At 38.4% G+C, this 54,217-nt stretch overlaps 1 protein-coding gene across 9 annotated transcripts; it reads left to right on the top strand.

The window, feature by feature from the left end:
* Nucleotides 1-4,679: 4,679 nt before the first annotated feature.
* On the top strand, nt 4,680-52,761 carry LOC116254148 (DNA polymerase zeta catalytic subunit). Of its 9 annotated transcripts, none has more exons than XM_031629295.2 (24): nt 4,687-4,907; nt 5,061-5,143; nt 5,609-5,666; nt 6,250-6,299; nt 6,447-6,559; nt 6,750-6,792; nt 11,398-11,466; nt 13,249-13,377; nt 13,473-13,635; nt 13,758-13,849; nt 13,929-14,153; nt 14,248-14,316; nt 15,233-16,793; nt 18,383-18,727; nt 18,814-18,992; nt 20,674-20,819; nt 29,485-30,079; nt 30,315-30,461; nt 32,035-32,310; nt 33,413-33,520; nt 34,259-34,464; nt 34,547-34,850; nt 50,431-51,072; nt 52,216-52,761. In XM_031629295.2, exons 1-24 carry the CDS (start codon nt 4,796-4,798, stop codon nt 52,387-52,389), a joined length of 5,889 nt encoding a protein of 1,962 aa, XP_031485155.1. In that variant the 5' UTR covers nt 4,687-4,795; the 3' UTR covers nt 52,390-52,761. The 9 variants fall into 9 exon arrangements, with proteins under 9 accessions (XP_049933738.1, XP_031485155.1, XP_031485156.1 ...); XM_031629296.2 differs by having other exon boundaries at nt 13,929-14,171; nt 29,527-30,079; XM_031629294.2 differs by having other exon boundaries at nt 13,929-14,171.
* The last annotated feature ends 1,456 nt before the right edge of the window (nt 52,762-54,217 follow it).

The following is a 54,217-nucleotide window of genomic DNA, read 5'->3' as shown; positions in this document are numbered from 1 at the left end:
ACATTGAAATTTTGACTTTTGAAAAAATTTAGGGGGCGTTTGGATGATATCATCTTCCTCTAACTCAGTTTTGTCACAACGAGGTTTTATGAAAACCAATTTGCTTAATCAATGAGTTTAACTTCTCTTTTTTTTTTTTTTTATGTGATACATCTAAACATAGTTTGTATAGTTTTTTAATAACTTGAAAGGGACCATGTTTTTCATTCCTTTTTACATTTTTTAATAACTTGAAAGGGACCATGTTTTTCATTCCTTTTTACAAAACCAACTTATGTCAAAACTAGGTTTTCTTTTCTTTGCTCAGTTTTGATGGCACCTCAACACTCCAAAACCCGGTTTCAAATGTCACCCAAACACCCGTCAGTTTTATACAAAATATTTTTTAACGAGTTTCGAAAAACGTTGTTTTTATGTATATTTGTGCAAATAAAAACTTGTTTTGGGGTGAATAACTTTGGGGAGGGGATATTTCTTAGCTGATCGGGTTGGCAGGCCGGTGACAACGTAGTGGGCAATTTCATTCCCATTTTGGACAAGAAATAGTGACAATGTAACACTTTTTACTTGACGTGTCTACCAATAAAGCAGCCTTAGCCTTCAAAGCTTCTGCATACATGAATAAAATGAAAAACTCTTTTTCAAGCCAAAAAGAAAACATAGGTTTCTTGTCTCTAAAACGCTTTTTTTTTTTTCTTTGCTGTGAGTTAAACATGCCCTTTGTCATTGTGTTGTGTACTTTTCTCAAACTTGTATGCTTCCAGTTGCACTTTGAACATGACAAGGAGAAAACTTGGTCAATATGAGTGTTTATACTGGTATGTCATGTCCCATCCCTTGGGTTTTAGGACATAAGAAGTTTGTATTTCTAAATCATTCCACTTGTGCACTTGAGAAGTTGCAGTTGGATAACTCTAGCTTGTGGACTACTCTCGTTGAGATGGATGCCTCAGTTAAAATGACTTTATTTTGTGTATGTTTTAATTTTGTGTTTTATTAATTGTAATATATGTAAAATATAAGCAACATGTGGGAGCTGCCCGCACCAACCCCTCAAAAATTTATTATTTTTCACACAGGTGCCTTTAACCATTTGGCATTATATGTACATTGGTGCATTATGTGTGCATTGGTGCTCCTTAAAGGGCTGTTTGGCAACGATAACACATTATTACCGTCCCATAAATATGTTTTAACAAACGAGAGGGTTTCATAAGATGCTTGTTAAAGCATTTCATGAATAAACCTAGTTTTTTGTGACAAATCCATGAGACACTAATGGTATACTGTTATAATCAAACAACCATTAAGAGATCATGATTTTTCAATTAATGTCCCTTTCCCAAAATTTCTGACTCCCTCGCCGCTGGCATTAAAAAATGCCACTAAAACGAGAGAACTTTGGTGGCACAAAGTCATTGTACAAGTACAACCTCCAACAACTCAGCATAAGCACCAATGAAAATGGACAGCAGATGCAAACAATGCATCGCTAATGAACCTTCAACATTATGACACACATTCTCAATGTTGCTCGTCAGTATTACTGACGGGCTGCTCGTGTCGCTCGTGTCATGTGAGTTAATTACATACCTATATCTTTATGTGATGCTTTTCTGTTTTATTCTGGTAGTTAAGTCGCAATAGCAATAACTATAAATAACGCGTCCACTTTTCATAAGCGTCAGTAACATAGTTTTTTGGTGGCATTTTTGTGTGCCATAAGTTGTTTCGATAAACTATTGTTGGCAACTTTCTACTCTTTACTTGTGTTATTTTTCTGCTTAAGTATAGAGGTTTTTTTTTCGTGACATTTTTTATATTTTGTCACGACCTGACCTCACACTAGGTTCAGGCTCTTGATACGATGGATCCCAACTTATCTCTTAGCAGTTTTGGTCCTTAAAAAAAAAAAATCAAAACAATCAATCACTTAACATCCATTTTTATAAAAGTATCCCAATATTGCTCAAAATCTTATATGCCAAAGTAGACTTTTCAAAGTGGGGCTTTATATGTTTATTGGCTTTAATGGCAATATCGCTTGCATATAAGTAGTTTGTTTTTCTATATGTTAGGTTATATATTTACAATAATGTCGAGTGTCAGTTTGTCATTAGCTTTGAGGCAATATTAGGTTATTGATTGAAATAGCTTGTTTAGCACATTAGAGCATGGGCTATAATCCACATATTTGTTACTTTATCATTTGCTCTATACATGTAAACACATTATAGAGGACTCTTTAATATAATTATGTTGATATTGATATTTAAAGATACACTACCATGGTAGGAAAAAGTAGCTTGATGTGTTAGTTTATTCCTTGTTCCAATTACATTAGGATTGTTTGTTTCAGTCCTCTAAAATAAAAGGGACAAAAGTCCATATCTCCGCAGTTTTGCATCATAATCATATAAATAATTATAAACATGGCATGAAGATTTTTGGTTTTTTCCTGTTGGTTTAATGCATTATCCTCCATTCAATTGTATAGTTCAATAACTAGATTAGCATTAATCAGATGATTATGGTTAGAGTAATTTTTGTTGGTGCTTATTGGCGACCCACTTGTTGGTGCTTATCAAGCACGGAGGGACGGCAGCATGAAACACCAAAAGTAAGCTTTGTACCTTTGGAGGACAGGGGATTGGGTGGAGGCCTTGACCTTCTGCAATGGAAAACCCCACCCACCCATAAATTATCATATTCAGTGGCGGAGCCAGAAAAGTTTTCTGGAGGGGGCACCCATTCATAGATTTTCACATACGACGGGGCAGTCACATATAGAACAAAACAAACATTTGAAGATACTAATGTAAAAATAAACAAACATTGAGGGATGCTTGACGAAGCTTTGATCTCCAACTCAAACTCAAACTCAACTCGATTATTTGAACATGATGAACCTACTTAAAAAATTAAGGTAGATTCATGGTACATTAGTTTTATTATTTTACGAATCTGCTTCAATCTTTGGGGCAAAATTATATTGCTACTATTCAGTGAAGTTGTTTAAAAAATTGAGGCAGATTTATAAACCCTATAACATAATGTTTCATAAATCTACCCTAAATTTTGGTGTAGAATCATTCAACAAGAACAATATGTTATAGATACCAAACGCCCCCTAAAAAACATGGCAATCCTGATCCAGGATCCCATGTGACTGCACACTGGATTAATGCAGCCTAATATATATATATAATGTGAATAATTATCACAACTTAGTAGGTTACAAGCAATGAATCCATTCATATGGAAGCAATTCTCATCACCGAGTATGAGTTCTGAAATGGGTTCGAACTTAGAACATATAATTTAAAAGATAATAGAGGGAATCCCTCTTCGAGTGGAGTGCAATTATTTTAAAAATGATTGATGACAATTGCAGCTTGAAAAAGAAATCCAATGGAAAAATCTTGGGCTGGCGTGGGCAAGCGCGCACGCCAGCCCCACGCTGGCTCTGCCACTTATCATATTATGGACAACACAATAGTTAGAGCTTCATGGTTTCATGTTAATTTATTTTAGCATATTAGAAGAGGCAACATTTTAATTATGGAACTAAAATGTATTCAAATAAGATTTGGACTCTAGTCTTCGACTTTCATTTATTTACTTTTGCAAATTAGTGTATGCTTTGTGGCATCAATTCTGAGTGTCATGACCTACTTCCATATAGTTAGTGGCAAAAATAGTTATCTGTGTTGTTTACTATGAAATCCATCAAAGTCAAGTGGCAAAACTATAAACTTTTGGCTTATATATATATATATATATATATATATATATATATATAAAATTTAAGTTCAAATTTTTGGAGGAGGCGGGGTGTGTGGGGGGAGGGCAGGGGGTGGGCATGACTCCTTCCAACTACCCTTACCTGTTACCTCCACCCCTGGTTGAGGAGCAGTAATTAAAAAACATTGATTCTTATAAGGAGTGTTTGATAATAATAACAAACTGGTAATGTTTCATAAATTTAGCCCATAATTAGAGATGTATATATGGAACAATATGTAAGAACCTTGAGGTAGCCTCATATGACAGTTACAATTTATTATTGTTACCAAACGACCTATTGACAAACACATTGTTATTATTACATAAATTAAAAAAAAAGAAGCATATTCGTGAGACACTTGTAATGGTGTTTGACTTGAACTTTATATGACAACGACCAAACAATCTCATAAATATAAACAAATATTAAGAGGCACTATAAAAATAAATACATATTCGAAGGACACATTTTGTATAAGTACGCAAATGCGTGGGACCAACCAATATATAAGATCATATAAAAGAATGAGATTGTGTGGGCAACTGCCCGCACAAGCCTGCGTGATCCTTATATTGGTAGGTTATATGAATTTTAAAGGTCACTATTATTTAGCAAGCAAAATGGCCACCTTAACCGACCGTTGGACGGTTTCTAACGTTAATTGCAGACAGAATTAAATCGTGGGAGCCAGTTGGTGTTTTCGCGTTCCGACAAACGCGAGCCCTTAACGTGTCGTTAAGTTTAGGGCCGTAACGTGTCGTTAAGTTTAAGGCCGTAACGTGTCGCGACGCTTGCCGCATCGTCTCGGTTCAAGAAAGCGTGCTCTGGAAGACCGGAATCTACTACCCTCAGGCCTCAACAGCTTCCCACCCTTCTTCAACTATAAATACTTCAAATGGCGGCAAAAGAAGATCAAAACCATTGCAGGGGTGGGGTGTTCCTGCGATCGCTTCATGTCATGTCCTATCGTTGACATCGCGGTGTATCTGTGCCCTAATTCGCCGGAGAATGGCGTCACAGGAGGGAGTGTCGAGAATTTTCAGCATTCGCGTCGTCTCTCTCGATTATTACATGGCTCCTCTGATTCCAGATTTCGACGTCTGTTACAGCGATTTTCAGGGTACCTTTTTCTTCCAGTAATCTGGTCTTGTTGCTTCCCTCGATACTTTTCAGTGTCTCTTGCGTGTCATTGCTTCATGAAACGGTGCTAGCGTTTTTAAATGTGGGCGTATAGTTGAATTGAGATATTCGTGTTATCTGCGGCAATTTATAGGGCAGATTGTGTCGGAAGTTCCGGTGATAAGGATATACGGGTCGACCTTATCTGGACAGAAGACTTGCCTGCATGTTCATGGGGTATGAATTCAGTTAACGCTTGTCATGCATTCTTTTTGTTGAAAATGATGGACGTTTCACAAAGCTTGTTATAATATATGTCAAGTGTCGCGGTGAATATGTATGTGCACCAAGAACTTATTCACTCGCAAGCCTTCTGGGGTGTAACTCTGTTTTCATGCGATCATGAAATTCTAGTCCACATTGATCAGAAATAAGTGATAATTCTCGAACAACGCTCCTGTTGTCGATCAAGAAGGTGGGTATCATACCTGGATTTCTCAGTATCGTTTTAGGCATGCTTTGCATTGTCTTAGTTTAGAATTTGGTGCCCTTAAATTTGCAACAAATTTTAAGTAGGATTTGGACCTATATGCAAATCGATGATCAGTTACAAGTATAGAGTTGGATCTATCTACTGAAGCTACTTTCAGGTAGTACTAGGGTTGCGATTGTTTCTGACTTTTCTTCGATTACGATATTCAGGTTTTACCATATTTATATGTGCCCTGTTCCGATGCATTGGCCCAAAGTTCTCAAGAAGGTAAACTTCTATATTGCTTCAACTTATTTTTGCTTCAAGTTTTTGGCGTTCTTAAAATTGAATGGTGGTATTTTAAAGTTATAGGATTGTTCTCTAGTCAATGGAGAGATATTCTCATTGTCCGCATTCATCGGATAGTTCTCTGGATGATTAACGTTTTAGATTGTTTTGATCGAGTAATATATTTCTCCATTTGTGATGAATGATGTTTTAGATTGTTGTTGATTGAGTAATATCTTTCCCCATTTTGTGCTAACTTGGTCCAACTAACAAGTTGTATGCGACCATTCTTTTTATGCAGAGGCATCTTCTTATAATAATAACTTTTACTTTCTTGCTGTACATTCACTAGCAGTAAAAAATATGTTTACTTGTGCTGATTTGCTTTCCCTGATATTAGTTAGTTTGTTTGCTGACTTCAATGAACGAACTCTACCAATCAAATTGCCAAGCGAAAATTTCTGTGGAGACATTCTCATCTTTAGGGAATTCTATTTTTCATTTGGTTCTACTATGGCATGTATTTTACTTTGTGTTTGGCCTTTGGAACTGTGTATTTGTTCTAATATATATGTGGCTGCAGGTCAGCCTTATGCACATGTTTTTGCTTTAGCAATCGAGAAAGCTTTGAAGGTGAGTCTGGTGTACATTTATTTGAATTAAGATCACAAAATCTATGCATCTATGCTTCTTATTGGCATAATAAGGATGAATTTATATGGTCTCTACTGAATAATTGCCCATAGTCATGTTTGTAAATGATTTGTGTTTTTTTGACAGTTGGGAAGTTCTTATGGTTCCAAGCGTCAGCATGTGCACAGTTGTGTGCCTGTGACAGCGAAGAAGTTTTATGGTTATCATTCATCTGATGAACCATTTATCAAGGTTTACTTGTATCCACATGATATGCAAACAAATCATTTTTTGAATTCTATGGAGAACTCTTAAAGTTTTCATTTTCCCCCCCTTAGATACATGGCTTCTTTATTTCTTGTTTTTCTTTCCTGAAAGAGGAATAATACCTTCTATTTGGCTAGGGATAGAACTGTTAAATTACTCTGTGAATACCTTAATCTTCTTCAGATATTATCCCCATGAAATTTCTCGTGTGGCTTCTCTTTTGCTGGTACACTTTTCTGGAGCTGCTTAATTTTTATTCTTTGTTCTTTGCAACTTAATTTTGCAGGCTTGTGTCAGTTAAAGTTTGTTAGATCTGTTGACCACCTATTAGATCCTTCTTCTTCACATATTCTTTTTCTTTATTTTGCATTATTTAAAGATTTTGGCACTTAATGTGCATAGGTTCTTCTACTGTTTCTTTTGTATGCTGGAGGTTCTTTTGCCCTCTTTTTCTAAGGAGAGAAGGGAAATGCTGTTTGTCCCATATTAGATGGAGTCCTACCAATGTATGGCTACATAATTTTCTTTTTGAGGTCAATAAAAAGTTACTAACAAGCAAAGTTGGATTAGAATGGGGGAACTGAATGATATGTGAACAAAGGCTTATAACTTGCTATAAATTTCATTTTGCACTGGAAAAAGTTGCTTTCTTGATTGAGGCTGATGGAAGTTAGGCATCGTTTTCCTTCTCCACATGTGATGTTCCCTGAGACTTTATCAGTTATGACAGCTTTACTTGTGTCCTTACTGTGATAATCACTTCACAAAGAAATTAATTTTTTGAGAAAAAACATATTTCAAAAATACATTTAACTCTTTTTTATGGTTAATAAAAAAACCTATAAATTTAATTCTACAAACAAAAATGTCAAATTATGGAAAAGTGACCGTTTGCCCATAAGAGGTCCTTTGTGAATCCAGCCAGTTTTTATCGCTCTTAACTTTCTAACACTGATAAATAAAGAAATTCACATAACTAATTGGATATTAAGAAAGAATTCTAACTAAGTTGGACATGGTTAAACTCATATTAGTATCACTATCACAGGTATAGCTGTTTTTCCTGAGAAATGCAGGAAAAAAATGACAAGAGAACAATAAAGAAGGGGAAAAATCACAATATGTTCAAAAGAAAAGCCAAAACGAAAATATCATGTTTTTCCTTTTTTGGAAAAAGTTTTTTAACATGTTTTATTTGTTGGTTTATTTTCATATTTTTCATATGTATTTTCGATTTTGGTCAAAATTTTTAAAGAAAATTAGTAGAAAACTCAAAGTTTGTTTCCCTTCTTTTTTTCTATTTTTTAAGTTTTTGAATTACTTACACTTTCCTAAGGTAAAAAGAAACTTTAGTGTCTAAGGAAAAGCCTTACTGATAAAAACCCGAGCACAATAGTTATAACAATTAGTGGCATTATTGGACATAGTGAACAAGTTAATGCATACTAATAAGACAAAAATATAGTTCATATTGAAGATTAAAAGTTTTTTATCTCATAATGACATTAACCAATTAAGTTAGTGATAACCTAGGTTTATTTGATGAAAGGTTGTTTTTGATTGATGGTGCAAAATGTCACATTCCAACCTTTTGACCCTCAAACAAATTTTTTTTTTCTAAACATAAAGCATTGAGGTGCGACTACACAACAATTCAAAAAAAGAGAGAGCTATGTCATTCGAAACAATGGGGCAACTTTCATTTATATATAACAATTTAAATTCATACAAAATCACATCTGTGTATGACAAAAATACCCCAAATCACATAATTGATGCCTAACAAAAACAAGACATCAATAAAATCAAAATAAGATGCACCGACACTACAAAGGACCCAAAACCTTCCCAGTAGGATGTGAGTGAAGCCATCTGATCAACTTGCTGCCCCAGGTCCGCCAAAACCTGAAAAAAAAGAAACAACTGAAGGCTTAGCCTTCGCAGTAAGGCAACAAATCAGGAAAATCCCAAACCCTCTTTGGTAGGGCTCAAATATGAGATAATCACAATCATAAAAACAAATTATCATCATGTCGTGTCAGGGCATAGTAACATCATTTGCCAAGAAGGCCCCTCACATAGACCACGACATGTAAAGACCACTCAATGGCCAAGATAACACAATTTCAATTCATATGCACATCATTCACGTACATTTCATTCACATAGTTTCATTTTCATTAGCTTTAGTGAATTGACAGTTTCGGTGGGTGCAAACACAGGCACGTGCACACTGCGGGCAGCCTACAGCCGAGAGACAACCCCTGTGGTGGCCCATAACAGTATGGATCCATTCCCGCTGCAGCGGTCTGTCATAAGCAGTTATCAATTCTAGCATGCACATGCAATGCGTAACATTTTCAAAACAGATATCTAATAGCTTTTCAAAACAAATCTTATCATATATCAAATAATTTGCATGCATGCATACATTCACTCATAAAACAATCATTCAATCACATCACAATCCTAGGATCCCATGATCCTAAGAACACACATTCACATGTTGGCCCCAGGCAGGGATTTGCCTGGAATGCCGCCATACCTGTCGCGTGTCCACAAAACACTCCAAAACGCCTCGAGCTTCACATCTAGTTGCTCAAGGTCTACTGTGACGCCCCTTGTGTACCTGCAAACATATACCAGTGGTAAATTCTCTACTAGCTTAGTTTCACAATCCATACAAATATAAAACAAAATCATTGAGGCACATGTCATCGCCTCAAGAGGGTGTCGACGGTTAATGTCGACTTACAAGCCCTCCAATAGGTCTCTTCCCAACTTCTTGACGTTGCCACCAAACGTCAAAACTCAATGCTTCGATCAATCCACCATTAACACATTTCTCATTAGCTTTCTTTAGTTGAGGCGTCTTCCCCGCAATTGAGATTCTCAACATACAACGCATATGTACATCAATAGAAGTCTATTTCCCAAGCTCGTTAAAACGATTTTAAACCTTCACCAGAACATCACAATCTCTACCATGCTTCCCTATTGCTTCGAAAATTAGCCTAACATGTTAGAGGAACCATTATACACGTAGATACTCGTCCTTCTCAAAATGGGCATACACTTTCCCCAAAATTGCGACATCTCTAGCATGCATTCTAAATCATTAATTCTTAATTCTAGCATGCTCAAACAATAATTATACGTGCTCCAACAAAAAATTTACAATAATATAAGCTTGATTAGGCCTTGCTCACCTCAATCTTAGAATTCAAACTGTCGTAGTGCTCCCGGCAGCCACTTCAAGAGTTCGATTGAGCACCAACGCCAACGATTGATCGCTGCCTCCACCACCAACTCCTTCACTTCACTGGTATGAGGGGATATGATGTGTTCCTAACTGCAATCCAAACCAACAGGCAACAGCCCCAAAATAATCACAAACAACAAGAAAAACTAGCGGGAAAAGGGAGAGTGTGCAGAGGGAGAGGGCACGATTGAGGGGCTGCCGATAGAGGGGTGACTGACAGGGAGAGGGTTCGGTCAAAGGGGAAAGACGGGCAGTGAGGGTGAGAGTGCGTGATAAGGGAGAAGGAGAAGGAAGAGGAAGGAAGAAGGAAGAAAGCAAAGAGGGTTCGAGAGGCCTTACCCGAGCGTCGCCGCCGTCGTCCTCCACCTCTGTCGTCGCTGCCCTTCTTCCGTTGCCTGCTTCTCTGTCGCAAGGAACGGTGAGAGATGAGAGAACGAAGAAGAGGGAGGTTCTGCGGAAGGCAAGGATAAGAGACAGAGAGGAGAGAGAGCTAGCGTCGGGCTCCTCTTCACGCCTGGAGTTCGGGTCCGGGTCTGGACCCGCTCCAGCCCAACCGGACTTAGAAAAAAGAACGAGCGTTACAAAAAATGTTAGGTGTCTTTCTCACCGTGGTCATAGATATGGTTGATTTTTTGAAAATATCATGTTTTTATTGGCAAAAGGAAGTAAAACATTTTTATTGGGAAAATATTGTGATATTTTCGGAATATCACCAAAAAAAGTATCTTGACAATCGCGTGATAAGCTTTTGAAAAAAACTCTTTCATTGTATGTGTTTTCAATGTATGTTTTTCAGTTTTTTCTCTTTTATGGTTTAAAAAACTATTTTGAATGTTTTATAACGAAATTAGTAAATAAACATGTAATTAAGTTTCTATTATTCTTTAGAATATATATGTTTTTTAATTATTTGAATTGCTAAGATTTTCCTGAGAAAAAAAAATTGTGAAAAGCTTCCTGTTAAACCTTTCCTGAAAAATCACTGTTTGTGGCACTAAAACATGTCTTAAAATTGGAGGCATTTTATTGAAAATCTTCCTAGTTATTTCTTGGGCTTTGTACTGTTTCTTATGTTTAAGGAAACAATTGTTATCTTACATTGAAGGTGCAACAACTTAAATATTTAATGATGGAGCTCTGACAATTGTGGTAATGCAAACTTTAGAATATTATATTGGATTTGACAAGGAATGTGATGCTTTCCTTATGCTATAATTCTGACTACCTGTTGCTGCAACAAAATAGTTTTGTCAAGGTCAGAATTCAAAATTTATGTAGGTATGCTGGAAGCTGCATCTATTGAATTCAGTTTTTCTAGAAACTCAATTTTGATGTAAGGTCTCCTTCGCTGAAACTTGTAACAGTAAGTAGGAAGTAACAATTTTTTCAATAAATTTTGCTTCCACCATGTAGATTTTCTTACCTTTGTTCAAAATGTTGTTCCCTTTATTTTGTATGTTTTATTCATGTTCTGTGGTCATGCACTAACTGGTTCTCATGTTGTTACAATTCCTAGCTTACACATCTCACTAAATCCATTTGATGTATAGAAGATCTTTTCATTGCCAGGGTGGTTCAATATTAAATAGATGCTTCCAGCCTCATGAATCACATATTCCTTATCTTCTTCAATTTATGGTATTATTTTACATCCTCTCTTCTTGGCTTTGAAATTCAATATAGATGTAGCTTTTCATAGAATAATTGTTGTCTGCTGGTGATAGTGCAACTAATAATGGCTGATGAGACTGATGTGATTCTTCTTCTTCTTTTGCATATAGCTAATAGTTGGTAAGGTCCAAGGTTGATATCTTCAATTAAAATTTGATGGTTGCTCTGTATAAATTTTTGAAGGAAGGATTTAGTTTGTCTTGTCTTAGGACATTTGTAGAAGATTGATTCCGTTGTTCTTGATTTACATCTTCTGTAGCATTAGTTGCATCTGTCATTGGGTTCTTTTTTTTGTCTCTCCTTCAGTTGATTTTTTTTTTTTTTTTTTGATTCTGTTTTCTGATTGCTTTAGAACTTTTAAGACAAACTTTCTTCAAGGAACTTTTTGATACCCTTGTTTTTCCCTAATCTTTTGGTTCTCTAATTTTTTGCATATCCTATAAAAAGTATGCACTCCTATCTGTTTCTTTAATATACTGAATGTAGTACCATAGCATGCCCTGTTAGTTGGAGATGTATGTGGGTCACTGCTTTATTGAAATTATATGTCAGAAACATCTGAAATTGCATATGAGAAACTCTGCTTATTCTGCACCATATTCTTGGATTTGATGTTTAGCTAACTGCAAGTGGATATGGTGGAGGTGAATAGAACTCTGATCCAGATCATGTCTTAGCTACGGTTTACGTATTTATAGGACCTAAATGGGAGTGCCGTACATTTTCTGAGCATTTTCATTTTCTCATTCATAGTGTTATACTATGTTCTCACCGTTTGTAGACTCATCGGTTTTTTTGTTTTGGAATTTTCCTTAAATGTTTCACCGTGTAATGTGCCTTTGTACAACTTGGAGTAGGACCAGGAGAGGGAATAGGAGGAAATGAACAAACTGGAAAAGTTCATGTCACAAGAAGATATGTTACTGGTTTGGATTGAACTGCTTTAATGGTGAGGAAGTGGCCTTTTGAGGGAAAAAAGAAGTAGAAGATCTTGTGGCCATGTGGATACCTTGATTCATCTTTGGAAAGCAAACTGGATTTATGTTTTCTTCCCCTTCTTTTCATTAGTTTGTTGTCCTCGTTCAACATGCTTTTGCTCAATAACTTGGTTCTTCCATTGGTTGGAATTGCAGATTCCTAGGATGCAAACTAATGTGACATGATGTGGACAATATACAAGTGGTTTATCTGGATCTAGTTGTAAGCGGGTTGGCAAACGTAATTTGCCTGGTACTGGTGTTAGTGGATCCATTTTACTTTTAGTGGTTGTAATCTTTTTTAGCAGATGATGGTGTCACATAATCTCATGTATTATGTCATTTGAGCCCAGTCTGCATTAGGTCCAGAACTGGCCTGCAAATTAAAACTATGTGAAACCTGTTCATTTCTGTATTTGATCTATTTTGGTGTCTACTTGTTTCTAAATGAAATATAGTCTTTTATTTCATATGCAGTGATTTTGTAATTTATATGGTTTAATTAGTTACAAATATTGCCTTACTTGTTTCTCATGACGTTTTAAGGTTATATTTTTGTAAAATGGACATTTTCGTCCTCGCAGTACCTAGTTATATGTTTGGAGATTTCATCTGTGGTGCAACATATAACTGGGTGAGGTTAGCATCATTTTGTATTACATGTTATTTCATCTTTTATTACATGTAGAATATTTATTTACATGAACTTTTGTAGGATATTCTTAGTGAAGCTTATTTGCTTGGTTGATAACAATCCTCATGCCTCTGTTAGGTTGATAACAATTTGTATGGGATGGGGCACATCCATTTATCGAAGGTGAAATTCCGAAGTCCAATGCCACAGGAATTGTGTTCTAGGGCAAGTGGATATTTTAACAGATCTGGTTGCAATACCACTCAGGTGGTCTCTGCCTGTCAATATGGAAAATGCTGATCTTTTTTCATTATTCCTTGATTAATGGCTCAGTCTCCCCCCTATTCTAAACTTTTATGCAGGTGGAAGGTGGAGATTTTGTGTCTTCTCCTATGCCCTGGTTGTCTTCGACAGTTTCATTTGATTGGGTATGGTTTTCTCCTGAGGCGGGCACATCAGATAAAGAGAATATTTCTCCAGCAAGGCAAAGTGTGTGTGAGCTTGAGTGTGATACTACTGTAGATGGTACTACTTGATATCTCATTTATATGCATCCTGATCATTGAGGAAGTTGAATTAAGTTTCACTGAATTTTACGGGGCATAGATTCTAAGTAACAATCTTGTTCACTTTGTTTTTCATTGCAGAAATTCTAAATAAGAACTGTTTGTTATACATGGCTTTTTCTCAAGCTAATTCGGATGTAAGAATGGTCCAATCCCTTATACCAATATGGGAGGTATGCATTGTAAATGTTTCAGCTAATATATTGGATTTTACGCTTGTATCTTGAACTTGAAAGGTGTCATCATGAACAGGAAGAACAGGCCAGGTCTGGAATTCTGGAATTAGTTTCATGTGATACCACTAGACCACCTCCAGAAGATGTAATGCAGTCACTTTCCTTGGGGCTGGACTATGATAGCCTACTCATAAAGTTGTTGGATGACTCCACATCTGGCTCTTGTAATATAAATCATTCAGAGCTAAACAAAACATCTCAGCCATCTCTTGGGTCCGCTGATATTCCTAATGCTGCCCCTGTCAGTGGTGAATATATGGTTGAGTGCAGTTGTTTGCATGTATATTCTTTTGTATCTTCTACATCATATGCTAAAGGGTGATCGTTGTTTGCAGAAGGTGATGATGGGGCATAATCTGGAGCTGAAAAGTAGTGCTGATGAATTTTTAAAATCAACTAACGAGGTACAAATGCTGCTTACTTCACGGGAACTGTGGGTTTGAGATGTCTTTGATTGTGTAAAAGATTTTTACATTTGGAGATATAATCTCCTGGACTGTATGTTAGTTGTTGTCATGGTCAAACGTATATCTTGGAGAAGTTGACAACATAACATGAATGAGAGGAATGAGTACATGGTGGTTTAACATTGGCTCAACTAAGTGCCATGAATATGGCAAAATGGTCTCATACCCATGTCGGTGTCGGTATGTTGACATGGCAATAAGGTATGAGACATATCCTGGCCTGTTCTCTCTCTCTCTCCCATGCAAGGAAAACATTTTTCTCCCACATGTGGTAAAAGTCTTCTTCGAGTATGGGCTCTTGGTTTTCTTTTTCTTTCAATTCCATAAAAGGAGAGAGAGAGAGAGAGAGGGAGAGAGAGAGAGAGAGAGATACTTGCCATTTTTGGGAGAGGACACATCTTTAGGACGATAGGTAAAGAGAGGGAGATTGGCCAAACGTTTGGGTAGAGACTAGAGACCCTTTGCCCCCTTATTTGTAGTTCTTTTGGTAAAATTTCTCTAATCCCCCTTCTCAGGGGTTTTATATTACAAAAATTTGAATTTTTAAACTTACAAATAAATGCTTGGAGAACTTGCAAATTTGCAAAAACTCTCATATACAATAACAAATTCTTCTTATACACACACACACACACACATATTTTAAGTATTTGCCAAGTTATTCTTGATTCATCTGGTGATCCAAACTTCTATACAATGTTATAATGTATTTGGTTAGTGCTTACTCGCATAAATCCTTGAGTGGGGATTTTCACTGGACATGGATTTGTGCTTCCAAAATTTTCTGAAACTTTACTTTACTCATAGGTACAGCTATTTAAAAATATTTCTAACTCATGACTTGTGGCTTCAGGTTGGCGATATTGAGGCACTTGGGCTTCTTAAATGGCTTGCTTCTTCCCAAGCAAAGGAAGATATAGACTCCGATGATGAGCTTGCCCATGAATGTGTCTTGAACCCTCTACTACCAGCTGCTACAGTCGGTGAAGTTCTGGAAAAAGCTTACTCAGAGTATGAGATTGAGTCCCAGCAGGAATGTCAGGACATACTTGACTCAGTTGAGGATGCCCTGAACTTTAAGGGGTTTGAAGAGCAGATATATTTGGATAATCCTCATCATCTTGCTCCTCCTTCACCAGTAAATTTAATTCCTCAGATGGATGGTTCATGTGATGAACCAGAAATGGGGAGCAAAGCATATGAAAGAAATTCTCAGGAAGAGATGCCAAGTGTTGATTTTAGTTGTTCGATTGATGGATGCAAATCCAATCAGCAATTACAGTGTTCCTTGCCTTTTTCAGTGGTTGGATTTCATCCAAGGTGTCCGGTGTATGATGTGCCTGCTGAATGTCACATTCCTGAAAGTAACGGTTGTTCTACAGCATGTCCGATGAATAAGGGTGGGCATGAGCATGGTGTATCTGCTGCTGGTGGTTTTGATGAGATATCTATTTTGAGAGAAGTGAATGAAGCTTCTTCTTTGAGGGACTTGATGAGGAGGAAGAGGAATCACCATCAACTAATGTCAGAAAATACCTGCCATGAGTCTGCTAAGAAGCATGATCCTGGTAAAAGAATACATAAAAGTACATCTTCCCATCTTGAGGAAAATGATAATAATGTAGTGGCCCAAAATGCTTATTCCTCTCTAAAATTAGCTCATCTGAGCTCATCGGTCAAGTCAGGAATGGAGCTGAAAGACTGCAAACTGAAGCATTTTAATAGCAAACTTCACAGGTATGGGGTGTTGCCTTTAGATGGCCTGGATAAGAATAAACCACCTTTGGACCTGGCGACCAAGCATGATTGCATTGATGGGATCAACAAGGGGCAGAACAATCTGGATGACATAAAAACCAGAAAATCATCACCTATAGGCCAGTCTATACTGTATGGAGAATCTTCGGTTTCTCCTCGGACTGTTTTTTCCAGAGAATGGAAGCCGGTTGACTGTTGTAAATATGGACCCATTGACAGTGACCTTGATCTTGGCTCGGCCACCATCCATGCTTTCAGTTCAAAAGTTCCCACTGAGTTGACAGAAAGTCTTGAGCCACATACATCTTATGCTGTCCAGGAATTGTCATCTGATGAATGTTTTCTTGATGGGTCTTCTAAAAGTTCCTGCTTGAAAATTGTTTGTGAATCCAGGAATATCATGGAAGGTACCCCTGTTCTATCCCACTGCCCTGTACCAGTTAAGGACCTCCAGGATGCGGCTATGGATGCTAAACTTTCTGTAGTGTCACCATCTCATGATCAATGCAGCCAGAGTTCCAGAATGGATCCTATCATGATGGCTTTTGCCAAAAAACCACCTACTTTAGAACAATTAAGACAGAATACTGACAGTGAGCTTTTCACCTGCAAAGGTAATCCTGCTGATATTGGAAGTCATGACTCGTTAACAGACTGTAAGTACTTCAAACACATGCCTTCCTGAAATACTGGATTTGTCTTTGTCCCCATTTGCAATGATATTCTGCTCATTTTACCGGCCAAGTGTTTGACTGAAATCCAGCACCCATGGCCGTGAATTTTCATTATGGTTGCTGGAACCTTATTCAAGTAGTTCGTCAGTATGGACTATCAATTGTTAGAATATCTGCTGATGCTTCTTTATAGGAAGTTTAATCAGTACCATTTCATGCACCTAACCCTCTTTAATTGACTGAACAATATGATTTGGTCTTTTGACTGCCAGCAAAATCAAATATGCCTATTAGTAGTGTTACTCGCATGATCAGGTTGACCTATTAGTATATATGTGCAATGTGATCTTAATCTTTATCCTAGGTTAAGAAGAGCCGTCCATGTGATTGTTGTCCTAATACTTGAGAATTATAGATTCGTACTGACTATGGTTGGGTGTTTTCTTGTGGTGGTCAAAGATTGTTAGGCAACAATGTCTTTCATATGCTGCTTAATGTACATTAATACTTCATTATGCAAGCTGTATTTAGCTCATTGATTTTGGTTATCTTTGTTAATTTGTATAAAACCATCTAAACCAATGTGTCTGAGATGTGGCATATACATAACATGGCTTAAGCTTATAAACCCTTGCACTTGAACAAAGATTGAGAGTGGCCATACATCAGCAACTGGAGCATTTCAACAATATCTTGGCTGTGCTATTGCATCAGCAATTTGTTTTGTTTGTGCATTCTCATGTGTCACTAGGGGAATATAAAGTTGGCATACATTTCTAGCTTCGTTATTTTTTTCGACAGTAACAAAGTAGATTACCTGACGATTGATTGCCTTGGTCATTGATTAATCTTTGCTAAAGCTTGTCAAATGCACTTAAAGGTAGGTTATATGCTGTTATGCTAATTATGAGCTTGTAAGAGTTTCATCTGCCCGTAGTTGAAACTGTACAGGGACACCCTAATCTTGTCTAGACATTTTAGGCATGGAGTTCACTTAGGGTACGTGTAGCTCCTCGCGGTATTGCCAACCGGGCCAGTTTTTTACTAAAATGGGAGATTTTGACATTGGAATAGACATGGAGTTATGTCCTTCTACAAGGAGGCTCATCACAACTTGTGTGAGAGCATCCAACTCCAAGTTAGAGTCAATCGGTTTTCAATCCTGGCATTTGTCCATCAATCCGAATCTATGTCTATGCAATTTGATTGACTATGGATTCAACCTCTCGATGCTCTCCTTGTCCTTCGGGATGTCGTTTTGTTTGAACTGAATCAGTGACCTTCAGTATCATAATGAAAATGAAATCCATCCATCAAACCTTGAACACTTCTTTCAGCATTCAAAGTTGCGAGTGCTTTGTGGGGTTTTCTCGTCACTTGCCATTGAAAGTTGTGGATAAGAATAAGAGGTTTTGTTTAATGTATCTTAGCAATTCATGAGAAAAGTTAATGGAGCAATCTCTCTCTCTCTCTCTCTCTCTCTTTTTGGGACTTGCGTCTTAGCTAGAAACTGTTACCACTGTCCTGATTAACTTGTAGCATATTTAATTGTGCCTGATTGTTTGTCCCAGTGAATATGCTCCCCTTTTTGATGGAAAACAAAAATGAAGTGGAGAAGTGTTGCAGTGATGATATGGGAATTCCCCAGCTTGCAGATGTGATCCATGGAGTTCCAACACATTGTCTAAATGATGGCTCACTTTTATTTATGTTGACTCCCGCTCTCTCACCACCCTCTCCTGCCTCTGTTAATAACTGGCTTCAGAAACCAGTTCACTGTGATGTGGAAATTGTTGAGAAAGGAAAACTGTTGAGGATTAATCCTGAATTTGGGAAAACATCTTCAGAATCTGAAAATATGTGTACTGCTTTGGTCCCTCAAACCACCATCTTGACTTCAGACATCACTGTGTCAAGTAAGTTTATATCTTGCATAGACCAGATTTATGTTGTTGACCTTTTGGTGGTGAGTATGATGCTGGTGATGTTGAGGTTAATGCAGAATATGCTCCAAATAGATGTGCTGATGATTCACAGAGGAGTTCTCATGACAATGCGGATGATGTATCACAAATATCTGGCCCACTTGGTAAATCGAAACTTACTCCTCTGAGTCAAATTGGATTCCGTGACCCTGCAAGATATGGTGCTGGCCAACAGCTAACCTTGTTAAGTATTGAGGTGAAGACAAGTTGCCCATTTTTTGGCTAATACATCTCTTTTATTGTGACAATTTTCAACTATGATGAGGTCTCGTGAGCCTTTATTTCTCTTATATTTAAAACCATTGTCACAAATATTATGTCTAAAATCTCGTGATATTTATGAGAAAAACAAGTAAAACAAAAATATCAGGAAAGTCTTTCCAAAAATGAATATGCCACAATTTATCATGATTTTTTGATGTTCTTTTCCCCTTTTTATTAGTTTCTCCTTTATATTTTATTTTTTTATAATTTTAGGATTTTTTTATTTTTTTTTAAATTTGCCAAGATTTTTCCCGACATTTTCCTAAGAAAAATTGCTTCATTGAAAAATGCTCAAGAAAATCTTTGTCGATATTTTCCTTAGAACAATGTGGCAGTGTTTAAAACTGTCGGCTTCTGTGTCTTGAAGCAGTAAAACATGAATTTTTGGAGCAATTTTTTCTAGTGACGGATTTTACCAGGTATGAATACATCAAGGTGCGAAGCTGTCATGTATAAGAACATATTAGAACCAACCTTGAGGCTCCCTGTGTTGCCATGAGCTAGTAGGAGTTATTATGTTATTATGAATCTTTCATTCCTCTTTTTTAAATGTTTGGTCAATATATTGTGGCTTGTGAGATGTGATGAGTTTTCTATATGGAATACATTTTTCCTGATTTTTTCTGAAGTTTTCTCTACTTTTCCTGATCTTACCGATGTTTTTTTAATTTTTTTCTACTTTTTATGATTTTTTTTTATCTTTTTACGAATTGAAAAATCAATTTATGATATGCGACGCCATCAATGAAGCTCTAAGGTCCTTTCCCACAGACATAATGTGCCATCATAAAGGCCCCTGTTATATAATTGGTGGTAGTTATCTTGAGGAACGGAACAAAAATGAAGTCAGTGTCTTGCATGTATGAAGAGGGAAGGTAGAAGAGTAACTGACTTCATGCACATTGATTTTATCAGTTCATTACTAATTAGGTCGTTTTCTACTTTTTATGTTTTTATTTTTTATTTTTTTACGAATTAAAAAATCAATTTATGATATGCTACGCCATCAATGAATTTCTAAGGTCCTTTCCCACAGATATAATGTGCCATCATAATGGCCCATGTTATATAATTGGTGGTAGGTATCTTGAGGAATGGAACAAAAATGAAGTCAGTGTCTTGCATGTATGAAGAGGGAAGGGAGAAGGGTAACCGACTTCATGCACATTCATTTTATCAGTTCATTACTAATTAGGTCGCTGGCAGTTCATTACCAGGCAAACGTCTCCCTTGTATTAATGATCACTTCATCACAAATATCTAGTCAGTGCATTATTCATGATATGCATGACTGAATTTATGCCCATTAATGATACTAGTTTGGTGTTGCTGTCAATTCTGTCTATAGTTCATGCATCATATGATGCATTTCAAGTCCTGTTTAGAATTTAATGCTGTTTTGGCCTATGATCAGGCTGCTTTTTTTTCCCCCCCTTTTTTCCTGCAAGATGGTGCATATGCAACTTGTTCAAAACAGATAAAATTGAACCAATGAGTTGTAGTCTTCATGGTTCTGACTTGCCTTTATTTCTTTGAATTGACAAGCTTTGGTTTACCTTGAATTTGGACTTATGAGTACACTTTTGAATTTCACTATGTGGTGTGTTCATTAGATTCTTGCTGAATCAAGGGGAGAACTGCAACCTGATCCACGGTATGACCCCATCAATGTCATAGCTCTTGCGGTGCAGGAGGATTTCAACGACACTATTCAAATTATTGTCCTGTTGCGTGAAACTGGTCATGGTACACATGGAAGGTTCGGTTCATACCTTTTCCTTTGTAGCTTTCTCTCTTCTTGGTTTGGCAAGGCAATCATTTTTGAAATGTTTGTATTATTATGAGTTGTCTTCACAGATTAATTGCTTTTTCCTGCACTAAAATGGTAGTAGCCTCAGGTTCCAATAAAGTCTATTTTGAGCTTCCTTGATTCAATGGAACAGAACAGCATCTCAGGAATGATGTTCTGTTGGTGGAATGGCAGAGAATGCCTAAGAGGTGTACTCCAGTGCAAAATGTATGCGATCTTCATGTCCCTTGTTTGCAATCCAGACGTGGGTCCTATCAGGAGTACACAGGTGGGTGTTCCCTGCAGTGGGCACAAAATCAAACATCCTATTTGAATGCGTTGTTTTACAATCTTGGTGTGAAGTTATGGTGGTCTTGTAGAATGTAGAGAGATTTTGCAGAAAGAAAGCCACGAAGAGGACAGAAATGACTACCAGGAAGAGCAAGTGCAATGATCACATTTACAAGAATTTCTTGCAAAGATTTGTTATGCAAAACCCCTTCCGAGGTTTCTTGCCTCCGTCTCCAAACTTGTGCTGGTTTGTTTTGTGAAAATCTCTTGCTGGAGAGGAGTGAGTATATGGGCCTGTGGGTTGCAATTGCACGAGGGACTTTGTCCGTACTATATAGTATATAGCATAGTCACAAACAGTGGCGTAGCCACATTGTGGCTGGTGTGGGCAGTCTTAAAAGTTTTTTATTTTTAAATAGAAATCTTAAATATTTATTCATATATATATATATATATATATATATATATATATATATATAAGTGCCCCACTAGATTTGAGTTTGTTTAAACAAGTGCCCATCCAGCCAATTTTTCTGGCTCCGTCACTGGTCACAAATAACGTCTGGTCTGTTAAGTTTGTGCGTATGGGGGATCGGGTCTGTTCAGACCCGATCCACTTCTCTTATACTCGCACGTCTAAACATACTAGGCGGTGGCACTCTTGTAAATGTTTATATTTTTTTGTACATTTTGTAGTAACCTGATTAGGTTAATTTTTTAATAGAGATTAAGGAACACAGGGCTGTATTGGCCGACTGCTCCTTTTCCTCCATTGTCTTGTCTTCTATCCTCTCTTCTCAATTTATCTGATTTTTAGACGGAGAGACGTGATTTTGTGAAGATTCTTACATGGTATCAGAGCCAGGTTGCATCGTCCTCCGGTGAGTGATTTCAATTTGATATATTTAGCCCTAATCTGCCCTAAATCCTCTTTTCTGGCAAGGTTATCCCTCATTTCAGTTTCTGCCCTAAATCTTGCGTGATTTGCCCTAATCGATTTGCCCTAATCATTTTGCCCTAATTTCTGTCTTTCTCTCCCAACTTATCTCTCAAAAACTGAATCATAGTAACTATTTGACTTGGAAACGTCAAATTGTCCCATTTATTAAAAGTCATAGACTCTATGGGCATATCGATGGCACCACTCCAGCACTTCCAAAGTATATTGACCGTGAAGTGAAGAAGACCGTAGTGGGAGATGAAGCTGCTGGGGCTTCGGCTGTGAGTGAAATCAGATTTGAATATGAAACTCTTACTGAAAACAATCCTGAATATGAAGTTTGGCTGGCTCACGACCAGTCTCTTGTTGCCTATATTACTTCTACCTTGTCAGAGGAGGTATTAGGAAGCATTGATGATGATTTAACAGCCCTAGAGCTGTGGTCTACCCTTGGTCTACCCTTGCCACAACGTATTCTCAAGTAGCAATTTCAGGACATCAAGCGTGGGACGCGTACAGTTTTGGAATATTTGAATGAAATTAAAAGTATAAGTGATCAGCTTGCTGCCATTGGACATCCCGTCAGCGACAAGGACAAAGTGCAACAAGCTTTGAGTGGATTGGGAACAAATTTTGACATTTTTTGCACAGCCTTGGAAGCCCTACCTGTCCTCTCATCTTTTGAAGATCTAAAGGTCAAACTATTTCAACACGAAGCTAGTCGTGTTCAGCGACAAAATTTGATTCCTTCCAACAACCACAATGTATTAATCACAGGGACTCGTCCTTGGACTTCTCAGGGAGGAATGGGAAGAGGGATTCTCCCAACACCACTAGGCATGAATACTACCTTTGCCACATCTAGAAGGGTTCCAACTTGTTTCTATTGCAACAAGAGGGTGCATGTCAAATCAGAATGTTAGCACAAACCTCAGAACAAAAATAATCAAGTTAGGCGTGAGAACAAGGCAGCAGTAGGGTCAGCTTCATCATCATCTGGCTCAAATCAGACATCAAATGTTTCAGCAGACGTGCAACAACTTCTCATGACAGCCCTATCTAAGCTCCACTTGAAACAAAACGAGCAAGGAGAGTGGTATGTGGACTCTGGAGTAGCAGCCCATGTTACGGGTGACACAGGTAATCTCTCTAGTGTTTTTCCTTATTTAGATCAAGGCTCAGTTGTCACGGGAGATGGTTCCCATCACACAATAATGCACATTGGAAATGCACAAATATCTATGGGCTCTTCTTCCATTCCATTAAAGAATGTCCTTGTTGTTCCAAGTGTCAAGAAAAATATTATCTCAGTATCTAAACTTATTGATGATACTCACTCCTCTGTTGAATTCACACCGTCTTCTGTTTATGTCAAGGATGCTCGAACCAAGAAGACATTCGCTGAGGGCACTCGCAAAGGAGATATGTATGTCCTTGAAGAAGCTCCACAGCTGTCAAAACCTTACCCTTCGGATTCATGTTTTCCAAGTCATAGTGAAGTCATTGTCGCAGAGTATAATAAGTCATCCATTTGGCATGGTCGGTTAGCTCATTGTAGTCAGTCTTTTGTTCATAGTCTTGTTGCAGACGGGCTCTTAGGTAAGTCCAGTCTGAGTTCAGTTAGTGAGTTCAGCATGTGCTCAAGTTGTCATATCTGTAAGAGCCATGCCATTCCCTTTCAATTAATCAATAAAAGAGTTTCAAAGGTTTTTGACACCATATATTCTGATGTTTGGGGGGTTGCTCCAATTCCTTCTTCTTCTATGAGTAGATACTATGTCATTTTTGTTGATTTATATTCCCGATATACTTGGATCCATTTCATGAAACACAAATCAGAAGTTTTCCGCTTGTTCACTCAATTTCATGCCTTGGTTCAGAATAAATACTCCAGTAATATTGTGCATTTTCAATGTGATGGTGGTGGGGAATTTATTTCTAATGAATTTACTGAGTACTTACTAGATAATGGGATCACTAGACAAATTTCATGTCCGCATACACCTCAGCAAAACGGAATTGCTGAAAGGAAACATAGGCATATTGTTGAAAGCGCGCTCAGCATGATACATGAAACAAACTTACCTATGATATTGTGGACCGAGGCTTTTTATACTGCTGTCCATGTTATAAACCGACTGCCATTGGCTTTGCTTGTTGGAAAGTCACCATTTTTTCTATTACATCAAGAACAACCACGTTATGAGGAGTTGCGTGTTTTTGGATGTGTGTGCTATGTGCATGTTGATGTTTCCTTACGAAACAAATTTCAAGATCGTGCTATTTTGTGCATATTTATAGGGTATGCAAAAAACTACAAGGGTTATAGGTGTTACAACCCTAAAATTGGGCGTGTATATATTTCACGACATGTTATTTTTGATGAAAGCAGGTTACATGATTCCAAGGCTACTTTTGTGACACTCAAGGATAAAAATGAGGTTTATGATACTTGGCTACATGCTGAAATCTTAAGACAAGGGGTAGAGATGTTGACTGAGCACAAGGAGCAAGTTGTTAATGAGCTCGAGACACTTGTAAGTAGTTCCTGGAACAACACTACTTCCTTGGACAACATACCTTCATCTTCTCAGCCCAATGATCCACCTATACATAATCGGTTCTTAGGTCTGGTGTATTCTAGGTGATCAGTTCCTACTGCAGTTCCACGTCAATCACAACGCGTGCGACATCCTATTGATAGATGAGTGAGCTATAACAATTTTTCTTTGGATTTTCAGCTGTTTATGACAGAAGTCAGCAAAAAGGTGGAACCAAAATCTTATCACTATGCGAGTAAGGAAAAATGTTGGGTTGAAGCTATGAATGAGGAAATGACAGCCTTGCATGAGTGTCAGACTTGGCAGATTGTCCCTCGTCCTACTGATAAGAATGTTGTGGGATCCAAATGGGTTTACAAACTGAAATATAAGCCAGATGGTAGCATTGATCGACATAAAGCACGGCTTGTGGCGTGTGGTTTCACTCAGCAATATGGGGAAGATTATGATGAAACATTCAGTCCGGTCATCAAGATGAGAACAATGCATGTGATTATTTCTCTTACAGTCTCATATGGATGGCCTCTTTATCAGTTAGATGTCAAAAATGCCTTTCTTCATGAGATTTTTAAGGAATAGGTATACATGGAGCAACCTCCTGACTATACTACTCATGATCCTCAAAAATGGGTTTGTAAATTACACAAGTCTTTATATGGGTTGAAACAAGCTTCTAGATCATGGTTCGATCGGTTTTCTCATCATATATAACAAGTTGGTTTTCTCCGAAGCTCCCTCGATCACTCCTTGTTTATCTATCATACCGGAGAAGCTACCACTTGGTTACTTATATATGTTGATGATATTGTTATAACTGAGAATTCTTCTTCACATATATCTTATGTTAAAGGTATGGTGAAGCAAGAATTCAAGATGAAGGATCTCAGCGAATTACAGTATTTTTTGGGTGTTGAACTTGATAGGACGAATGATAGATTGACTCTTACACAACACAAGTATACTCTTGATGTTTTGGACAGGGCAGGTATGACCCATTGCAAACCCATAACTACCCCCAGTGTTCTGAACACTAAATTGACTGCCTCTTATGGAACTGCTGCATATTCCAATCCTACATTCTATCGCAACATTGTTGCTATGTTACAATACCTCACTTTTACTCGCCCAGACATAGTATATACTGTAAATCAGATCTCTCAGTTTATGCATGCACCCACTGAAGGACATATGGATGCCGCTAAGCGGATCTTACGGTATCTCAAAGATACTCTTGGAGATGGATTAGTCTACACAAAATGTCCCAATGTTTCTCTTGGACATAGCATATATACATATATTGATGCAGACTGGGCAGGAGATCCCGATGACCGACAATCAGTTTCAGGTTTCTGCCTTTTTCTTGATTCTAATCTCATTTGTTGGAGCAGTGAAAAGCAGTGTGCGGTTGCACGATTTAGCACTGAGGCAGAGTATAGAGCAATGGCTGCAGGGACAGCTGAAGCGTCATGGTTACGACATTTGCTTGGAGAGCTCAATCTTCCTATTGTTCAGTCATCATTACTATGTGACAATCAAAGTGCGATAAAAATTGCCTTCAATCCCATTTTGCATAATCGCACCAAACACATAGAGATTGATCAACACTTCATCCGTCAGAAGGTTGAAGAAGCCGAGATCTTGCCGACTTATATATCCACCAGTGAACAGATAGCTGATCTTTTTACCAAAGGACTCACAGGGCAGCATTTTTGGGAATTGAAGAACAAGTTGTGCATGATCAAATCTCATGCACAACTTGAGGGGGGCTGTTAAGTTTGTGCATATGGGGCCGATCCACTTCTCTTATACCCACACGCCTAAACATACTAGGCGGTGGCACTCTTGTAAATGTTTATATATTTTTGTACATTTTGTAGTAACCTGATTAGGTTAATTTTTTAATAGAGATTAAGGAACGCAGGGCTGTATTGGCCGACTGCTCCTTTTCCTCTATGGTCTTGTCTTCTATCCTCTCTTCTCAATTTATCTGATTTTTAGACGAAAAGACGTAATTTTGTGAAGATTCTTACATGGTCACTGGTCACAAATAACGTCTCGGAGTTTTAAAGGGTGAGGTTTTCTCATGTATAATACGGCGAACTTGAAAAAAATGGGAAAAAAAGAGTGAATTTTTAAAAATTTTAAAATACTAAAAATGGGAAAAAAAAATAAAATAAGAGAAACTAATAACATAAACATCAAAAGACATTTGCAACAAATAAAAAATAGAAAATGAAAAAGGACTGTTTGGCATTAAAAAAACAGAAAAAATGAAAAAAGTGAAAAAAACAAAAAAAACCACGTTAAAAACCCATTTTCGTTTTAACGTTTTTTTTCAAAAAATGCATTTTTTAAAAGTTTTAAACGGCAAAAAAAACGCATTTTGTAAAGGATTGAAAGGACTAGAAAAGGGAGGGGAAGGCGGTGTTAAGGTTCTAGAGTGTATAGTATCCAATATGAATGAACCTCTCTCTTTCTCCTTCATCCTTGTTTGTATTTATCTATCCCTATTTGAAGAGCTTAAATGGAAAAAAAAAAACAATTTGTATCAAGCCACATATGAACAACTTAATAATCTGTTATTGGCACTGAAATTCGTCTCTATCATCATAGTTATTAGTTATTAACTCACTGTAGTTAATTATGCATATGAAGGTAACATACTTATGGTCTCTCTCTCTCTATCTATATATATATATATATATATATCGAGATAGAGAGAGAGAGAGAGAGAGAGAGTTGGCAGGTACATGACCTTTAGGTGCATGACATGACTTGTACGAAATCATCTTGGTCGTTTATCTTTTTAAGATGGAAGATTGAGAGAACATCAAGGAGAAAAATGAGATAATTTTACATTAATTACAACATTTTCTTCTTGATTTTTTCACAACTTTCATTTTAGAAAGAAAATTGGCAAGATGATTCCTTACAGGCCATGCACTTAAGGGTCACATACCTACTTATATATATATATATATATATAAAACAAAAAACACATTTTTTTCGAAAAAATGCAAAAAAACAGGATAAATTAAATTTCCGTTTAAAACTGTAAAAAGTCGGAATAAAAAAAACATTCAAAACAAAAAAACGCATTTTTCCTTTTTTTTCACATTTCTTATTTTTTTTATGCCAAACATTTTTTTTTCATTTTTTATTTATTGCAAATCTGTTAGTAGTTTCTCACTTATTATATAGGTTTTTCTCGGGTAAATACAACGAGCTTGAAAAAATAGGAAAAATACGGTGTAATTTTTAAAAATTTAAAACAACTAAAAATAAGGGAAAATAAAATAAGTGATAAACTAATAGCACAAATATAATATTTGCAACAAATAAAACTACAAAATGAAAATAAGCAAAAAGAAAACACGAAAAATGCGTTGAAAACGTGTTTTTTCGTTTTTAACATTTTTGTCAAAAATGTGTTTTTTTAAAGTGTTAAACGGCAATTTAATATATCACATTTTTTTTTGAAAAAACCTGTTTTTTTGTGACATATATATATATATAGATATAGATATACTGAATCTCTTTGGCCTGATGCAATGCATTGGGTGAGGGGTCGGAGGATTCCTTGATTTTTTACAATCTTCCGGCTTAGAAAGAACAACCAAGATGATTCCTTACGGGTTATACACCTGAAGGTCACGTCCCTAACAATCTGTCTCTCTTTCTTTCTCTCTCTCTCTCTCTCTCTCTATATATATATATATATATATATATATATATATATATATATAAACTGAATCTCTCTTATATGTGCCTAATGCAATGCATTAACATGCTTGGTTAAAGACACTCCCCCATGCAATGCATTGGGTGAGAGGCCAGATGATTCATCTGGCTAAACCCGGCCAGAGGAATCTACAAATCCTATATGCGTGTGTGTGTGCGCGGATGCATGCATGCATGTATGTATACGTTCAAGGATGCAAAAAATTAGTGTGTATATTATGGTAATTTGTTCTCCATAATTAGATTTATTTGTGCCAGTGTGTGTGTGTGTGTGTGGATATGGGGAGCAAATTTCCATGCTCTTGTTGACATGGAAGGGAATGATGGTAAGATGAAAGTTCCAACTAGTTTTCCCATTTTGTACCTCCAAAACACTTCCTGATTTTTCACTCAGTTTTTCTAATGAATCCCGAAAGATTTTTTATTCCTTTAGTGTCTCATTTTGCTGCTTTGCTTTTATACTCTGTTTTCTCCTTGGCAAACTTGTATGAGCTTTTAATTACTCTGGGTACTTCAGTAAGGTTCATGTACCCATGTCGTTGTACCCATACCTAAAGTGAGTACTTGGACACACTTGGGTACTTTTTGGACCAGAATTGCTTAATCTTACTTGATTTAATTTTTTCCAACTCAGTTTTCATTTCGTTTTTTGAGTTGTTCATTAACATGCAATGTTTTTACTGATATCATTTGTTCATTTAAATGTTGTTTTCATTTGATTTTTTTGTGTTATTTTGTGTGTGTGTGTATATATAATTATATATATATATATGTCCTACCGTACCCCTGTACCCGCATTTTCTAAAGTTGCCATGTCCATACCTGTATCCTCGTACCCGAACCATGCTTGTACCCATGTGACTTAGCTTCTAATTGTTGTGTTAGAAATGAACAAATGAAAAGAAGCCACACAGAGTAATATATTTCAGAAATATGACACCTTCATATATTTCATGCTGAAAGTAGTCGGACTCTTCACAGAGAAGTGCCTCATAATTTCCCTGCATGTGCGTGTGTGTCTGTGGGTGTTGCTGCTTATCATGTTTCATGTTATTCAGGTGCTAACATGTTGAACACCGTCTATTTTCTAATGATTTTTCAGAAATGTAGATGGTTTATCATGCTGCAAACTTGTATCTTGCAGCAAAGAAAAGGATTTGCTTGAGCATTTTGTGGAGTTAGTTGGATCGCTGGACCCAGATATTCTCTTGGGTTGGGACATACAAGGAAATTCCTTGGGGTTTTTGGCAGAAAGGGCTGCCTATCTTCAGATAAGCTTGCTCAAGAGTGTTTCTCGTACACTGGGATCTGCAACCAAATTTGCATCAGGAAATATGAAAGAGGATAGAGATTGTAGGCTGAAAAATATGATCCAGGGAGACATGGTTACTGATGCTCTTATTGCTGAAAATGCAATAATTGAAGATGAGTGGGGCCGCACACATATGAGTGGTATCCATGTTGGTGGAAGGATTGTTCTTAATCTTTGGCGAATACTGCGATCTGAGCTTAGACTTACCATGTACACTCTAGAGGCTGTGTCTGAGGCTGTTCTGCGACAAAAAATTCCTTACATTTCCTGCAAAATATTGACCAGGTGGTTTTCCAGTGGTCCTGGGATGGCACAACTTCGCTGCATTCAGTATGTGGTTGGCAGAGCTAGGCTGAATCTTGAGATCATGGATCAACTTGATATGGTAATATACGTATATCCTTTTGTGTTTGTCCTTTTCTTTTCTATATTAATTTTTTCTGGATTTTGCAGCTACTTCTTAACCCCATCCAGCTTTTATTTTCCTCTCTGTGAGGTTTGACCATTTGACTGCCTAAATTACTTGTACATCATATATGTGCATGGTGTAAGTTAATTAGCTACTTATACATTGGGAATATGACTGATTTTATCTGATGAAGATATTATTAATGTTGCAGTTTAATCGAACTTCAGAGCTTGCTCGTGTCTTTGGAATTGACTTCTTCTCTGTTCTTTCACGAGGTTCACAGTACCGTGTTGAGTCTATGCTTTTGCGGCTGGCTCACACACAGAATTATCTTGCTATCTCACCTAGTAGTCAGCAGGTCATCAAAACCCTTTCTTCATCAATTTTATATATATTTTTTTGTTGCATTGAATGTTTCTCCATGTGCTCTATGAAGATAAGTTTGACCCTGAAGAAATTTTACATAGACCTTCTGATGATGTTTTCAATGAATGGTCCAGTGTTTTACTTGTAAGAATGTCTGTTCTGCTCATGGAGGTTGAATTGTCTATTATGATGTTTAAACTTCTTTTTTTTTCCTGCTGCAAATGAAAAAAATCGAAGATCTATCCTATCATAAGATACCATATGCCATTTTCTTATAGGCTTTGCATGTTTGGGTTAAAAATTTAAAAGCTAATTTAAATATTTTCTGAGTTCTGACTGCTAACTGTTTTTTGTTTCTGAATCTCCGTATAGATCTTAAAAGGTTGTTCTCTATGTACTTGTGATGTGAACATAGTTGCAACACTGCAAGCTGTCATTATTCACTGCTTGGAAATTGGTAATGAACTAATGATTTCTTGTGTGAAACTAGTGGGAAATAAACATGCTCTTGCGCAATGATAAAAGTTGACCCATGCTGCTTAGATACTCTTTCATGCTTGATGGGTTGCTATAAGTTTGGCTTAGGTCGAGGATTAGGTGTTTATTGCTTCAAGTCAAAGGCCTTTGACCTTGTCAGAAATACACTGCTTCTATGTACTTAAACTGGTCAATCAACAAGGATTTTATGTTGGCAAGTTTCTCACTGATGCGTCTGTAGCTTTTTTCCCAGAGGTGAATTATTACAGGTTTTCATGTTAGTTCTCTATCTTCTTAAGAATTCCAAATAACTGTTAATGCACAAACAATGGGCTTCTTTGAAGGCAGCAAGGTACTTACACTAGGCAATCCTCTTTTCCATATCTCCTCATTATGGATCAGCTATTAGAATTAGGGATTGCAAGCTTGAAGAAGGCCCAAATGGTTCTGTTATTCACTGATTGATGTGGTAAGTGAGCTGGGTTCTGGAATGCCATGGGCCCATGAGACAATTTGATTCCCATATTCTGGTTGTGTTAAAGGGTTAACTGTGAGGAGCCAACCTTAGTACAAGAAACTGGGTTGGATCAACCTATGGTATACTGGTTGTTATGCCATTAGCAGCACCAGGCAGCTAAGTTGGAATGGAGGAACTGCTGTGCCATGGAAACTCCTCTCAAGTTGTGGGTTGCTTTTAATCAAAACTTCAGTAGGCAAGAGATGTAAATATCTTGAGGTGTTCCAACAATTTCATACGAAATGACATTAGGCTTTCAAACCCATGAGTCAAAGCCACGCAACTTCAGCATCCAATGCTTTTAATCAAAACTTCGATAGGCAAGAGATCTAAATATCTTGAGGTGTTTCAACAATTTCATACGAAATGGCATTAGGCTTTCAAACCCATGAGTCAAAGCCAGCAACTTCAGCATCCAAAGAATTTCCTGAAATTTTGCTGCACCTGTCTTAATTTTGCACAATAATTTTGCTTCCTTCTGTTCTACGTATATTACATGGTTTCATCATTTTGGAATAAGAGAATCTATTGGTAATGGAAATAAATCTGACTTTTCTGTGTGGTCTTGCAGGTCGCTTCTCAACCAGCTATGGAGTGCCTACCACTTGTGATGGAGCCAGAGTCAGGATTTTATGCTGATCCAGTTGTTGTCTTAGATTTTCAAGCTCTCTATCCATCTATGATTATAGCATACAATCTTTGTTTTTCTACATGCCTTGGGAAACTTGTTCCTGCAAAGCCGAATACACTTGGTATCTGCTCGTATACACCCGGTTTAAAGGTTCTGCAGGAGTTTAGGGATCAGTTGTTGCTGACACCAAATGGTGTTATGTATGTGCCTTCTAAGGTTTGTTATTGATGAACTCTAACGTGTCTCCTAACTGTTGGATGTTTGTAATATTTTTGGTGCCTATTCTCACAACAGGACATCAAATCTGGTCTTTTGGAGATTTTTTTGTCTTAAAGCTTGGCTTACAAAAAAATTATGTGTTTGGCAGACAAAGACGTGTGATATTCAAGTCTGAAAAGATCCCATCTACCAAAAAATACATGGCCATTTTTGGCCAGTTACTGATTGCAAAATGGCTGGGTAATTCCATAAGGCCCATATGGTATTTGGCCAGACAATAGTCAAAAATCCAAAAGGGAAAAAGAAGCCCTAGCTGGTATTTGATTGGAAAACTGACAACAAAGGGAAAGAAAAAAATTTCCAGTTGAAAAATAGTTAGTTGGCATGGTGAGACTTGCAGGGACTCCCAGTTTTTTTATGTTCTGGCTGCAGAATGGCCAACAAGTAAAGAAAGTTGAAAAAGGAACTCCAAGGTTTTATGGCCATTTGCAGCTGGCGATGGGCTGCAATGCACCACTAATCTTGGTCTCTTTCTCTCTTCTGACTTTTCAGGGAGGGTTGAAAGTGGTCGACCTTTTCTTTTTGCATGGGAGGACATGAGAAAAATTGGCATCCAACATGTTCCACTATACATTGTGTCCACCATGGCTATTATTCTTGCAGCAGCACTTAATTCTATGTCAAATAGGTGTGTACAGTCATAGAAAGGGAATGGCTGATCAGCCCTCTGATAGGATTTTTTTTGCCCCTTAATTTGTTAATGGGCAAGTTCATTCTCAGCAGTAGCACACTGAATCTGTAGTGGAGAGATGGCTTATTTTCTCGATGGGGTTTCTTTTTCCTTCTAGTTTGCTAATATGAGTTGTCATTCACTGGTTTCTGCTTCAGACCTTTTCTCTTTATCATCCTTCTTGTTTCTCTCCTTTTCCCCTTGTTTTGAGATTAAGTTGCTGACTGTTTTCTTGGTTTAAAACTAAAGCAATAATGTTTAGAGCACCTGTTTGAGACATCATACGAATCAGGGCCCTGGTTAAACTATTCCGGTGTAATGTATCCTGAATTTTTGTTACTCGAGGTGAAACTGTTGTACTTGCTGCAGGTCCGTAAGGGTGTTCTACCTTGTTTACTGGAAGAAATCTTAACAACAAGGATAATGGTGAAGAAATCCATGAAGAAGTTGACAGAATCAGAAAAGATCTTATATAGGGTAAATGCACTAACATGCTCTTTTTTATTGGATGCCATGGGAATGAATGTGTATATATGTGGTTTTGATGTGTCCCTGGTACTCTGTACTTGTGTCATGGTTTTGTTTTAAGTGAATACTTCTGCCATGATTCTTAACTGGATGAAGGATGTTAGTACAGAATTTTGAAACATGATTTATACTGTATATCATATGTTTCTCACTTTGTATTGTAGAACTATACTTGATGTGTCCCTTGTGTCTTCTCAACGACATGTAAATAATAAAACTTCTTGGCTGCCATTTGTTTTGGCAGCGGAACATTCTAAGAGTCACTTTTTCCTTTCTCCTCTTCAAGTCTGGATTGCCTGGGACTTGATTAAATAGTTGGAGGCTAGCTTGATTACATAGATAGTTCATCTTATTGGACCACTCTTTCTGCTAACGGCAGTTCTTAACCTCTGAGGATGAGATGAGGATCAAGTCATCTCAAGTTAACTGCAACATGCACCACTGACCACATATATGGTTGCTCCTGGCTGGCTTGTTAATGGACTAATCATGGTGCATCAACCAGGAAATATGTGCTTCTGGCAACAATTTAATGAAAGAAGCTCAGATAGTGGTGATTGTTATTAATAGTATGATATGGGTTATTGTTAAATGAATTGTTCAACACTTTGATTTTCCATCTGTTTTCTTGTGCTTGTCCTGCTATGAATTAATTCAGTTTATCTAATCACTGAACTGTCATGACAGATTTTTGATGCAAGACAGCTTGCTTTGAAGTTGATAGCAAATGTAACTTATGGTTACACAGCAGCAGGCTTTAGTGGTCGAATGCCGTGTGCAGAGCTTGCAGATAGCATTGTACAATGTGGTCGTAGAACACTTGAGAAGGCAATCTCTTTTATTAGTGCACATGAGACCTGGAATGCTAGGGTAATTTACGGAGATACTGACAGGTGAAATTAGTCCTATTTTATCCTGGTTTTGAGAATTTGGGTTTGGCTATGAATAATTTTTTTTTTTTTTGGGGATTTGAAGCATGTTTGTCCTCCTTAAAGGCCGTACACTGGAAGAAGCTTTTATCATAGGTCAGGAGATGGCAACAACAGTAACTGCAATGAATCCATACCCTGTGACTTTGAAAATGGAGAAAGTGTATAACCCATGTTTCCTTCTCACTAAGAAACGGTATGTTGGTTATAGTTATGAAAATCCAGGGCAAACAAAGCCAACATTTGATGCCAAAGGAATTGAGACGGTCCGGAGGGACACGTGCCCAGCTGTTGCAAAGATGTTAGAGCAATCACTGCGAACATTTTTTGAATCACAGGACATCTCCAAGGTGAGAGTTTTTTTGTTCTAGTTGTATACGTTGCATGTACAGTGTCTTTATGTTCATTTGAAGTGCAGTTGCACTAACGGTTTTAGAGGTGTATATTGATGCTTATTGCTTCTGTAGAGTGCAGATATTTTAGTTCTTTTCTGTGAATTGTTTGTTAGGATATTATTTTTGATGGTATGTGGTGTTTCTGTACTGCATCCTCATTCTTGTGTAGCTATGTGCCTGGACATATTTGTTTGACCGGAGGCATGTGCATGGATTAATTATAGCACTCAAAGCATAACAGTTGTTCTGACAGATCAAGTTCATAGCTATCAAGTTTGATTTGGTATTTAGAATCTAGATTCCTCATGGAAGTGTTTTATTATTCTTTACCAGCAACTGCAGACTACTGTTATATAGTTTTCAAGCTACTGGTTCTTTCTGTTAGGTGTTTTGTCTGTTAACTGGTTTCAGATCTTGTGGTTCATTTTTCAAAGTGGGCTTTAAGCCTTTAACATGGTCTGGGTCATCATTATTAGTTTTTTTTTTCCCTTTTTTCCAACGCTATAATGGTTATCTTTAACATAGTTTTTGTTGAGAAAACATGTTAGTTTGAGATTTTCTGTATTTTGGAACCTTATTATTAGGTAGTTCTTTGAATTTTTAATTACTTATTATACTCTTTATGTAAGGGTTAGACATAACCGTAATTAGTTCTTTTTAATCTAAATAAAGAGGAGGAGCTGCAGCTGACAGGTTCCTTTTTTCTCTTTCTCCCCTCTCTAGCTTCTCTCGGCTATCTCCTATCTCATCTTCTTCGTTCTTGTTTAATGCTAAGATCAACATGGTATCAGAGCGAACAGTCCTGGGACCCTACTGATGCTGTTTTAAATTGTTGAGCCTTCCTCGTTCTCTTATTCTTCATCAACGCCTTGGTGCTGATAATCTCTCTTTTGGCGGAAAAAGGTACATCTCAGCCTGTCGGGGGGTTAGGGTATTGATCACAAATATGTCAATGTGATCAGAAACCCTAACCCATGTTAATTAAAGTCATTGGTGGAACCTCAAGCATATGTGGATAGTTGCTGATCGCTTGAAGATATGAATTTGAAATAATTTCTGCCTGCAAAGGTGTGCCTATCGTGGAGTTGCTAAGATAACGAGCTGCAGGTCAGAACATTGTTTATTGTTGGTGTAATGTTGCTGTAGTGCAGGCGTGATTCCAGTCTGCTGTGGGTTAAGTTAATTAATTTGTTAGACCAGTTGTGTTCACTGGGAGTTACTTGTCGATCAAAATATATATTGTCTTTTATTCAAGGGTAATTCAGACTTCCATATTTTTCTATCTTTGAGGTTTTATCGTGACTACCAATAAATCTCTACAACAGGATACAATTGAATCTGGAAATAAGCAAACTGAAGCTGTTGTAGAGTACAAAGCTTTCGCAAATCCATTTTCCTTTGGATCTACTATCAAACTCGATGGATCTAACTATAATGTATGGGTTAGAACTTTCATGATGTCAGTTGTTGGACACAAGAAGAAATATATTTTGGAAGAAGATGAGGCAGTAGAAAAAGTCGGTAGGCATGCACAGTGGGAGGAAGAGAACAACATAATTAGTGCTTGGCTTATGACTTTGACGTACTCTCAAAGACAAGAACATCAACAAAATTCAACAAGTTCAACAAGAACTATTACAAATGCAGCAAGGTGACTGTAGAAACACACACCAAGATGGAGAGAAAGAAAAGGAACACACAATATACGTGGAAAACCTCAAAGAGAGGTGAAAAACCACGGAGAAGCTCTAACCTAGGTGCACAACCGCAACTCTAGGAGAGAGAAAATGTTATTCCACTAAATCAACAACACAACACAAAGTGGGATTATAAAGGGGGAACCCGCCTAGGGTACCGAGCCACCCTCGGTTCCCGTGCCCATGGAACCGGGTCCATATCCAGACCCGGTTCCCTTACACAAGATATTCTAACACTCCCCCTCAAGCTTGGCATACATGTCAAACATGCCAAGCTTGCTCACATTTTTCTCAAACTGAGATGTACATAAGGATTTGGTTAAAACATCTGCAATCTGATCTTCAGACTTCATATAAGGCAGGATCAACTCCTTAGAATCAATGCGTTCCCGTATGAAGTGGCGATCAATCTCCACGTGTTTGGTTCTGTCATGCAGGACGGGATTATTTGCAAGGTTAATCGCAGATTTGTTGTCGCAGTACATCTTCATCTTCTCTTCCATTTCAATTCCAATATCTGTTAGAAGGATCTTCAACCATAGCATTTCTGTAACTCCCATAGCAACTGCCCTGTATTCAGCCTCGGCACTGGATCTAGAACAAACTTCCTGCCTTTTACTTCTCCAAACAACCAGGTTACCCCCTAGAAAAATGCAGTACCCTGTAGTAGACCTCCTCGTATCAGTGCACCCTGCCCAATTTGCGTCAGAGTGACCTTCAATATTCAGTTGGTCTTGCTGAGTATACAGTAATCCCTTCCCTGGGTCATTCTTCAAATACCCCAACACTCTTTCTGCACTCTTCCAGTGACAATCAGTAGGAGCATGTATAAACTGACTCAACACATTCACAACATAGGTGATATCAGGGCGAGTGAGGGTAAGATAGATGAGCTTACCAACCAACCTTTGATACCGACCTTTGCCTTCCTCATCCAAGATGTTGCCAGTCTTGATGCTTATCTTAGTACCAGACTCCATTGGGGTTAGAAAGGGCCTACATCCAAGTTTACCTGTCTCCTTTAAAAGATCCAGGGTGTACTTCCTTTGGCTCATAACAAGCCCTGTCTCTGATCGAGCAATCTCTATCCCCAGAAAGTACCTTAGTTTACCCAAATCTTTCAGATCAAATTCAGCAGCTAACCTCTCCTTCATCTTCTTTTTCTCTTCTTCATCGTCACCTGTGACAATCATATCATCAACATATACAAGAAGGAGACTCACCAAACCATTTCTCTGCTTAATGAATAGGGTGTGATCACCATTTCCCTGTTTGTACCCATTAGTCTTCATCACTATCCTCAGTCTTTCAAACCAAGCTCTAGGAGACTGCTTTAGTCCATACAAGGCTTTCTTGAGATGACAACATCTTCCGCTTTGGGCATATCCAGGGGGCATGCTCATATAGACCTCTTCTTCTAGACGGCCGTTCAAGAATGCGTTCTTGACATCAAGCTGGTCCATGCTCCACTTCTTTTGCACAGCAAGTGCTAAGATGACTCTCACGGTTTTCAGTTTGGCAACAGGGGCAAAAGTTTCAAGATAATCAATACCATATTTCTGACTGAATCCCTTTGCAACAAGGCGAGCCTTATACCTTTCCACAGTACCATCAGGTTTGTACTTCACACTAAACACCCACTTGGAACCAACTAAATGAGTGTCCTTGGGGATATCAACAACTTCCCACGTGTTGTTCTTTGCCAAGGCATTCATCTCCTCTGTCATGGCCTGTAGCCATTTAGGATCCTCTCTGGCATCTTCCACACACTGGGAATCACAGACTTAGACAAGGATGTAATAAAGCATTTGTAATTCTTACTAAGTTTCGCATAAGAGACAAATCTCTGAATTGGGTGAGAAGTACAGGACCTGGTGCCCTTGCGCAGGGCTATAGGAAGCTCTTCATTGATTAGACTTGGGTCATCCGGGGAGCTCACAGGATTGGGATTGGTTACATCAACATTTTCAATCACATCTGTCTTCTTCCTTCTGTACACCTGGCCGAACAAATGATCACGGGCTGTAGGCTGATTATCAACAAGACCCTCGTCCATGTGACAGTCTCTATCATCTCTGACTGTGTCTGCCACACTGTCACTGGCCTTGTAATCCAAGAAATCCGTAAACTGAATCAACTGATTTGAGGAATACTCTTCACTACTGTGCCCTAGATACTCCCCCTGAAGAGGATTCACATGAAAGTATGCCTCATGTTCATGGAAGGTGACGTCCCGGGAAACATAGACTTTAGAGGTGGTAGGATCAACACATGTGTATCCCTTCTGAGTGGAGGAATACCCCAGGAACACAGCCTTGACAGACCGAGGATCAAGTTTCTTGAGGGTGGGACTATGGTCATGAACAAAACAGACACACCCGAACACCCGAGGAGTAAGAGGCCAGGGATTCTGAGTAGGCCAAAGCATAGAGTACGGGGAATGGCCCTGCAACACACGGGTAGGCATACGGTTAATAAGGTGGGCACTAGTGAGAAGCGCATCACCCCAGTAGCGCTTGGGAACCTGACGATGGAACAGAAGGGCCCGGGTAACATCAAGCAAATGGCGATTCTTCCGTTCAGCCACGCCATTTTGGGGAGGTGTGTAACTACATGACGTTTCATGAACAATACCCTTGCTCTTCAAGAAATCATCTAGGGATTGAGAGACATACTCTCTAGCATTATCGGTGCGAAAAGCTTGGACAGACGTCTGAAACTGAGTCTCAACAAAGGCCACAAAGTTTTTGACAATAACGGGAACTTCACTACGTTCTTTCAACAGATACACGAACGTACAACGGGAGTAATCATCAATAAGGGTCATAAAGTAATGAAAACCACGACAAGTGGGTACTCCCGAAGGACCCCAAACATCAGAATGAACCAAAGCAAATGGACGAGTGGTTTTATTGAATGAAATAGGGTACGAGGCCCTAACATGTTTAGCCAACTGACACACTTCACAGGTGAAGGAGTCCATGGAAACAGAATGAAACAAACGAGGAAACAACTTCTTAATCAATGGAAACGGAAGATGACCAAGCCTCTCGTGCCATCGCATAATAGTAGATCTGTCTTCTACGCCTGACAACTGTCCACTAGTGGCTGAAATAAGAGCGGACGCAACCTGCACAGGCAGTCTGTAGAGTCCATCAATAGCCGAACCAATCCCAATCTTCTGCCCCGTCACCAAGTCCTGCAGAAAACACCGATCAGCAGAAAAGATCAGATTACAGTTCAGTTCTTTAGTAATACTGCTGACAGATAGCAAATTCACAGGAATATTGGGAACATGAAGAGCATTATGAAGACAGTATTTATTTAACAAGGACAAACTCCCTTTTCCAGCCACAGAGATAGAAGAACCATCAGCCATAGATACACGTTGCTGCCCCGAAGACAATTTGTATTCTTGGAACATCTTAGGGTCCCCTGTCATATGATGCGTAGCACCACTGTCAACAATCCAATCACCATGTGAGGAATTACCTTAGTCACTAGTAGCCACGAGAGCTTGGGCTAACTTAGCCCCCTCAGACGTGGAAGTATCCTCCTGAGTAGTAGACAGCCGGCTGATATACGCTTGCAGTTCTTTGATTTGATCGGAGGAAAGCTTAGATTTGGCAACATTTGACGGACTACTCTGACTAGGCTCAGGCACAGAAGGACTCCGGCGGCTAGAAGGAGGACGACCCCGGACAAGCCGCCTCTCAGGATGAAGATCCCAACAAAAATCAACAGAATGTCCTGATTTGTTGCAATGGTTACACCGCCGAACAGGACGCTGTCCAATCCCAGAAACACGACTAACAAAGGCTGAAGGAGAACTCCCCTGACTGGTGTCAATATGCATCACCTGTCGACGCTGTTCTTCAGATTCCACACGGGTATACACCTCTTCAATTCCGGGGACCTCGTCACAATTAAGAATTTGGCTCCTAATGGATTCAAATTCATCGCGTAAGCCTCCGAGGAAAAGAAACGTCCGATCCATCCATTCTTTGTCCCAGTACAAGGCATGATCAGACCCACAGTGCCAGTCATCATTCACATGGTAGTCAAGTTCCTCCCACTTAGTCTTTAGGGCTGCAAAGAAGGCGGCTACAGACAAGTCACCCTGTTTAAGAGAGTATATGCTACGTTTGATTTGGTACGTACGCAATACTCTCTTCTTACGGCCATACATCCGTGCAAGCACAGTCCACATGTCGTAGGCAGTCGATTTACGCAAGATCAAAGGCTGAATATCTGCAGAAACAGAACTAATAATCCATACTTTAACCTGACTATCTTCCAACGTCCAAGTAGCCCATCGCGGATCGGTTTTTGAAGGTGCAGGCTTCTCCCCAGTAATGTAGGGCAGGCGACCACGACTGGTTATCCCAATTTCTAGGGCAGCCGACCAAGAGAGATAGTTATCCTTGTTCAGCCGGATGGAGGTGACTTGAACAGGCAAGATCTCGCTCTTGGTATTGCTGCCCGAGTCTAGGGCATCATCGATCTTGAGGGACATCTCCTCGGCCATCACAATCACCAAGAAGAAAGAATACCCAGCACCAGAGACGACAAACAAGAGGCAGCGGCGCTGTACGGCGGCGGTGGCGCGGGACGGCGGCGGCGCTGAAATGGGCGACGGCGGCGCTGGACAGCGGCAACGCAGCAGAGAACAACCACGCTGGACGATGGCGGCGCAGCTGGCAGCGCTGGACGGCGGCGGCGCAGCAGCGGCAAAAAAAAAAAAAAAACGGCGGAAACAGCAGCGGCAAAGAAACACGGCGGAAACACGACTATCACACCAACGATCTCTCACGCGTTGGCTCTGATACCATGTAGAAACACACACCAAGATGGAGAGAAAGAAAAGGAACACACAATATACGTGGAAAACCTCAAAGAGAGGTGAAAAACCACGGAGAAGCTCTAACCTAGGTGCACAACCGCAACCCTAGGAGAGAGAAAATGTTATTCCACTAAATCAACAACACAACACAAAGTGGGATTATAAAGGGGGAACCCGCCTAGGGTACCGAGCCACCCTCGGTTCCCGTGCCCATGGAACCGGGTCCATATCCAGACCCGGTTCCCTTACACAAGATATTCTAACAGTGACATGGATTTAATTGAATACTTTACGAAACTGAAGTTTACTTATGAAAAGATGAATTCTTTAAAACCTCCCTGCAAGCAGTCTCAAGTCTCACATGGAGCAAATGATTGTTGTTAAATTTCTAGCTGGATCGTCATCAGATTACTCTGCATACAACGCTCAAATGCTTATAGGATCATATTTTCCCAATCTAGATGAGACCTTCAATAGGCTAAACAGATTGGCTGTCATCATTCCTCCATTTACAAATGACTCTCAGCCATCTGCACTTGCCTCTTTTGGAGGAGGACGTAGTGCACAACACTCTGCCCATGGTAGAGGAAGAGGTCGTGGTCCAGAAGGACGTGGAAGACTCCAATGCACATATTGTGGTCGACTTGGCCACTTAGAGGATAGGTGCTGGAACAAACTCGGTAAACCTAACACATTTGTATCATCGACTGTGACATCCTCATCCATTTCAGCTCCTAAGGTGAATCCTGCTTCCGCTTCTATAGATGTTACATCTCTCAATTTATGTCCGGCTGAACTTGGCTTAATTATGGAGCATCGATCAAATAATGCACATTCTACCTCATCAGCTTCCACTTCTATCACAAATTCAACATATTTTGTAGGTAGAACTCTTTTTAATTCTGGAGCATCTAAACACTTTTGTGGAGATGCTAGTATTTCAAATTTGTAGAAATTTAATCCCTCACGACATGTTCGATTGACGGATGGAAGACTATCTCCAGTAGAAGGACATGGAAATGTTCGTCTATCTCCATCTTTACATGTTCATGAAGTGATATATACTCTTGAATTCCCAAAGGATATGCTATCTATAAGCAAATTAACCAGAGAGAAGAATTGCTGAGTTATTTTTGACCAGGATACTTGTGTATTTCATGACCTATCGACTGAGAGGAAGATTGGTGGAGGCCATGAGAGAGATGGAATCTACTTGTTGGATAATCCATTAAATAAGCTTCATTCTTTAGTCGATTCACCTTCAAGTGCATTCCAATGGGATCTCAGACGTGGTCATCCATCCTTTCTGAAACTTCGGCAATTATGTCCTCAGATTTCTTTTACAATCTCTATCGAGTGTGAAGCTTGTCAACTAGGCAAACATAGTCATATGTCGTTTCCATTGAGCCAAAGTTGGCAATTATGTCATCAGATTTCTTCTACAATCTTTGTCGGGTGTGAAGCTTGTCAACTGGGCAAGCATAGTCATACGTTGTTTCCATCAAGTCAAAGTTGGTATAGCTAAAATCTATTTGATTTAGTTCATGTTGATGTATCGGGACTTGACCGAGTCTCGAGTTGGTTGTCGTCTCATTACTATCTGTGTATTGTTGATGATTTCTCTCAAGTCACTTGGGTGTTTTTGATGAAAGCCAGATCTGAAGCTCCTTGTATCTTGCAAATTTCATATTGGAAATAAAAACTTAATTTAATTCTTGTATCAAGATTGTTCGCACTGACAATGCTCTCGACATCAAATCTACTTCTCTGCTTGAATTTCTATAAATGCTGAGGTATTGTGCCACAGTTTATATGCCCTCACACATCTCAACAAAATGGTGTAGTTGAAAGATAAAACACAGCCATTTGTTGGATGCTGCCTGCACTATCATGCTTCATTCTTATATGCCTTCCAAATTTTGAGAGATGCAATGTTAACTGCATGTTACCTAATAAATAGAATGCCATCTTCTTCCATAGACAACAAGATGCCAATTCAAATTTTTACCCAAACACAAATAGGGCTTTGTTCTCTTTACCTCCAGTGTATTTGGATGCACATGCTTTGTACATTGACTTGGACCTAATCGAGATAAACTAGCCGTGCAACCAACTAAATGTGTATTTGTGGGAAACTCTCGAAATCAGAAAGGGTAATGGTGCTTAGATCCTATATCTAATCGAGATTTTGTCAGTGCTGATTAGGGCTGCACGCGAGTCGAGCTCGAGCTCAGCTCGACTCATGTTTAAATCAGCTCGAGCGTAACTCGAGCTCGACACGAGCTTCACAACTCCAACTCGAACTTGACTCGAGAGACTGTGTTCGAGCTCGAGCTCAACTCGTCGGCTCGTTTAAACTCGTTTAAACGGTGTATGTCTTCCCCAAAAATCGTAAACTAAAAATTCTACGCTGTGTTTCATCTCCGAAATTCAGGACTCAATGCAGGAACACCCAAATTCCAGAAACCCAAAAAGAACACATACCGGAAACAAAAAAATCAAGACTGTAACAAGAGAGCATTGGTATTGTTGGTGGTCCGAAAATGGCGATGCTCGCCCTCATATGTCACGATAAGCATCGAGGGATCGTCAGGTGCTTGCTTCACATGCTTTCTCGTAGGCCACCCTCTGAGACTGCTGCATTTGTAGTATCCTCTGTAGACAAAGACAGATTCAGATAATGAGAAAAATGAGATCATGCCAAAAGAAAAAAAAAAAGAAAAGGAAAGCAGAAAAAAAGAAAAAGAAAAGGAAAGCTCATTCCTCTCTTCTTCTCTAGAGAGATTGGAATAAACAGAGGAAGGAGAAGCACCTTGGTTAGGGAGAACCCTTTATTGGTTTCTGCCCATATTTTCTCCAGGAATACTCGTCTGCACGGATGTCGGCAATCTTTGAACTGATGGAAGGAACTCTTGTCACCCTCTTCACTTTCAATTTCCTGGAAATGCAAAACGCGTGCGAGCACATCTCTAAACACGACATGAGACTCATCCAAAGAATAATAATCCATTCCTATCTAAGGCTGCTGTCTGCAAAAGGAAAAAGAATACCAAAACTCTTTGAGCAGAAAATGGTTTCTGGACTATGAAGTGATTTGGTATTCCACCTTCCAGCCATGCCACATTTCTCCGGTTTTTGTTTATTTTCATAGCGTAAACACTTACAAGCAGTAGATGAAAGGACACTACTCAGAAAGGAATATTTCCCCCAAATAATGACACTTTAATTTTCATTCCACAGGTTTGTTGTCTTGTTTCAACACTAGGAAAGCTGATGGTAAAACATATCATGAACAAAAGTTTTTTGTATGATGTTCTCATGAGAGAGAGAGAGAGAGAGAGAGAGAATGTCAAGATTTACCTCTTTTTTGGACAATGACACCTACCATGAGCACCACATTTATCGGCATTATCTCTAGGAAAAGCGTGGGTGAGGAGAGAGAAAAAATAGGAGGGAAAATAAATGACGAGTGTGGGTGAGGGGAGAGAAAAACAGGAGGGTAAATGAATGAGATTGATTGATTGATTGAAAAGAGTAATGATGAGGGTGGGAGGAAGTGTGGGAAGAGAAAAATAGAGGGAGGTGGGTGTAATGATGAAGGTGAGAGGAAAAGAGAGGGAAAACTGAAAGCACTTGAAAAAAATAATGAGAAAAACAAAAAAATAATGAGAAGTTTGTAAAATTTAACAAAGAAAACAAAAAGCTGAGCCGAGTCGAGTCCAACCAACTCGAACTTGGCTCATTAATATACTCGAGTTTATATTTAAGTTCGAGCTCGACTTGTATAACAAACGAGTCTAGCTCGAGTCGAGTTTACTCGAGCAAGTTCGAGTTGGCTCGACTCGTTATGCAGCCCTAGTGTCGATGTAACCTTTTTCGAGTCTTCTCCATTCTTTCTTGCAAGCCCTTCATATCCACAATTTGAGATGTCTCCTTCTGTTCCACTCCCAATTCCTCCTATTCCACTTGACTCACCTTCTTTTTATATCATTCCTCACTTGTCCCAATTCCTCCATTCTGCAGTTTAAAGACAATTCTCTCATATATTCAAGAAGGAATCCATCATCTAATGACCCTGTAATGTCTTGCTCTTGGAAGGTATGTAGTTCTGAATTACATGACATGCCTGAGTGTTCCATTGATGCTTCTCATCTTGATGAATTGCCTATTGCACTACGTAAAGGGGTCAGACAAGACACAATTCATCCTTTTTCTAAATTTGTTAGTACATCTCATGGGAGATCATATGTACAAATTTATTGATGCCTTGCCAGCTACTTCAGTCCCTATCTCGCATGAATAAGCTCTTTTGGACTCTTAAGTGATACCAAACAATGAGGGAGGAGATGGACTCTACCTACTACTATCCCGCCACACTTGGGTTCTTGTTGATCCTCCATTCGGGGCAGATATTGTTGGCTCGAAATGAGACTTTACTATCAAGTATAACTATGATAGTGCAGTTGAGCGATATAAGGCACAGTTGGTAGCAAAAGGGTACACACAGGCGTATGGTATTGACTTCTTTGAAACTCTCTCTCCTGTGGTACATTTGGGTACTATATGATTAATTATATCTGTTGCAGTTCATTATGGATGGAATATGCACCACTTAGATATCAAAAATGCATTTTTGTATGGAGATTTATCTAAATTAGTTTATATGCAGCAACCGTCGGGCTTGGAGAGACAAGGGGAGTGTACCAACGTATGTTTGTTAAAGAAGGTTATATATGGTTTGAAACAGAGTTCCAGAGCATGGTTTCAGAAGTTGTGTGATGTTTCAGCAGTTGTGTGATGTTGTGTCTAAGTTTGAGTTTCATAGATCTTCTTTAGATCATTCATTATTCATAAAAAAGACCTCAGAGGTATAGTTGTTATAGTGATATATGTGGATGACATTATTTTAATTGGTGATTACGAGCAAGAAATACAACACACAAGGAACCAACAACACTTTTTTACTATCTTGGCTCTATGCGTTACATCTTGGGGATAGAAGTAGCAAGAAGGAAAGAAGGTTTAGTTCTTTCCCAAAGAAAATATGTTCTTGATTTGCTACAAGAAACAAGTATGAATCTATTCCTATGAATTCTCGTATTCACTTATATGATGATAAATACGAACCTATTGATAGCAAATCATATCGGTCATTGATTGGAAAACTACTATATGTAACCATCACTCGGTTGGATATATCTTTTGCTGTGGAAAAACTGAGCTAGTTTATGGACAAGCCCAAAAAACCCCGTTGGGATGCAGCTATGCAACTCTTGAAATTTTAAAAGGTTCCCCTAGAAAAGGCCTATTATTTATAAGAAGTTCATCAATCTAGATAGAGGCTTATTCTGATGCAAATTATGCAGACCTATTGATGATAGAAAGTCCACTATGAAATTCTGCATCCTTGTTGGAGGCAACTTAGTCTCTTGGAGAACTAAAAAACAAGTTGTTGTGGCTTGGTCTAGTGCAGAGTTAGAGTACCGAGCCATGACTCAAACTGCCACTGAGATCACCTGGGTGAGAGCCATGCTAGAAGGCCTTGAAATTTAGATAGAATTACCTATAAAAATGCAATGTGATAATAAAGTGGCCACCTATATGGCCGATAATCTGGCTTCAACGAACAGACCAAACAGATAAGATGGATTGTCACTATATTAGGGACTTGGTTCAAGCAAGGATTATCTCTACTGAATATGTTGCCTCAGAAGATCAAGTCGCAGGTATATTTACCAGAGCTCTCCTTTATCAGATTTCATGAAGTATTGTAGCAAGCTGAGCATGATAGACATCTATGCTCTAACTTGAGGGGGAGTGTTGAGAAAACATGCTGGTTTGAGGTTTTCTGTATTTTGGAACTTTATTATTGGGTATTTCTTTGAATTTTTAATTACTTATTGGACTCTTTATGTAAGGGGTTAGACATAACTCTAATTAGTTCTTTTTAATCTAAGGAAAGAGGAGGAGACACAGCTGAGAGGTTCTTTTTTCTCTTTCTCTCCTCTCTAGCTTCTCTCAACTATCTCCTAGCTCATCTTCTTGGTTCTTACTTGTTTAACGTTAAGATCAACGGTTTTGTTGATTATGATTTTTTCCAAAATGAAAAAAACTTGTAATTAGTCAAATTCGAAAAACTCGGTTTCGAGTGCACCTTCATTTTTTACCTTAAGGCTTACTGGTCCATATATGATAGTTGCTTTTGTGAACAACCCGAATAGTGTAATTTGCTAGTCAACCAGATCAAGATTGTCCTACTAATGTTTTAAGTGTGGTTGGCAAACCCAATGAGTTGCTGGGAAATCACCTGAATCGATTCAGATTGCTAGTGGACTGAGTCATGAGTCAAGTACTGAAACAAATGCAACTGAATGTTAGAGAATTTGGTTCTGGATCAGCTGAATTGGCTTAATAAATTGAATCGGCTAGGGATTGTCTGATTGTATACTTTTTTATTCAGCACACATTCTTACTATTACTTAGAATCACTAAAAAATGAACTATAATTGTTCACACATACTTTTACTGAGACACATAGATAGGGCAGTTTGGTCCCCATACCCTTGTGAACATACCAACACAGTGGCATGGGTATGGGGACACAATACACACTATGGTGTTTTTGGAAACACATTAAGCCCTTTTTCTCTTGAACCATGCATGAACTTTCATGGGATTTTGTGTGTGTGTGTGTGTATGTGTTTCACTCTCTCTCTCTCTCTCTCTCTATATATATATATATATATATATATATATATATATATATATATATATATTAATATATATATATATATATTGCGGTATCCCCTAACTACATCATCTAAAATTGCCTTACCTGTACCTACATCCACATTAGCGTACTCTTTCCCAAACCCCTACCTGTACCCATGTGGCTTAGGTTGTTTATTAGTTATTATTTTGTAGCTGTGCTTACAAACTATAGTTATTTGATTGTATTTACTTGATAGTTACTTTTTATTTTATAGATGTGATTTGACTTCTTTGTTGTTGTGTGGTAAAAGTACACCCTAAAAATTTATGACTTTGACCAGGACGATTTCAGTCAATTCCCAGGCCCATGACCGAATTATGGACAGCATCATATTGTGATTGGGCTGTGTTAGTATAGAGGATATTTTATAAGGAGATTGGGTCAGTTGATTAAAAATGTTGACTAATAGACTAATATAGGCTACACATATGACCATTTAATGAGATGCTTAGTAAGCTTGGGAGGAGGAATTGTGGTGATACTTATCTTAAAAGATAAGCATCCAGATTGGATTCCTTCACCCCAAGATTCGTGATTTGTATTTCTAATCTGGTCATTGTCTGCCTGACCTGTCATACCAATTCAGAAAAAGGGAAAAGTTTCTGTGCATAACTTGACTGTAACATGCTTTATCTGCTTTCACATTCTTACTGGACTGTCCACGTGGATGTGGTATCCAGACCCAGAAATATGAATCAACTCGAAGACCTTCTCAATGCTGCACCTTACTTATTATTGGCTTCTATGTAGATGACATGGATTCTGTTGTAGCCTTGCAAGAGAAAACATCGAAGATCAAAGCAAGGCTTATACAACATTATTGCTTACTGGTGTTCCAATCACCACTTGATGATACTCGGCCACAGTCGTTAAGTTTTTGCGAATGCTATCAGTTTGTTCAGCTGTAGCCATGCCATGTCAAGCATGCCATTGGAAAAATCCTCTACTAAGGTGCTCTACAATTCCAAAATGATGAGTAACCACGTGAATGTGCAGTTGGCTTTGTTGTCGAAAAGTACACCCTGAAAATGAAAACCAGGGATTCTAAGAGCTTCAAATATGCATTATCTGACTGTCTGATGCCTGTTTCCTTGGCCTTCAATACATTCTTCTCTACGATGAAATTGATGATCCTGATGGGATCAGAGTATCGATAATCACATGAATCCTTCAAATTAAAGCACATTATAAATGCTAGAAGAATCACTATCAGCAGAATCCGCTCCGTTATAGTTTATTCCTTTCTCCAAAGGTTCATCAGCTAAACAAGCTTGAAAATTTTATGAACCCTCTCAGCATCAAAGGGTTTGCTGTGTGTGTCTGAGAGAGAGAGAGAGAGAGAGGATGTTTAAAGAAAAGGTAAAAACGTCCTTTTTTCTTTTTGAGGGTGAACAGATCATTTTACACATTGTCACAAATGTTGGTGATATTGTGAACATACTGTGCTTTTATTGCCAAAACAGCATAGAATGCCTTCTGACTGGAAAATTCTGTGATATTTTCAAAATGTTGCCAAAATATTTCTTGTAATGATTTTGCAACATGTTTCTGCTACGTCTCTTCTTCTACAAATAATCATTATTGATGTAATTTTTAGTCTATGTTTTTGTTTTCTTTTTTATTTTAAAAATTGATAATGAAATTAGTGGAAAATTTTCGTTCCTTATTCTGTATCTTTTCCGACTTTTGAATTCTGGATATTTTCCCAGGGAAAACAACTTTGCTGAGAAATACTTGAGAAAGACCTTGTTGATAAAAAACTGAGAAGGATTTCTGTGATTATATTTTACCATTATTTTAATGATTTTCATGAACTATAATTGATGGAACTGCTGGTTGAGAGCTATTTTCTGAACTAGATGGTCATTTGTGTCTTTCCTATTACACAGTTCTTTATATATATGAGATGAAAAAAGGTGAGGCTTTTTGTATTCAGCTACTGTATTGTGCTCTAATTTACAGACACTTTTCTACATAAAAAATGTTCAACACTGTAGTGTGATAAGTAAAACAAAAAAAGTTGCAAGATGGTTGGTGATTAAGATGTCCAAGCCACCTTGTGTTTATTACTGTGGCTCCTCGATAGCCTGATCAGTGATCAGTTTTCACAAAATCCTAAGTCCTGTTGTCTGCCTTTCTGTTGCTGATATACATGAAGAATTATGCTTAATGACATGATCATTTGCATCTAACTTTTGGTTTTGGTGCTTGGAACTTACACAGGTAAAAGCATATTTGCAGCGGCAGTGGACGAGAATTTTGTGTGGTAAGGTGTCACTTCAGGATTTTGTATTATCGAAAGAGGTTCGTTTGGGAACTTACAGTTCCAGGACTTCTTCACTCCCACCGGCAGCTATTGTTGCCATGAAAGCAATGAGAGCTGATCCTAGGGCAGAACCTCGTTATGGTGATCGGATACCATATATTGTGGTCCATGGGGAACCTGGAGCTCGGTTGATTGACTTGGTTGTTGATCCATTGGATGTTTTGGATATAAGCTCCCCATATACACTAAATGATTTATACTATATTAAGAAGCAGATCATCCCACCCTTGCAAAGAGTTTTTGGACTTCTTGGGGTGGATTTGAACCGATGGTTCTCTGAAATGCCACGGCCAGTTCGCCCGACCTTGGCCAAGCGCTTTGCAGTATGTGGAAATGTTCCAAAGGGAAGAATCTACTCTAAGGTGGGCAGAACTAGAATAGACAACTACTATACATCAAGGCACTGCACCATATGTGGAGAAATCATACAAGGAAGAACCCTTGTATGTGACAGTTGCTCCAAGAAGGGGCCTGTAGTTGCCACATGTATGACTGGCACAACTGCAAGATTGGAACATGATATCCAACACCTAACTGCAGTAAGCTTATCTCTGATTTTGCTTTTGATTTGATGCACAAATTTTTCCAACAGCTTTTGTTGAAACTTTGCTCTTTTAAGAGTTGCAATATCCTGGTTAAGAAAACTTGTGGAACTTCTATCTTCAATTTACGGGATTCCCTAAGAGAATGGATTTGACTGAGATGGAACTCTAAAAAATTATGCAAGTAGACTTGTCTGTTAATTTTTGGATAATTTTTTTTCCAGAATTCTCTCATTGGTTCGAAACTACACATTATGCATCAGTCTATTTTAATGTGTAAATAGGATCTTACAGGTTCAGAAATTTAACGATCGAATACTTCATATATTTCAAAAATCTTACTTTGGAAACCAAATTTACCATTCCAAGAACACATCTTTAGGTTAAATTTTGAAAAGTGCTTTGGAATAAAACTTGAGATTGTAGTGCAAGAATCAGGTTGGATCCCTATTGTGTTAATTTGACACATGAGATGTGAGTTCTGAGATAAAAGTGCGTTAGTTGTTTGTACCTTCTTTACTTTTTGTTATTGTCAGCATGTATTGCTTCAGAATTCGGATTGTCATGACATGTACCTGCTGCTTGTCTTGAGACCAATAAAGGTGCCAACTTGCCCAAATTCCAAGCCATAGTTAGGCACAGACTTCAGGCTGTGTTCCAATCATCTGAACCAGGCTGCTCAATGGTTGGAGCTTAATCATGATTTAAGAAACTTTTTCTTCATATCTGTTTTGGCACCTACATTTCAATGTAGCCCAGGCGGCTGCTGAAGTGGAAACATCCATTTTTCTTTTTGATGTGTAGAAGGATTACAATGTTGGGAGAAGGTTTAATTTTTTCTGATGTGCTTCAATTAGCTTCCTTTCACATTTTAAGTTTTTATGTTTTTTACCCTTTTATTGAGTCTCAGCTAAGGACGGAATTGGAATTTTCAAGGGCCTGAGCCATGCGGATTAGCACTTCTATTAGGAAGTGAAATGGCTTTGACTGGATGGGTGGGTCCTTATAGTGTTAAGAGGGCTGGGTTCCTATTGGGAGTTTGAATGACGGAGACGATATATGTAATTGCACAACAGAGAGCATGTTGAATCACGACGGTTCCCCTTCTGAAATTGATGATAGCTTATTTCCTCGATGCAGATATGCAGGCATTGCGGCGGTGGTGATTGGATCACAGAAAGTGGTGTCAAATGTACGTCACTTGCATGTCCTGTATTCTATGAACGGCGAAAAATTCAGAAAGAGCTGCAGGCTGTCTGTACGGTTGCGTCAGAGGCTGGATTTTATCCAAAATGCATGGTCGAGTGGTTCTAACTAGCCTTATGCAAGGGTAATGGAGTCTCCTTACTGCACCTTTTGAGGTCTGATACTGATTGCTGGAGTCGGCTGCTACGTGCTGTTCCATGAAAATGGTCTGATCACCTTCGAGATGATTGAGACATGATTCGGTGGGCAGCTGGTTGTTGGTGTCCGGTGTTGTCGAGCAATCTCCTTGTATAGTTACGTTTAGCATGTGCTTGGTTCATCAAGTCCTGCAAAACTAGGTAAAAGTTAAATATGTAACCAATGTACAGTAGCTGCCATTAGTTTCTCAATTGCGTGATCGCTGAAGGAGAAACTCTGTAAAATATTAACTTATGTATAATAGTTCGTTTTCATCAATTTCTCAACTATGTGGTTCCTGAATACTCTGCTTTTTCTTCTCTTTTTTTCCTTTCCTGCTGAGGAGCAAGGAGACGAGTCAGAACGGAGAGAGGCTTACGGTGCCCATTTTCTTGGGTCTATGAGACAAGCTGCTTGATGCGTCTTCCTAATGCTCCATGGACTTTGGACGTGTGTCTGCTCGAAGACGGTTTACCTTTATGTCCATGTGGAACGCCATCTGTTTTCCTTTTTGTCTCTTTTTTTCCTTACGAGAAGGCCGCTTTTGGAGGAGACCTGGTTGGCATTGGTTAGGCATTCGAAATGCGGAAAACTTGGAGAGGTTCAAGAAAGAAAGCCGAGAAATGCAGGGGAATGTGATTTTCGGAGACAAAATTCATGACAAAAACGTCTCCATGAGTTTTCTGATTCTTCTATTCCAAGCAACAGAGGGGACATTACCCTTTTCTAGTATGGAAATATGATTGGAGAACTCCTTGAAGTCCTTGGAGGTTGTTTGGTTGCTCAGGGCATGCTGTTTTTGTAAGATTTTGATATATTACAACTGGATGGAGTCTCACAGAAGGCACGAACACGAGAGGAAGAGGGAGAGAGAAGAAAAACAAGGGCCTTAGGGTGAGGACCTGCCCCTTGTCATTACTTAAACTAATTATATTTAACTGTTATAAATAAAATAAACAAAAGAATAATAAATATTACAAGTTTGCCACTGTCCAGTGTCCATGTGCTGTGTGTGGTGAAAATGTGCCATGTTTGACTTAACCCGAACCATATCTTAACAACCCCGATTAATTATGTACAACTTGTTTTTCAATTCCCATAACGATGCCCTGTAAGACTTTTGGTAAATAGATCAGTCACTTGTTGTTGAGACATGAATATATAAGTGGGAACAATTTCGCTTTCCTCAACCTTCTGGCGAATGAAGCGTTGATCAATCTTTATAGATCAATCTCTATATGCTTAGTGTGTATGTGGGATATGATTGAATGTAATTTTGTAGCACTTTGGTTATTGCAAAATAGAAATGACTAAGCAATGAAGAGGGAGAGTTCCTCAAGAAGATGGTACAATCATGAAGCTTCAGCTGTGCCGACAGCCATGACCCTATATTATGTCTGAGTGCTCGATTTAGCAACTGCACGTTGCTTTTTGCTGCTCCAGCAAACAAGATTAGAGTTAAGGAAGATACAATAACCTGAAACTGATCGTCTATCATCTGGGTCACATGCCTAATTTGCATCGGTATAAGTGGAAATGATATGTCTATTCAAAACAGTAGACTTCCTTGTGTAGATGACTCCATTCTCCAAAGTAGTCTTAAGATAGTGCAAAATGTTTTTAATAGCATCCATATGTCCTTTTGTGGGTGCATGCACAAATTGCATATACTATGTCTGGGCTTGTGAAGGTGAGATATTGCAACACGTCAACTATACTCCGATAAAAACTAAGGTTTGAGTATGAATAACTCCTATCA

Source organism: Nymphaea colorata, chromosome 5, assembly GCF_008831285.2.
Source record: "Nymphaea colorata isolate Beijing-Zhang1983 chromosome 5, ASM883128v2, whole genome shotgun sequence".
Lineage (NCBI taxonomy): Eukaryota > Viridiplantae > Streptophyta > Magnoliopsida > Nymphaeales > Nymphaeaceae > Nymphaea > Nymphaea colorata.
The sequence above is the reverse complement of the archived record's forward strand: the minus strand, read 5'-3'. Positions and strand labels throughout refer to the sequence as shown.

Excerpts from the sequence above, each read along its gene's own strand:
- LOC116254148 (XM_031629294.2), top strand. The coding sequence starts at position 4,796 with ATGGCGTCACAGGAGGGAGTGTCGAGAATTTTCAGCATTCGCGTCGTC. Across the intron at positions 5,667-6,249 it reads GGCCCAAAGTTCTCAAGAAG|GTCAGCCTTATGCACATGTT; the intron begins GTAAACTTCTAT and ends ATGTGGCTGCAG. Across the intron at positions 51,073-52,215 it reads ATATCCAACACCTAACTGCA|ATATGCAGGCATTGCGGCGG; the intron begins GTAAGCTTATCT and ends TCCTCGATGCAG.